The 72,089-nt window shown below is 43.9% G+C and overlaps 1 protein-coding gene across 1 annotated transcript; it reads left to right on the top strand.

Annotated features, from left to right (window-relative positions):
- Positions 1-50,976: 50,976 nt before the first annotated feature.
- Positions 50,977-67,154, top strand: LOC138631374 (neurexophilin-1). The gene is made up of 2 exons (XM_069716260.1): positions 50,977-51,546; positions 66,348-67,154. The coding sequence occupies exons 1-2, from the start codon at positions 51,490-51,492 to the stop codon at positions 67,119-67,121; spliced, it is 831 nt and encodes a 276-aa protein (XP_069572361.1). The 5' UTR covers positions 50,977-51,489; the 3' UTR covers positions 67,122-67,154.
- The last annotated feature ends 4,935 nt before the right edge of the window (positions 67,155-72,089 follow it).

Below are 72,089 nucleotides of genomic sequence, written 5' to 3'. Positions count from 1 at the left end.
CCCTTAAAAAAAAAAAGGGAAAAAAAACAACAACTTTCTTCTGCATGCTGAATAATAAATGAAAAACGCAAGAACAGCCCACTAAAAACCACATTACACTGAAGCTAACACATCATTACACTCGGCGCGACCTTATCCAGCAACACGTCGCTGCAGAATCAAATAGATTAAATACTCATTGACATTTAATTCCTGGATCACATCATAGGAAGGCTGGTGACCTCCAAACTACTCTCTCATTATGCACTGTGTACTGCAGAAGTCAAGTCCTCACATGCAACGCTCTGGATCGGGAATCAAACTCTTTCCACCTCACTGGATATTCAAGTGGCTGTCGAACACAGAGCAGCAAATCAGCCAGAAAATCAAAAAGGTCCACACAAGGAGCACCAGCAGGCAGAAGACCGGCTTAATGGAGCTAATGAGGTGATGTAGGACAGCAGCACTGGGCTGGACAGCTGTTTAGGGACATAAGGTCGTTCAGTACTTCCCATGAAAAAAAAAAACAACCTACAAGGATTCCTGTGTTTTCACCCACAATGTTAAAACAATGAAAATAAAGTGTTCGCAGCAAGTTCTCCACATGTTGTTATTGTTGTAAAGCAGAAACCCACAACTGAAGGTTCGGTTTCATTTGGAGGTGGATTATGGGGTTCGGTCTCAAAGACACTTACATTCATAGTAGAAGCTGTTTCTATTATAAATGGATGAGATGATTCTGCAGGACACGATTTATGTCCAGTGGCTTAAAACCATTCGAGGTCGGGGACAAGGAGACGGCCTTTCAAGTCTCTCTTGGAAGGATTTGAGATTGTGAAAACTGTATTTCACAATTTCAATAATAGTGAAAACAAATCGGAAAATGAGACGCTATAAACATGAGATCCACTTAAAATGACTTACGAGAAAAGAAATCTGGACTAATTTATTGTGTTTGCACTTGTTTTTATGCAAATTGGGACAAAAACACAAAAAAATAAATCACAATGAGCATGAAAGATGAATTTAAAGAACTCAGCTAATCGGCTCCAAGGAAGAGATGAAACATGGAGGTGGAGAAAACAACAACAACAACAACAACATTCTTCCTATTTGAAACAGCAATAAATGTCATATTTCCAAATTGCTTTCCATATTGAGTTACATCATTTAAGTTTGCTCGGCTAACATTAACCCTAAACTCGAACTGAAATCTCGAGCACTTCTATTGCATAATTGTAACAACTTGAAAAATACGAGCGAATCAATTACGGATTCAATCGACTAAAAATGATTGGCAACCGTCCTTTTATTCTCCAATATGAGGATTCACTGCATTCCTGTTTTATATCACATCAAGCGAATCTCTTTGTTTTTGGAGCGGTGTTTGAACTAAATAAAAGATTTTAGGATATCTAAAGGATATCGTAGGGACTCCAGGTTTATAGTTTTTGCTATTTGTTTTGCTATTTTCTGATGTTTTTCAAACCAAATCATCAGTTAATTGAAAACAACCACCTGACCGATAGTAGACATAATTCTTAACCCTAATAATCCACCAAAACAAATATTAGATGATTATGTTCATGTAATCCAGTGTGTGTACATTCAGTATAGTCTATTTTAGTAGCTTAATGACATATTGTACTTGCAGCAGGGGTATTTGACTCCATCTTAAATGTTTTTAACTGATGCTGAGGGTTTTACAGTCGAGTGTCATGTAAAACAAAGTAAACACGCTGCTTCGGTACTTTTACTTCTGGTCTTTCTCTACAATTAATCACATTTGGAGGAGGTGTTGCTTTTTGTGCTCTTCCTTAGATTTGTGTTGTGTAGGCAGGATGAAACACGGGGCGATCAGCTTGCTCTGTAGTTTTAAGTTTTTGTGGTTGTTGGTTTTTACAGTTTCAAACTTTATCACCGTGTGTTGGATGCAGGTGATTTAACGCAGCATGCTGTCCAGGTCTCCACCAGCCCCTCTCCTCCCTGACTCCACCCTCCTCACCCTCTCAGACAGCAGTGCAGCAGAGGTAATGGACCCGGCCGTTGGTTATTGGGTCCTCTGGGGTATTAATCAGGTAATTGGCTGCCATGGAGGTGGGCGGGGCTCCTCACGTTGATGCACAGGCTTTTTAATCAAAACTTCCTGCACAAATTGCAGCGTGTTTGGAAGGCTGAGATTAAATTAGTGCTTTGATCTCTTGAAGCTAATTTAGCTCTTCCTGCCAGACTGCACATGCATGTACATGTGTACATACAAACAAACATACGTGTACAAGAAGATGTATGTGAAAATGCATGATCTAACGTGTTGACATGCACTGACAGATGCACAAAATCCTTAATAACAGTAAAGATCAACTTTCTGACAACGATTATTCTCCCAAGAGTTCTCTACTGAAACCCCTGCTGGGGAATAAGTGCAGCATTTGTATCTGCTCACTGCAACTCTCACTCAGGTGCATAATGCACACATCCATCTCACGGCTCCTCTGCTGCAGATGCTGGCACCGGACCAACATTATTATTGCCGTCTTTATGTTTAAAGGCCTCGCATATGGATTGGCCCCGGGAAGGATTTGCGAGTCTTTCACACTTCAGGAAGCCCAAACACTTAGGACAAATAAGTCAAGGAACATTTTTCAGACACACCGACACGGGCGAATTCAAGCCAGGGAGGGCTCTGTGATCACATGACACCTGAGAAGCTGTGGAGCCGATGGAGGACAGGGCAATCAAAAGATATGTGATAGGAGCAAGACAACCTATCTGACGGCATTCGTATTGCGGTGCTGTTTTGGTTGGTGTGTTTGATGCTGACTCTGCTGCTCTCTGTGGAGGTCAAAGACACATTTCTTTGCAACTGTTCAAAGATATTTGTGCACAGACTCCAGGGGGAACACCGGGTAGTTTAAGGTAAATTGACAATAACAGAAAAGAAAGAAACTAAATTGACCGGTTTTTGCTCTACTTGGTAGAGATGATAATCTGGCACACAACAAAACCACAAGATGTGTTTTTCAAATGCAATGTCACCCAGCTCTTGTGTGTACCGTGGAACTCATCTGTAGTCCATTAACCGGCCTGTTGAGGAGGGGTACTTATGCTTCATGGAGAGCTTTTTCTGCCAGAGTTCGTTTGCTGTAAACCGACTAGTTCCCTTTCAGAATTATACAAATTTTTTAGAAGTACACGGAGTACATTTCAGGTATCAACAACGAAGATGGTGGCTTCACGTCTGACAAACTAATGGCACAGACGAGAAGGTGAAAACCAACTTATAGGTGAATTCAATCTCTCCACTAGAAGCTCTTTGTACGAAGGAATCCAGGAAGGATAACACTTAAACAGAGGCGAGAGAGAGAAGTGAAAGAGTGGGAAAAGAGCGGCAGATAGAGAAGTAACATAAGAGGAGGGATGAACAGCCGGTTTGAGAAGAGGCCATGCAGAGGATGCTTCTTTCTCTTTGGACGACTGTCCGGATGAATTATGGGGTGGACCAAACACCATCCAGTTTAAACTAATGGGGAGGGAATTTATGGTAACACTTAAAGAACGAGATCAATAAGAGCGCGGTGTTCAGTGGGGAAGGAGAAGGAGGAGCACCGCTGGCTGCCGACAGAGTCAATATCAGCTTAACAGGATCAGTTCCATTTCAATGAGAAGGCCAGCAGTTGGACAGGAAGAAAAACCAAGAGGTCTATACAGGTACCTGTTGCCTTGTGACAGGACTGATCAGTCTCATACAGTCAATGTGAAAGCACTCTTTTACCAGCAGTTACTTTACTTTAAGTTGTATCAAACTTTGCAGCATCATTTGTAAAGAAAATTTGAGCTTAAGTAGACTGTGTTAATTAATTGCAGTTATTTCTCTGTACACTCTGTCTACTTTGGATCTCCAATATTGATGCCAGAATTTTGTTCCCAACTTTTTCAAAAGTAGTTTTTATTATTATTGTTCATCACACGTTGAATGGATTGTGGTCAAGGTGGAGCGCTGGTGTGTAAAGCTCAGGAATGTGACAGTGGAGACTGAGTTCAGGGCAAGATAGTTAATCTTTGTTTTAATGGCTTATTTTATGTGAAGCACATTTGAAGTGGAATTTAGAAAAGTGCTATACAAATAAAGTTTATTATTATTAATCACAGTTAATACGTTAATGTTGACTTTTTCGGTATTAAACCAAGACAACGGTTGTTCCATCATCATCTCAGTGCTCTCAGCCTAAATTTGCAACTTTTTGCAACTATCCCTGAACCGAGAAGTGGGCCTATGAATAATAGGGATGCGACACGGTTTCGAATATTGGAATAGTCATTATAATATATATATATATATATATATATATATTTTTTTTTTTTTTAATTTTTTTTTTTTTAAGTCGATTAGTATAGGCGCCTATAGTTCTTCCTTATTTCCTCAGTATTTACCAGCGTCTGGTAGTTACGCGTTACTCCCATCAGAAGGTGGCAGTAATGTGCCTAAAGGCTGTCTGCCCGTAAAAGATCAGATGTGACGGAACGAACAGCAGAAACAAGGAAAGACGACTACGGCTGTCGAAAAGTTCTGCAAAAAATAAATGAAGATGAGGTGCAGTCAAACTCCGCAGGTGAAGCTAGCGTACAAGTCTTCCACAGCTAAGCACCAACATTAGAGTGAAGTCCACTGATCAATAATCAATGGCCAGACGAAGTGAGTTTGATTTTGGATGAAGCGCAAACAACATCCCTCATCTCAAAGATGAAACTAAAAACAGGCTAACTAGTAATTTTGCTTGAAATGCCCAAACTCAATAAGCACATCTTTCACCATCTTACATTACTGTGATTGAAGCTATTCTGCAACTCTGTGTGCCATTGTAATTCATGGGAACAGACATTTGCATATGAAACCAGTTATTAAATTGTGCTGGTTTCGGTCGTTATGCAACTGTGCGATTTATAAGGTGGGACATACTTACAGCCAGCTGAGACTGATGAAGTCGTTTGGATGAGTGACAACATTTTTTTTTTTTTCCTATTAAACTTTAGGTCCAGATGAACTGATTCAACTTTCTGGGAATTTAATTTAACTCCAAGGAAAACGAGGATGATAAAATGACAAGAAAATGAGATATAAAGTGTGACTAAATGCTTTTATTACAGCAACTAATGTTAAGGACAACTATAGATAAACTATAGGTCAATGAAATGTCAACAGTGTGGTTATATTATAAGAAAAAGCTAATAGGTCAAAGGTTTTTAGTTAAAAGAGCTCATAAAGTAACACAATAAACAGTACATCAAGTAAAGTGTTACCAAATGTTGCCTAAAACTGACCACCGCTGCAGCACCAATAATGAAAAATGCATGTATTAGATGAAGTCACGAACCTCCATATTTTTCTAAGAAAATATGTCGGCATTCAGCTGCTTTATGAGAGCCACAGAAATTTCCAGACAGCCGAAACAGAGCAGCAACAAAGTTAAAACCATACTGTTTTCCCTTTTAAATGTTAAGTTTACATAATTGCCTTGTAAAAAGTGGCAGACAAGCCAACATGCAGCCGGTGGTTACAACTGTGTTAAAACCTCAGCAAAAGGCCAAACCTGCCTCACGTCAGTTTTACCTTCACCCTCACAGAGGAGAGACTTTTCTTCCTCTGAATCGGATTTTCTCGTGACCCTGAACGGTGTTTAAACGCTGCTACAAGACGTTATGAGGGGGTGGGTTGAGGAATACATTACGCGGGGCTTTGCTGACATTAAAAACAGTTGCGCAGGATGAAGTCGTTGCCTCGCTTCACGGTGGAAACATTTTCGGGCTTTCGACAATAATTAACCAAAAGGTGTTTATTTTGATATTCACAGTAAAAAGTCCTTTTCATTTGTGCCTGGCTACAGCTAGTGCTCCGTTTACCCAGCGAGTGGGTGGATGTTGTTTTTGAAGACACCAGACTGTGACATTTAAACAGTGGGGTAACGGTTTCAGACACAAATGAGGAGTCCTGGTTTTTATTTTCCTCTCCACTCTTTTCCCACATTAACATTTTTTTCTCTGTTCTCCCTCTTTTTATTTCACTCTCTGAAGCAACATTTTGAACTTATTGATATGATGAAACCCTGATTGAACACATTGGACTCATCAGAAGGCAAGATCTTCATCCAAAGTAAACTGTGCTTCTAGTTTTTTTCTCCACTCTCCTTAGATTTAAAGTTATAACACAAACTTAGATGCTGAGTCCTTCTGACTCGACTCCTGTGTCTTTTTAGTCATTTAAGTCTTTTGAATGTAAATATTTCCTGAAATGAGTGTGGGAAAATCAGAGGCCAAGATAAAATGGAAAACAGTGAAGAACTTCATGAACCGTGTGTTGCGGTGGAGTACGAGTCTGACAGCTGTCAAACAGGACCCCCCAGCAATTCCAAAACCTCCCTTTGGTTTTAACTAAAAATAAATCCTCCTGGAATTTTTGTGGGCAATCTCCAGCTGCGTGCACCGAGAAACACGACCGCCTTCCTTCAGTCAGTATGCGTTTGCAGGTTAGGATGTACTCTTTTGCAGTCAGAAATATAGCTACTTTAAAGCCAATTTAAAGAAGATCAATTTACGGAATAATTTAAGTATAATTTTCCTTTAATTTAATTTAAAAGAGAAATCAATTTCTTTGCAGCTCTTTTTCTACCTTCAAATCTCTTCTGATTGAAATGGCGATATGATGCACATATGTACAATATGGAAAATGTCAGGCCACCACGGTGCAGTTAATGTACACTAATCTCACCGTGGTCTGGAAACAGGTTGGAGAAAGAATCACTGACATGATGCAAAAAGGTGTAAGGCACTTTAGATGGGAACAGCATGGTTTGCTTATTTCCTCGGGTTTCAAGGCTGGCTTCAAATGTTTGCATCCGATGGTTCACATGAAAAGAAAAGACCCGTAGTCATTATTGTGGTACCGCTTGATTGGCTCAATACAGTTATAGTTAGCCTTTTTTTTTTAGAGAAGTGATTTAAAATAAGTTCCATTTCAAGGACTGGTATGGTCTTTAAGAACGTTTGTGATCTAGAATGGACCACTTTAATTTATGAGGTAGTTTGATGAGGTCAATGCTTTCCATGCGTAGACATGGTAAAGAATCCAATAAGGTAAAGCTCCAATATGCTGCACATTGGGAAGCAGCCGCTGAGCTTGGAAACAAGAAGACATATGCTGCACATCAGAGCAGGTATTTACCTGTCTGGCATGTGTTTGGCTTTAGGTTGGGGAAGAACTGGGACCTGCTGTCGGTTGTGATGGAGTGTGTTGAGCTCTGGGGGGGGGGGGGGGTGACAGGGTGATGACAGGGTTTAATCCTGCTCCGTGGCACAGGCCTGCTGTCCACCTCACCACCCCGTACGGTAAAAAAAAAAAGAGAAAAGAATGGCTGAATCCGTTTGAACTCCTAACCTTGAGAAGTGAGCACAAAGACAGACACATTTGGGACACATGGAAACTGAGAAGAGGGGAGTGAAGTGCAGGCATGTGGACGTGAAAACCGAGGAGTGGATATCTGGACGGACACCAAGGGTATGTTCTCATGAGCAGCATCTTGAGACTGATCTCACTATACTCCCCTGAACTGCCTTCAGTGTTACTGTACTCTATTTCTATCACTGAATCTACCGGACCCTTGGTGTGCCGTACTGTACAACACGCTGCCCGGCTGGAGGTATGGCATGTCTGCTTTATTTTAAAATCCAAAACCTCTTATTATCTGAGTTCTCAGCCAGCCAGGGGCCGCTCTGGGAAAGCCATTAAGAGGTGTGTTTGAGCTGAGCCAGCCTCTGTGCGGTTACAGTAGTGAAGGGCCCTGTCTAATGACTGGCACTGTTTCTGCCCTGTAATGAAGCAGGAGCGACTTAATCCCCAGCCAGACTTTATAGGGTGTCCTTTCAACCCCAGTGGATAAGTGTAACCCCTTCAGAGACAAATCCTCACGTAGAATTGCATTTTGAACCGACCACACCGAGCAAGAGCTGACAGCCAGCTCACAAGGAATACTTGACTTGGCTTGTAAGGTCAAGACTGCCTGTGTCTCCATTATGACTTGTTTTACTGCTGCACAAGATGTTACACTACATAGCAACAGCGATTGGGTCTGCAAACCCGCTGATATTTGGAGGGATGGTGCAGCAGAGAGGGCTGGAAAAGGGTGGGGATGGGGTGAGGAGGGGAGTCGCAATTAGAGGAATGAAAGACCACCAAGCACGGCTGCAGCCCAAAGCCTCAGCTGCCATGCATTTAAAGGATTCAGAAAAAAAAAAAAAATTGCAGTACCAACAGCAGTAACAATGAGAGGCAGATCGCAATTTGAGTTGTATAAACAGTTTTGGGTGGCAGAGGTGCTCTGAGGGTAGAAATAATCTTATTGGGAGAGAAGAGGGACACAGGGTGGTGGCTCCATCTTAGTAAACAAACTGTGATTCTGTCATTACGTGGTCTACAGAACAATACACAATTATGAAAAAAAACCCTCTATTTTACTGTTATTTAGGCTTGTGATACCAAACCCCACATAGCTGTTAGGATCTGCCAATATGAACCACAAATGTCAATCTGCTGGAGGCACAAGAGGAAAAAGTCACGAGATTATCAAAGTCAGCGGGATTCATCCTCCAGTTCAACGGCAATCTAGCCAAAAGAAATTCGGATATTTCAGTCAGCAGCAAAGTGGCTGATCAGCCGACCGACTGACAGGTTGCCAGAGACATCCCTAGAGCCAAGCGGCAAACATACTGTAGTTAAATATTTATTTTTTTTGGGCTCAATTTTGCTACTTGCAAGCTGTTCGCAGCAATCTGACCATTTCCAAGCGAGAGAATAAAATAGTTTCACGTAGTGCGTTCGGAGGTTTGATACGATGATTTTGCTGCATTTAAACTTAAATTTCCAGCCAAGTTTGTGAACCAAACTGTTCACAAATGAGAAGATGAGTCATCTTTTTGTTTCTACTTGAAGTCTGAAAGCAACATTCACCAACAACCTAGAAACAGTTGGGTCCACACATGGAGCCGGTAAACTGTCCTGTCGCTGATTGAAGTAGATACCTCGCTACTTAAAGTCTTCAGGGAGCCGTTGCCATCAGAACCTGTGGTTTCCTGCCTCGATGGAGGACGGACCAAGAACAATCTCTGTTCTCTGCAATGCAATGTTGCCTTTAATGAAGCTTTTGCTGCTTATTTAACTAACCATATTTTTTATGATTGTAACACAATCTTTACTCACATTCTTCGATCTTTTCACTCAAAGTTGCTGCTTTTTTCCCTCTTTGGTGCGCCATCAGGAAAGATGGAATCTAAAACAATTAATATGTTTACTCAAAGCGCTGATTGATACCTTGACTGATTGAGTCGGAGGCCAATTACATGAATCAAAAGATCGGCGCTGTCCAAACAGTGTAAACAAGCCATTACCTCTGAGCCTTTCCTTCCTTGTAAAGGATCCAGTACAAATACAGGTAGAGCCGTCTCACATTTGCAAGCCATATCCTGTAACATTACCATTGGTCCAAAGTCTACCTCTGGCCCACAGGCAACCCCCCCATAATGACCTGAGGTGACCTCTCTAATGGGCAAGGGCATGGACGTAGCCAGTGGCTCTCCATCACGGCAGAGAAAATAAAGAGGAAGGAAGTGACAACTTGGAAGAGAGTTGATGCTTCCCATATGTCTGCGTTACTAAGGCTGGTTTCTAATCATTGCACAGCCTGGAGACGTATACGGTAAAACAAACTTTAAAATAAACCAATCACTTGTATTATTCCCATGACGGCCACTAAAATACACAAGAGAAATGAGGATGAAATAATTATTAGTGAAGAGACGCTACATCAACTCCTGAGGGAAGAGACCCAAGACGTCATACCTGCAGACATTAGCACTCAGTTGACAGACGCCGCAGCCCTTAGATCTGTCTATCATAAACAGTGTTTATATGTCATATGGAGGTAGACCTAAATGTTTCACCACCTTGACATGTACTGAACAGGGGGAAACTATAACCTTCGTGATTTAGTGTTCCCGAGTTCCAGCGTAGGATCAAAAACAGCACCCGGCACGTGGCACATGTGCCTTTACGACATCACCGAGGAGTTGAGCCTTGAAATGCTTCCCAACGCCTTCTGCATTGAAGCAGTGAACCAGGTGAGGTATTTTAAAAGAGGGACCAAGCATCACTGTCCAAGACCGAAAAAAGGTGCTTCAGGGTCGGGAGCAACCAGGTACGTTTTCTTTGACCTCCGCTGGGTTTTGCAGCGTGAATTTGTCCCCCAGACTGTCAACACCGAGTTCTACCGTGACGGGAAAACATTTGGCAAAAAAACACCTGAACTGTGGAGCGATGGTACTTTGGTTCTCCAACATCACAACGCACCCGCTCACAACTTTTCTTGCCAACAACAGCACAATTCCCCACCACTCCCTACTCACCAGATTTAGCTCCCTGCAACTTCTTGTAGCTCCCCAAAAAGATTTGACATAAAGTTCACTTATTGAGGAAGGTTGTGGCTTCCCCCTGTTCCTCACAGTGCTCCGCTCTGTTAGCACGCAACAGGAGCAGTCTCAAAACTTTTGGATTTCCCCTCAAAATGACCCATGCAGTATGTTGATGAGTGTAAATTTCCTGTAACTTTTGTGTGCGTGTGTGTGTGTGTATCTCTGTGTGCGTGTGTGTGTGTGTGTGTGATCGTCGGAGTCAAAACACAAAGTGGAGGAAGCCACCACAGTGACATCAAATTACGGAGGGCAACCATCTTGTCAAACGCACATTTCGGCGCGTCCGTCTGAGTGTTGAGGGTTAACCATGCGTGCAGATATTATCAAAGCAAGAATCCAACATCACATTAGCCTTTCGCTGGTTTCCTCCAATTTCTCTCATGTCAGAGGAAGCAGTTGTGGCGAGTGTGTTTTCACAGAATAATTTCCTGACCAGTGAAGTGGAACAAGAAAACTCCCATTTAATGAGGGACTACTTAGAGGACATGAGTGAGCTGACATGGACAATTCATGAGAAACACCTCATCGGACGCGGGGACTTAATAGAACGGGACTAAATTGGTTTTACTTGTAATGCTGCCGCAGCGCTTCACCGACCATATGGTGGTTGTAGGAAAAGTCATTCTTCACTGTCAATGACATTACAGGCTTTTTGCCTGTACTTGTAGCTCACGTAGCCTTCGCAAATCAGTTACAAGTGCTACAAGGCTGAACACATATTGTACGGCTTACACACTGTACTCATCTCTCCAGCTACACAACAGGATGTCAGTCAAAAATTCACAGTTCAGTGCATTTTGCTTTGGGACCCCCCCGACCCACCTGCAGCGTTTATGTTCACTGGGCTGCATTACCGCTCGGGTAGCGGGTTATTACAGCGTTTCCTGGCACCCAGAAGCCATCAAAACCCTCACCTGTCTGCCGGCGGAGTGAGAAAACCCTTTTAGACCGGACCTCAGGCTGTCAGTGTGGATTACGTGGGCAGCGTGTCTGATAGGCGTCGGACAGGCTCCCGCCCACCTCCTCTAAGCCTGGTTAATGGTTCCTCCAACAGGCTCGGTTTTCTACCCTCATCACCTGCCAGCCGGAGTACATCCACACTGATCCACCGGAGCGTCTCACACAAATACTAAAGCACTTTAATGCTTCATAGAAAGAGAAACAAAAATAGGAGATTCTTGAGGTTCCTGTTGCTGAATGTGCGGTAAACCTGAGCCGAGTTCATCGTTGACTGTAGGAGCAGCAAGCAAAAAATATCAACCCATGGTCCATTTACTAAGTTGTTTCCCAGCTGTTGACACTATCACATGGTTTTTTTCAAAAAGTATAGTTTGCTTTGTGTCACGGAGCTGTAGATACTCAGTTTCCGTTATTCTGAGCACGTTCAGAAGTCCTCATCTCTGCTGGCTTGAAAGGTGAGCTTGACAGTTTCTTGGAGTACTTGAGGTGGACCTTGAGAACAACTTGTGTTTTGACAAATGCTGTTCCCGAGATCAAGTTTTGGAGTGGGCGTCGATTCTCAGTGGGATTGACAGCACAAGACAATACATTACAAATATGTATTCAATTAAGTAGAATTTTATAGCTTTGTGTTACTTCACTCCAGCTGACTATAATACTCATTCAGGTGTACATAACCTGACTCACTACAAGCATTCTATTGATATGGTGGCGTGGATCCCTCCAACATCCAACCTATCAACCTATACCTGTCAGTAGCTTTTATTATTGGTGACTTTACTTCTACTGTTCATGTGTATTTTATTTGAGGGGATTAAGCAGTCAGTAAACTCGATCAGAGGTGCGTGACACTTGGTTGCATGGCTCATATTTACATAATAAGACATCTCAACCCTGTCTATCGGACAGCTTTTAACCCCTTCTCAGAGCGTGGGCGTTCCCATCAACTATAAATGCTTTGTATTTCTGACATGGTCATGTTGCATGAAATAGTTCTGAAGAAACCAGGCCATTGCAATCATACAGAGATCCCCAAAAGAGCAGAGAGAACCGTTAGCGCAGCTCTATGACCGTTTGCTATAATTGACCAATTCTGGTATAAAATTGTCTCAGACTGAAGATGATATTCCTTCAATCCCACAGCTGTTGGAAAAGCATAGAATAAGTCAAACAAGTCCTTCAACCCGTACGAGCATATGGATCGGTTGGTCCTACTCTTAAATATACCACTCATGGTTAAAGTTTAGGCACAAAAACGACCTGATTAGGGTTAAACTTGGTTGCAGCTAAACTAAAGCAACCATCATCGTCTTGGTAACAGCAAACACTGCTTAAAGAAAACTGCCCCGACTTGTAGTTGGAAATGGGAAACCAGCAGCGGACTCCTGCACCCAAGTAGGCTGTTGAACCAAACCGTCCGTCCACCCAACCCGACTCCTCCTAGCAAGGAAACTCTTAACGTCTGAACTGTGTCACTTCTCCAGGATACCAGGTTGCCATTATTTAAACAACTAAAAGAGGTCGCTTGATTTTAAAACGTGGCTTTGGGTCGTAATAAGCTGCTTGCACAAAAGACCGATGGGGTAATATTTTGGACGAGGACAGTCACTGGGAAGTAGGTTCATTAACCGGAGCAAGAAAACTACCAGATAAAATAAACACATCATCCGTGGCACATGCACATATAGTGTAACTCTACAGAGATGATCATTTCATAGCAGAGTGTGAGTAATAAATGCGTTCATTGTGACTTCTGGTGGATCTGACTGTTTTTGATTTATGGCCGTTAGCAGCGATCTGTCCTGATGGCTTCATCTCAGGAGTCAGATCCCTCAGTAGAGTCCAGTAAACCTTCCCTCCCACAAGCTGGGAGTTTAATGACAGAAGTGGGAGCGGCCCACCTGGACACCATCCACAATGACGACGACGTTACATGCGAGTGTGCGAGTCCATGTTTTTAACGGCAGTGTGTTGGTGATTATGATGCTTCAGCTTTGTGACATCTGTCCCAGCAAACCCTCGATGAACCACTTGAACCGACCTCCACTCATGTTGATGTCGGCGAAGCGTCGTGTCAACAGACAAACATCTTTGTGCGTGTATTTGTTGTTGAAACCAGAGGTGACGGTTAGTGTGGAGGTGTTTGTTTCTACTGCGCTGTGTCCACGACAGTCGCATTTGAATGGGAACGCACACACCTGCACAAAAAGAGATGTAAATAAAAAAAAGACTTAGAAACACACATTTGTTACACTGCTGTTCCTCATTAGGAATCTGTTGCTGTTGTGTCATCTCTGTTAAATGGAAATAAAGTTGAAAGGAGCTCCATCGCTATGGGACAGTTTAATCAATGTTTCTAAATGTGGACAAATCTCTCCCCGAGCTCAACGCTGTCATGATTTACAGCCTGGAAGAGCTCCACTGACAAGAAACTGGAGATTCAGTTTGTTTTCAACGTTTTCTACCTCAATCCTGCTTAATTAAACAGCAGCGCCAACATGTAAAAAAAAAAAGAAAAAAAAAAAAGAACTCGCATACCAAGAAATCGCCGATATCCATGTTTTTGAGCATCCTGTCATGGAAATCGATATCGTTTAACATGTATGACAACATTTTTTGTGGGATTAACGGTGACATCATTGATCTCTGTACGGAGGTTCGCTCTTCTCCCTCTCTTCATAGGCAGGTCAAAGGTCAGGGTTAGCTACAGAGCAGTGGCTTTGGAGCTCAGTTTTGAGTTAATGGATAGATTTATCAATGTCAACTGTAGATCCACTTAAGAGATTAGTTTGGGCTATAAATGTTGGAACTGTGGTAACAGGAGCACTTCTAGTGTCCCACACACCCACACAAGGTCATGGAAGGAGAGTAATGAAGTAATCATAAAGGGAAAAATATGGCTTTAACCATGAGTGGGATATCACAAAAAAAAAAATCCAATTATCAATGAAGTGGATGATTAACAATTAAAATAGTTTGATCAATATTGGCTAGTATTTCAAAAATGTGTAAATTGCATACGTCCTACAAGGTGTCTTGACAAACAATAAACCAAGCTAATAAGTTACAGATACATTTTTGATTAGGTGAGCCAATACCATGCAAGCAAAAATTGATAAGGCATAGATGTATAACAATGTGGAACATGGAAAAATTAAGGGTTTTATTTTCATTTCAAACTGACAGAAACAGACCTCATTGGATTCGTAAACCCAACGTACCTATTAACATGTCAAAACTGAAAAGTGTGCCATCTAAAAACTAAATTTAGAGCTTTTAAGTATTTAAATTTATAATGAATTTGTTCTTTCTTTGCGTTAATGTCCATTTAATTTGTTCGTCTTTGTGTAAATTTCTCTAATTTTTTTGTGTACTGTGGTACAAATTCTGACTGATGGATTTTAGAAAGCAACAGTACACCTCTAATAGACTACATGAAGGTGCTACATGAAGGTGACAGCTAAAAATATTAGGGGATGAAAGAATGATGTAAGAGTAGAGCTGTGTACTTTCCAAAACATTAGTCTTTACACTTCACAGATATCTTTATACTGGCTATGATTTGATATAAAAACATGCCTCTGAGTCCAACATGAACAGCTGTTATTTCTGCTCACACATCTCGACTCATCTGGTTTTCTCACTAGACTTCGGGACAGTTAAGTTCTTGGGACAGTTCCATGTGCATGTTCAGTCCATTAACACTTCAATACTCCTCCCCCTGCACCATCGCCATCCGCTCTCCTGTCCCACACCTCCCAGGTAGAGACGGCCTCAGTCTGCGGTCGCTATGGAAACATACCTGAGAGTGTCATGTCCCCTAAGACAGGCCTCTCCATCAGGTAACTTGTTCTGAAAACACACTTTATAGCCCCGAACATTTATAGACATGGTTGAGGTCAGGCTTTCAGTGGGGTCATGGTAACGAAGGTCCTCTAAACTGTCATATATTAATCCCAGATGATCACGATGAATTATGGATAATTCATCCCACAGGCATTCCTGAACTGAAGTACAAAATTGTTCTCCTGTTACAATGCTGTAAAAATCTTTTTTTTTTTTTATAAAGAACGATGAGGTTTAATTTCAGACTCACACTCATGTAAAATTGATACAGTTTAACTGTGAAATATTATATAAGTTATTCTTTGTAGTCTCTAACTCTTTAATGTCATCAGTGAGAATGGGCTCATTTGTATTTGTGAATTACAGCCCTATGAATTATGAGACAATATTTCTTAAAGCATTAAGAACTGAAATTACATTCAGAATCTATTTGTTCTGACTTGTGGAATAGTTTAGACATTTAACAATCATAAAAAGTAGATGTCAGACTGCATTCATTCTTCACAAAACATACAAATAAAACTGTAGAGCAAAAAATACACAAATGCAAAAGCATATTGTGGACAAGGGATCTGTTGTTTTGGTATCCTTTTTTTAAAATTTGAAGCCACAGCCTCGTGATCGGCAGTGTGAGGGGAGAATTACAAGAAGCAAATGCCAGGTAGCAGAAAAAAAAACACCATCACATGTGAACAACCAAACAACAAGCCCAGCAAAGTCATGTTTGTACAGACTGTAATTTTCGTTCTGTCAAAAAAGAGTGAATCGGCTCTTCAGGTCTGCCTGAGACTTGAAGTTGACTGTCAGGGGAGGTCACGGTGAAAACAGATGACAGAAGGTGCTGACTGGCTACAATTCATCACAAATGCGTTACACACTCTGTGGGATTTTCATGTAGATATGGTAGTTTGATACAGAAGAGAAGATGGCAGATTGCCGGTCCTGCACAGCGTGACATGCGATACGATTACGCAATCATTGTTGCTGCAGAGTCTGAATGCACCTTTAAGGCAGGTGATGGCAGGAAGGCCTCTGGTCTTAAAGGTTCACTGGAAGGTTACGTCACGGACCATCGTAGATGTGCATCAAACAACGTCAATGAGAAACAATGTCAAAACTGAACCTGCTCGACCTTCGAGTGTAGCAGTGCATCATAAAATCCCAGAGAACACAACACAGTCGAGGTAGTGTTTCATCACAGCTCGGCATTGGCTTTAATGCAATGTGAGTAAAAAGTCTAAGGATGGAGTGTGCTGCCGTACAGACTGTAAGCTGAGCAACTTTTCAGCAAACTTTACTGTTACAGATCTAATTTAAAATCAATTAAGTTATTTTTTCATCTAGAAAAGAAATACACATTAACCTTTAATGCCAAAACCAAAATTTGATTGATGGAGATCAAATCTATTCAAACGCTTTACTCTAGTTGTCCTTGTATCGCCATTATAGACTTCTTTGCAAAGCTGCCATAGATTTTCTTGTCTGCTGAAAGGATGTAAAAATACATTGCCCATAAATATTTCATTGTTAAAAGGCTAATAGACAAGTTACGTTGGATAAATAATGAAAATAACACAATGTACATAAGTGATGGTCTAAAGGCTGAGCCGTGGATTCAAACCGCTGTAAACAGGGTAATAAGGATGAATAATATCATCAGTTCACAGTAAGAGTTTATCCCATTAGGATTTGCAGGCAACTGATTGTTAGTCTGTACGGAGCACTTATATCTGTGGACATCTTATTTTTCAAGGGCCTCCGTCTTTGTTGAAGTAACTGCTGTCATTAAGACCGAGAGGCTCCTGCTCTGTGTATCCTTGAGTATAATAAGAAACAGAGGATGGACTCGGAGAACTACTGTTTGGTGCGTGTTCGTGATTCGTCACACGCAAAAACACACACACACCGTAAACGTCTCCTGGGGTTCGTGCATCTCTGTAGTTTTACCACCCAGACAGCAGCTTTTGAGCTGGTGGGGAAATGAGAGAGAGGAAAGAGGAGGAGGAGGAGGAGGAAGAGGGAGGAATGAAGAAGGGAACGCATTCATCTTCTCCTCAAATGGAGATGTTATAACAAAGAGAGTAGCGCACCCACCCCAGGGATTTTCAGGCATTTGGACAGAGAGAAGTGGATTGTCCACTCCTTCAGTGTGTCCAGCCCAGAGTCCCTGAACGTAGCGTGTGCTGCATACTGTATACGTGAGCTCATCGGACGGTGCAGCTTTTGGATGCCTCTGCTGAAAAACATGCTGCTTTTCGAGATGGCAGAAAACATAATTGGATGCGACTACATATGAGGCAAATTGAGATGGATCGGGATGCGGATCGATATCAGTAAGTGACTGTGCTGCGCCGTGCCACACGATGGACCCGCAGTGTCTCCCCCCTCTTCTTCCACTTCGATGTCCAGCTCTCGTTCCCATCACAACATCAGAAACCCACTACTGGGTGTCTGTACGGGCTCATTAGTGGCTGATAGAGAGGGTGGGGTGGGGGGGAGAGGTGGAGGGGGCAGAAGCCATTACAGGAACCCACCTGCCTTCTACCTATCACATTACTCTGCCCCCTGCTTCTCGCCCAATCATACTCACTCTATACCAGCCCTTGATACCATCCACTTAAAAGCCCTCTCACTCTCTATCAGAAATCCACCACAATGAGATTAAAGTGAGGGAGGCGGACCTGACGCCAGCGCCGAGGAGATAGGAGATGGGGGTGAAGAGGAGAGGATGTGGTGTCCAGGGATGTTGGATTCAGAGGAAGGGGAGAAGGAGGGCGAGGGGGGCGGGGGGGGGGGCAGCACAGTCCGACCATTTTTTGAGTGGCGAGTAATACAATGGCCTTGGGTAGGCATCCCCGTCATCTACAATGAGGGTGTGGGCGGTGACACCAGTGGCAGAGAGGAGGAATGATGGCGAAAACAAGCGAGACAGAAGGGTGATTCAACGGGTGGTAAATGAAATCTTTATGAGGCCGTGATGCGCCGTGGAGGCTCCCTTAAAGACGCGTGATGTCCGTTCATAACTTTATACGAACGAATCTGCCCCGAGGGGCTTCGCAGCTCACTGAGGAATGTGTGAGTGCGATGAGCGGTTTGGTAAACAAGTTCAGGGTTAAAAACTGGACAGTGGTCGAGCATGTGGAGCACACATTTCTCCAGCTGACCGTGAAATGGTCATTAATGGAGAACACAGCCGACATCCCACGGCTCGATATGGACGTCTGACAGCCCCAAGAAAAGGGACTGTATTTCATTTTTACAAACAAACCCAATCCTGTTTGAATTAGCAATGATGTCTTAAACAAGTGGTGATGAAGGCAAATCCATCACGCATTTTTCATATCGGACACGAATTGAGAAAATTGGCCGTGATGGTGTAATCAAAAACATCAGAAAGCAAGATAAGTAAATGAAACATCATACGGTCGACATGTGATTAGGATAAACAAAACAGCTGATGACAGTTGACGGGGTACAAAAGGTAAGATCAAATCAACATGCCATTTGTTTTCTCCTCATCCTGTCAGTAAAGAATCCAACAGTCAAACTCAGGAGAGAAAAAAAATGTAAAAAAGCATCTTGTTTCCAATCGTTCCTCCTGGGAAAGAAAATCAATGCCAAACCAGCATTGTTCTTAATCCTCAACAAGAACATTGTTCAGATGGAAACACAGATATGGTTTCACAAACTAATAAGAACACCCACACACACACACACACACACACACACACACACACACACACACACACACACACACACACACACACACACGGTACCACAAAGCCTTTAGTGTCTCGTCCCTCATCTCTATCTCTGCTGCAGCATCTGACGCTCGGTGGCTTTAACATGTTAGAACACGTTATTTAGAGCAGCTGCTAACTATTTTACAAACCTCTTTAAAGAGGCCTGGCATCCTCCGCGGCTAAGAAATGGAAACTGTTCAGAAGCAGCGAGTAGATGCTGTCGATCCATATGTTCACTTCCGTCTCATTCTGATATAAAAACAGGCATTAAGGTGTGTTTACGATGCATTTTTCAGTGTAATAATGAAATACTGTTAGTTACATCTTGTATTGATCTTATTGGTCATAAAGGACTTTTGTTACACTGAAACTCTACTCGTTGTTTATCTTTATCATATTTGTATTCTGTTTTTGCTCCGTCTTCTTTCTAATTGGTGCATCCAGTGCTGTTGTAACGATCCCACATTAGAAGATTAAATGGCACAAGACGACGTTTCCCTTTGGCAGCCCGAATGGTAGAAAGGAAGCAACTGTGACTTTAACATTTTTTTTAAAGTTGAAAGGTTTGACTCCTCTCCCAGAAATCATTTGATGTCACACGCCGAAAGCAAATGAAAGCTGTTTTTCAGCTTGAAAACGCAGCACTAAAAAGCACATCGGCTTCAGATGAAAAAGCGTCATCGTCACAGTTGAATCCAAAGACATCCAAGTCACCAACAGTGTACGACTGAATCTCCGTCTTCTGCTTTGTTTTGCACAAATGGTATTAAATGACATCTCGTTTGTACGTTCCACTTTTATGCAGAAAAAAAAGACTTTCTGAAAGTGAGTCTCGAGGCAAAGATCTTACAGCTATTTTAAGACAATCTTATGTTGTGTAAATTGTCCACAACACGGCCCATGCTGCACTACAATCACACCTGATATCAAAGTAGATAAAAGAAGTAAATGTAGGTAGTTGTCATGATTGAGTCCTATTATGCTGGAGACCAAGTAAATTACTCTGACAGGTCTAATTTAAGGTGCAACACTGCATCCCGTCTCTCCCATTATCCTGATATTAAAGTCGGGGTCGTGCGCTCGCGTCCTTTCATCCTCGACCACAGGACCGTTGCTGTCGGAGCTGAGAGGAACAATAACAGAAGAGCCCAGAGATAAAGCAGACAAATTTTCACGGCAGCCCAGGTTGGCTGTGATGGACAGTGCCAGGGTGCCGGCGGTGGCAGCGCCACACTGTGATGAATGGGTCCTGCGGTGCGTCGTGACTCACTCCACCTAAGGCGGGCGGCGGGCACCGTGCCCACCCCCCTCCCCCGCCCCAACTCCTCCACTCTCGGGTGCTCTTCCTCCCGTTCCCCCTCTCCTGCAGCAGATGAGTCAGAGAGGCTGTTACAGTATGAGACGGAAGCAAGGAGCAAGGAGAGGGAATTAATAAAATAAAAGACCGAGAAGCCTGCCATTAGGGGCCCTCCCCTGCACGCACTGCTGGCACACTTGATTTAATTTAGGGTTTTTAATCTAAGAAAGGGAGCTATGCTTTTATATCTCTTTTTCTCTTCTTGGCAGGCAGCGTTTCCAGCTTTCCAGGGAGCTCTAATTGTTTTAAGCGCTTCCTGGGCAGATGTCAGCCGTGACGGCCTCGCTTTAGGAGAGAGGAAGGGTAGTGTTGGGCTGGTCTCCTCCAGCGAAGGGAAAGGGAGCCCAAGGTGTGTCAGAAAGTGTTATAAACCATGCGCGATGTGAAGTATTAAGGGGGAACTGTAATGTCTAACACCTGACAGCTATTGAAACCAGACCAGCATTGGCCGAGTTGTCAGTACATTTGCGACACTGGCACATGTCCACTCGGGCATCAAAGAGCGTGACCAGATTGCGGTTTTATTTCACGACCTTCATCTGTGTTGGATTCTTCGTTACTGAACAGGTGTTCGTTTTCGGGCCGCGGAGGTCGCGATTGAGGAATTTCTCATTTCGCTGGTGTTGACTGAATGACAGAGTTGTCCTCTCGCTGACACACGGAGGACCAGTTCAACTCACTCTAATAACATCCATTGTTGTTTCGAGGGATATCCATCAGGGGCAACAGTGGAATCGGCGAGTGATTACGTTCACATCCACCGATCATCACGAGCGCTTTGTGTAAACAGAAATGTATAAATAAAAGGACTAAAGGAAAAGATTTTGAAGAAGTTTAATCACCACCTCAAACACTGCAGCGAGGGCGGGTCATATTAGGTTGCATGCAAATCCCTCTTTCAACTGTCTTCATACACACAAAGACTCTTCAGTTTATTAAGGACATCTGTACAGTCTGATGCAATGCAGCACGATGTTGGAAGATGTTTCTGATGTTCTGCCCGCTCACATTTACATGAGAGAGACAGAATAGGTTTTATTGCAGGGTTGATCTACTGGGTTGTATTTCACTGGAAGGTAATGAACCCGTACATCAATGCATCCAATAACTGTTTGTTGTCACGTCTCTGTTGGTTAGTTTCAAACTGGTTCAACAGGTTTTATGCAGATTATTGTTGTAATTTCCAACGTCCTTCTTCACATAATGAATAACTGCAGTTTTTTTTAGTTAGATATTTTTACCTTTTTATTTTACTTTTAAAATGTATGATCTCGATATACTGATTGCAGAACTTTTTTTCCCTCGCTGACATGCACACTAACTCGTCCCCCTCCTCTCGTGTCATATCTTTTTTTTTTTTTTTTAAATCATCCAATACAACTGTCCTGTTTCATCTCTTACGTCTCATTTCTCATCTTGTTCATTGTGTCTCGTATTATGTGTTACATGTCTAATAGATATACAGTCTTATCTCCTCCACTTTTAACTTCATCTTTTCTCTAATCCAGCACATCTAATAGTGCATCTCATCTCTATTCTCTAATTTATCAGCTCCCATGTCTAAATGAGAAGCTATGACTCGGATGCCTACAGAGTTCTTGGGGAGGACACCGATGACACACGACGGCCGGCTGGCAGCTTCGGCAGCACTAATGAGAGGCTCCTTGTGAAGCCCTTTGAGCAGCTAACGTGAAAAGGCGCAATATAAAAGCAGAGCATTTAGGCTTTATTCAGACTGAAGGTAAATCGGATTTATTTCTTAACTCAGATCTGAAGATAGACTGTCTTGTTCTCTTATTTGCAAGTGAGTAGATGTGATTTAAATCTATCTGCAAGGGCTTCTGGGGTAACGACATACGCGTAGCGACACTAGCGACGCAGCTTCCAGCAGGAAAGCAAAGTGCCAGCAGATCTACTGTTGTTCTTCATAGCACCAAAATCTCGTCTCTCGGCTAGCGCCGTTAGATCCTGCTCACTCTGTGACTCTGAAAAAGACGTCAACGCGTGTCGAGCAAGAAATCCGATCTGAGCCAGAAGAGCGTCCGGACCGTAGAAACATCTGGAGAAATCTGAGTGGAATCACATTTCAAACCAACTCCAAATGTGATTAAAAATATGGATGTGACAAAAAACTTTGGTCTGGCGGTCCGAACGAGGCCTACGTCTCATATCCCCATTTTATTGCTCATGTATTATTCAACCTCATCTCCCAATTCTGATCTCAAACCTTGTGTCTCATCTTATATATAATTTATGTGTCGACTCATACATCACATTTGTCTAATCACATCATCTATAGTCTCAAACTGTACGATTCCAAACGCCCATCGTTCATTACCACCCCAGTCATCATTTTTTAAAGTAAAGTGTTCCAGTCATAAAAGTGCACTTGATTTAACAGCGCTTTAACTCCCTCATTTACAGCCTGTAGCTCAGTTAGTCACCTCACGAGCAGCGGAAGGTCTCACTGAAGTTGACAGGCTGACGTGGATAAAGTTAGCGTTCTCATTTTAAAAAGAATCCAGGCAAGACTTGCTAAAGTTGCAGTAATGAGCAATCCATTACCTTCGGTCAGCTCATTAGAGTCGAGCTAACTCCGACGGGGACCTCGGCTTTCATCTGGATGTTTGTTTAGAGTGGAGTCAGTGTCAGGGGAGAAGGAGTGTTACTGCATGGGCAGCAATGGTGGTAATTGAGAGCGCGTTTGTGTGTGTGTGTGTGTCTGCGTGTGTGAGTGTGTGTCTGTTGATGTGTGTGTGTGTGTGTGTGTGTGTGTGTGTGTGTGTGTGTGTGTGTGTGTGTGTCTGCGTGTTCTTGCTCATGTGCACGACTGATGGAGAGAATTACTCTATGAGCAATAAAGAGAATGACAAAGTGTGAGTCTCTGTGAGTGTGTGTTTATTTTCCAGGATGTTTGATCCATCATGTTCAATTGAAACCTGCAGACCAGCACCCTTCATTCTCCAACACCAAGAAAAAAGAAACCTTGAAAAACTAGAAAAAAATCTTTCCACTTCCTCGGGGCCTTCACTTTCTCCGCTGACCCACGTCGAAGCGGACCAGGCCCTGATTTTGAACCCGCTTCCTCCCCTCACAGCAGCAACAGACCCACGCCCTAAATCACAACCCCCCCTGCCCTTGACAGTGTGCGATGGTGCTGAAAACATCTTTCCCAGCTTGTGATTGTGATGGATTAGTCCGCAGATAAATCAGATGACAAATTAAAGAAAGATGTCTAGAAATAAAAAATGGTGGCAGAACAAAAATGTGTGGAAATAGAAAGGGGGTGTGAGCTTCAAGAGCTGAACCAAAATCCCTGATGAGATGAAGTGGTTTCTTCACCGGGAAAAAAATATAAAAATCACAGACTCGCTATAAATTACCTGCAAAGTCTCAACCCAATCTTTAAAATGACCACCTCCTCCTACACTTCATGCAGCTGCTAATTCCGGATGCTCATAATAATCATAAAAATGACACATAAATCCAGGTCAAAGGTCAACATTACATCATCACAGTCGTGCAGGGATTCATTGGCTGTTTGGCCTTTTGTCCATAAATACAGTCAGAGACCGACAGTGTGTACAGTCCTGTGCAGCGTGGAGATTTGGGGACTGCGAGTCAACATCAGCGCCTCATTTGACAGATTTTCTTTCATTGTTCCCAACTCAAACATAATAAATAACAATAATAGGTTACACATCCTCCTACTTGTGTGACATTATGATTGAGAGCAATCATTCACTTTCTGTTTTCTGTTAGTCCAGCAGTCGATGCGTGACTTTTTCTACATGAGAGATGTGAAAGATGAAGAGATGTGTGTGTGTGTGTGTGTGTGTGTGTGTGTGTGTGTGTGTGTGTGTGTGTGTGTGTGTGTGTGTGTGTGTGTGTGTGTGTGTGTGTGTGTGTTTGCAAGCATTCCAGAAGATATTACTGAAAGCGTTGTAAGACTATCATTAGAGTGAGTGGGAGCAGCAGGGGTGCTGATTGGATAAGGCGATGCAGAGAATTGAAGCGGGCTGTTTCTTCAGGGATCAATTCATTCCCTCCTCGTCCCCGACCGGGCACGAAACACATGGAACTGATAAAAAAACAAAAAAAACAGAGTCATGCGGTATCGCTGAACAAAATACATGGACTGCATGCAGGGGGAGACGCGGAAAAAGAGAGAGATCACGGGCGAAAAGAAAGAAGCCTATTAGAGTGGGCCCAGAATCAATCGTCTTTCACCGATATCTCACAGCAACAACCGAGTCTATTCTCCTTATCTACCGCCGGAGAGAAAACGAAGGAGTTTGTGTGTGTGTGTGTGTGTGTGTGTGGGGGGGGGGGGGGTGTCGGTGACAGCATGAGCCTCCAGTAAAGTCAGCCAGTAATGTATTGCCTTTAACACAAAGTCAGGCAATGAAATATGAAATGGATCCCTCAAGAAAGACGTATTCAGGACAATAAAAAAAAGAAAAGGGGATGATTAAAAAGGTGCCATAATAAAACTAAAAGCACCATGTACTTCAAGCATTATATAGGATTTTTCAAGCAAAAACATGCTACTAATAAAAATTCTGTAGGCTCAGGACTTCACAGAAAAGCTGCCGTGCATTTTCCCCTTTCGCCTCTCGTCCTTACAACCGTGGCAGAACGTGTAAATATAAAAAGCCTTTCCATGCTCCATATGGCAAACAGTTCAAGCCGAGTGTGTTTGCAGAGTCTAATCAGACTGATGTGTAGTTTATCTTTCTCTGTTTAGACAGGTTTTTGTCAAGAAAACAAAAAAGGGTGTCCTAATGCTGTCGGGGAGAGAACAGACATAAACTTTACTTTCACGGGGAGTTGTTGGTACCGCCCGTCTGACAGGACGGAGGCATCCATCAAATACACCTCCCACGCCAATTTGCGACAATGCTCTCAGCTTCTCCGGAATCACATTCATATGTGGAGGAGCAGAAGGTGTAGATGGGAACAGAGCTGTAACACTTTATGGATGACTGATGTGAACCCTCCTCCCCGGTGCAGAGACAGCTACTAGTCCGGGCCGACAGCTGCTAGTTAACACGGGTATCGTTTCTCAGAGGCTGAGCTCAGATCAAACGCAGAGCAGGTGAATAGGGAGCGCCTCCCTGCCATCACATCGTATTGTGCGGCCGACAAAAGGACCACACTTAAAGAAACAAAGGCCTGGAGGTCATGGAAAGCACAAACATCATCTTTACGCTGAGTAGATGCAAAAAAAAAAAGGACTTTCTGGACAAATATTAAAATATATATCTAACTATGTGAGAAAAAACACTTTCTTACTTTTGCTGATAGCCATGCAAAAGTTTGGCGTTATCTGACTAGCAATACAATGGAGGTGAATTTTCGAACACGCTAAATCAACTTAGCATGAACCAGGTTTCTCAGGAGTATCTAAAGACATTGGTTTCATTGGCACTATTTTTCACTGCAATTTCAAAGTATATTCCCAGTTGTGGAACACTTTGAGCACCAAGGAAAAGCGGAAAAATATGTTTTTTCATGTGGGATAACTGATCCTTTAGAATATATTTCAACGCCAGTCTAAACTACTTTTCACAAACTGTTAAATACGATTTTCACATCATGTGGCAGTAGGAGAGTTGCAGCCTTCTGGATGTTGTCGGCTAACCGGTCTGCCTTTCTACTCTCTTGTGCCTGGCATTCAAATGTTCAGCATTAAGTGTGTGTTCAGGAGAAGATGCTGTTTGCATGACAGAGAGGAAGAAAAAAAGATAATGAAGCTCACGAGCGACTCTGTGACTATTAGTGAAGGGCAGCAGCGGAGTGAGGATGATGAGTTGGTACATGCTTCAATCTATCGCCCAGCTGCAAGTTGGCTTCTACTGCTGGAGCAGATCTCAATCGATGGCAGCACCCTGGATTAAATTACAAATTGAGTTTAGCAGGGCTGCTTTTCCCCTCTTTATTTCTGTCCCCCAATGAGGCTCCACTGCAGGCTATTTACAGTGCCCTCTTCCTGGGTAAGTTAATAATGCGAGTCCAGCCTGGACGCAGCTCCGCACACACTGAATCATTTGGGCTGGAATTGCTCCGACACACCCAATCAATCCTGAAGTGGGACGGGGTCATCCCCAGAGCAGCCCCACCCCTGCACCTCATGGTCTCTCACACCAGTCAATACGGGGCATTATTCTGATAATAATTGCATTTGATTTTTCACAGCTCGCAGCACCCCCTCCCTCCCCATCCCCCCATTGCCTTATTGACCATGCTCGTTGACTTTTTATTCATGGATTTCAGTCTGTTGCACTTATGGTCAAAGGCACTGAACTCTCCCCAATCAAAACGTCTAATGATTAGGAAAATGAGGGGTAGTGAACCTGGGGGGGGATTTGAACTCAGCCGGAGTTCAATAATACACACAAGCTAAGCCTGCAGGTGAGCCAGCACAGGCTGCTCCGGGATCTGGAGTCAACAAACCATACATCAGCGTCACGTTTCACACTGCATCTCCATTGTTTTCTTGGCAGTCGTATTTAAATACAATAGGATGCGTCTGCAGCAGCACAGATTTCCAGACTGTGTTGGTGAAAAATACTGTAGATGTCACAGATTTGAGGTGCAGAAGGGGGTCACGTTCCCCGTGGACATGGTGAGCAGAGTGCTTGCTGTCATACTGTCAGCTGCATCAGATGTAATAACAAAACCATGCTTCATTGCGCACTATGAATCTGATATTAAAGAAGTTCTTATTTTAAAACGTGCTGATAGCTGCATGCAGGTTTGGCTAATAGCTATGCGATGTGTATTCAGGCTGAGTGGGTGAGGTCCTGGGTGAGGTCCTGGGTGAGGTCCTGGGTGAGGTCCTGGGTGAGGTCCTGGGTGAGGTCCTGGGCGAGGTGCTGGGCGAGGTCCTGGGCGAGGTGCTGGGCGAGGTGCTGGGCGAGGTCCTGGGCGAGGTCCTGGGCGAGGTCCTGGGTGAGGTGCTGGGTGAGGTCCTGGGTGAGGTCCTGGGTGAGGTCCTGGGTGAGGTCCTGGGTGAGGTCCTGGGTGAAGTCCTGGGTGAGGTCCTGGGTGAGGTGCTGGGTGAGGTGCTGGGTGAGGTGCTGGGTGAGGTCCTGGGTGAGGTGCTGGGTGAGGTGCTGGGTGAGGTGCTGGGTGAGGTGCTGGGTGAGGTGCTGGGTGAAGTCCTGGGTGAGGTCCTGGGTGAGGTCCTGGGTGAGGTCCTGGGTGAAGTCCTGGGTGAGGTCCTGGGTGAGGTGCTGGGTGAGGTCCTGGGTGAGGTGCTGGGTGAAGTCCTGGGTGAGGTCCTGGGTGAGGTCCTGGGTGAAGTCCTGGGTGAGGTCCTGGGTGAAGTCCTGGGTGAGGTCCTGGGTGAGGTGCTGGGTGAGGTGCTGGGTGAGGTCCTGGGTGAGGTCCTGGGTGAGGTCCTGGGTGAGGTCCTCGGTGAGGTCCTGGGTGAGGTCCTCGGTGAGGTCCTGGGTGAGGTCCTGGGTGAGGTCCTGGGTGAGGTCCTGGGTGAGGTCCTGGGTGAGGTCCTGGGTGAGGTCCTGGGTGAGGTCCCGCGGCTCACTGGAGACTCCACACTGCAGCTGTTTATGGGCTCCACCGCAGGAGTCTAATGAGGGAGATGCAGTCAGGGTAATTACGCTAAGGTTGTGTTTCCCCACCATCGCAGCTAAAGGTAGAGAAGCAGTGAGGGAGCGCCGGTGGGAGTGGAGGTCAGGCATGAGTTGGTGGTGTTTTGGCAGACGAGTGTGAAGAAAAAAAAAAAAAAACAGTTAGTCGAGGCAGCCAATTTAACAACCTTTTTCTTCACAATGCCTCAACCGCAGCCGACCCACAGGTTGCATGACTTAACCACGTTGCACCCTTTTTCTTCCGCTCCTCTGCCGACACCCACGCTGCCTCCCAGACAGGCCTGGAAATCACATGACAAGACAGGACCCTGTCACACTCCCCCAGACTCTCAGGGGGCTGAAACCACATCAGCTCGCCGCAGAGTGGTGGTGAGCGTCACTGTGATCACAAACACAAAGTGATGAAAAGACGCCATGACAGCGTGAGAGAGAGAGAAGCAGCATGAAGAGATCAGTCTGTCCGAGAAATCTGGACTGCGGCTTCTCTGTGCGGGAAACAGAAGGGGATTTTTGCCGTGATGAACAAGTGCAGAGAAGCCTCCGAGTGTTGTGGTCGTCCTCTGTAGATTATAGAACTGTCTGTGTGTTACTGTATGGAAGACACAGAAATGTTCGGAGGTCATGAACTTCTTCAGGGCGCTATTTGTTCTCCACTGAAGTCAAAAGGGACATTTTCAGACCAGTTGTCTTGGTACATCAAAAATATAATGTCTAAAACTCTTGTACTTATCAGTCAATGTCTAAAAAGCCTGTTCTCATTTCAAAAGTGTCAAATAAAAGCTTGCCTTTGCCCCCGTTGTTCCCAAAAGTCTGAATACATAAACTTCTATTTTTAGCTCCAGTGCCAACTCAACTGGTATTTAAAAAAAACAAATACAACAAAAAAAACTTTAATTTCTGTTATAATTCGGTTTTGTTTTATTGTCATGTTTCTGTAACTATCCTGCCAGTTTATAGTCATAATTGCGGTTTCATCCAAACTTGTTTTTACAGTTTTGGCCGTAATTTCTGTTGGTAATAAAACCATTGTACTCCACAAGGAATCAACATTGCTAAAACTAAGTGAAAGTTAAACAATCTGACTTGTAATGAAACCCAGAAGTTAATAAAAACTTAACTAGAAGAAGAACTGAAAGTGAACAGAGCAAATGTTGCACAATCTGTCCATTGTAATCATTCATCACAGTTTACAGACCAACTTCCTCATTTCTCACACGTTTTCTTCTGCACTAATATTATTGTTCAGCAGTAACGTTTTAGGTGTGCTCACTTTCAAGCTTCATAAAGTGGTTTAGTTCATCAGTTAAAACTGTTTGGAGGTCTGATTGCTCCTGTTTTTTTTGCTCTGTCAACTTGGTTGTAGCAATGTCACAGAATCTCAGCAATTACTTTGATAAGTGTCACATTATTATAACAGAGAAAATAAGGTCAAATTTACAAAAACAATACCCAAGTTAAAATAAACAGGTTTTAATTGTAAGGAACTTTAGTTTTGAAATGTTAAATATAAATAAAAATCTATATTTAACCATAGAAAATGATTAAAGCATTTGTTACAGCCACAGACCTGCACTTCATTAAGCAGTGTATTCTGAATCGGTCAAATAAAGTGGGAGCTGTGCTGTGAGCTATAAATCTTTCAACGTGAACTGTAAATTTTAAACCATCTCCTACAAACTGCTCCTCATGTGGAGCAAAACTTCACATGTCATCGCCGTCAGCGTGCACTGGGACTGTGAAATCTGGTCTGAGGTAGTGTGAGACTCCAGTGAACTGAGGGGGCGGCAGGGACGACGGGACGATCTGCGAGCGGCGGCGGGGGGATGGTGGTGGGGGGGAGGGAGGGAGGGGGACCCACCGTCTCATCAGCTCGACCGCAATCTGCAGTGTTGTCAGAGAACATAAAGACGAGTCAAAGGTCAAATGTGGACACATTATGAGAGCAGCCCTTAAATCAATAAGCTCCTCTGCTATCACATACTTTGATGTTTATCTTAGAAAGTCACCATGGAAACCAATAAACACACCGCTCTGCGTAATTGCATGAGAACACTCAGGGAAAGTCTGCTGATGACAGATTATTGAGAGGGGGGGGGGGGGGGACAGGGGAGGTGGAGGCAGACAAATTGAGCAGCAATTACAGTAATCATCATTAGAGATTTTTTTTCAGTTTCTTCTGACTGTGATTGACTAAACCTTCCTATTTACTCAGACTAGGACCAGGTGACACGGACATATCCGGCAGCCGCCTCCAGGGGAAAAGAAGAGGGGTTTTTGAAGACATGATCGCAACATCCCATTTTCTATTCTTGTCAGAGAGCATCAGAAGAGCACAATGAAGACATGATCATACCTGATCCACAGCTATAATCATCCCTTTATGGGTTTTGTGAGTGGAGATGGTGGCAGACGCAGGGATGAGTCACTGCCTGCACTCTCTGAGAAGGAAAGAAGAAGTGAAGAGGGAGCTGCAGACAGAAGCTGGGGTTTCCACCTTTGTATTTTCATGCACATTTATAGTGTGCTGAATGAGATCAGCTTAATGGGAGCAGAACATTTGAAATAACATCTTATAAACATTAAAAAGAAATGTAAATGACTCAGACATTTAAAAAAAAATTTTTTTTCATTGTCGAGGAAATTACAAGTAAATAATGTACAATGAAAACTTGAGCACAATCAGTCCAAGAAATTGCTTTGTTGATGGAAATCAGCTCAAAAATTGGCTTCGAACCACAAGCTATTGGCACGCAGTCGATAAGATACCAGATCACAGTGAGAAATGATGTCTGTTGTTGCGCTTAAAATGATCTCGACTATCAGATGGAGAGCTCGTCTCACATCACTGCATCGTCGCTGTGATCGCACACGGGGTCAGGGACAGGAACTGGGGGTAATTTACCGTGCGGAAATCAACAATCAATCATGTTGCCATGGCGACATCTAAATGCTGCATTCAACTTGGTGTATGTGGCTTTAATACTATAATGCAGGCTTGTCATTGAACATAGTTTGAGATTTGTCGGTCATTTCTATATTTAAAGGGTAGGTTTACTATTTTCAGAAAAAGAGAGCGAGTGGTGGCTCTGACTCAATCTAACAACGATACTACGTCCCGCCCACCGATAGGATAGCTGGAACCTGACTGCACCACAGGCCTGTCAATCAAACAGATACACCCCCAAAAACAGGTCTTCTTGAAGCTTATTTTCAAATTACTTACGGGGATATTTTCAGATGGACCGCCAGAAAACAAATAAGAAGGAGTGACTTTAGCTAACAACACCGAGATAACTCGGACTGAATTTCAAGCGAGAAGTTGAATTGGAGCCGACCTCTAGTGGCACTCAGTGGTATTGCAGCTGAAGCCACTTCCACATCAGTCTCATTTTTCAGTCCCAGAAGCTACGAACACTTTTATAAAGTCTGTGCCATAAACTTACCTTATTACTTTTAGCCGGCTCTGTTAGCTAAATAGTAACAAGGGTATTGACCACAGTTACAAAGTTTGAACTTGTCCTTTAAAGAGATTAAGCGCACTGATCGAAGCACACTCGGCTGTTTAAGTGAAGCAGAGCTCCGTGTTCTGAACACTGGCTCGCACATTAGCGCCTGCAATGTTCTAATTCAGCCTCATATGCTATAATAAACACATGGAGGTGAGAGCTGGCACACACCTTCACGATGTCACGCTCCATTACACACACACACACACACACACACACACACACACACACACACACACACACACACACACACACACACACACACACACACACACACACACACACACACACACACACACACACTCACAAACAGGAAAGTGTCTGCGGGGAATCAATACTGTATGATATTACAGTAAAACATTACATTGATATGTTAATATGATATGATGGATTATACAGTTATGTTGACATTTGCTTGACCTGACCGCTATATGATGTAGGAGACTGTGAGAGCAGCGACGACTGAGAGGATTTGAATTTCATTAACAAATCAAGTCTGTCTAAATATCAAGTGTATTTGAGACAGATGTTGTTCTGCTGCAGATGTGATTTTTAGAGAAAGTTAATCACCAACTGGATGACAGCATCAAATAAGACATATATCACCTCTGGAAGTACTCAAATGTACCAAACTAGAAAAGGAAAATAAAGTAAAGAGTTTATAGTCTACATGTAGGCTGCATGTGCACACACAGATCACACTGAGCATTTAAAAGATTTAGTCATCAATTTAGTGTAATCACTAAATGAATTTAGGAGCAGCCCAGTGCCACCCAACACCACAGACTGTACAGGCGTGTTCCCCTAATGGGATTATGAAGCCACCACGACATCCAGTCCTCACTGAGCTGAGCGTCTTCATGCATGAACATGTGTAGGGTAAACTCCACCGGCTCGCTGCAGCCCAGATGGATCTTTGTAATTACCATAGATTAACACGCAGAGTCCAAATACCAGCCAAACCTCAGGAGACCACCACCCAACACTGCCAACTGTGCCGAGCTGGTAGCTACAGGGCTCCAGTCGAGTAAAGCCGCAGGGCTGCGGTGTAATGTTTCGGTCTCGCACAGCAGTGGTCCGAGTTGCGGTCGTACCCCCTGAAACCGCCCGGTGACAAGAGTTTACATACCAACCAGATTGGCTGCAATATCAAACGCACATGTGGACCTGGAAGGCCGGCTGTTGTGACATCCAGCAGATGTATCGTAGAGGAAAATGGTTCTGGGTAAAGAAGCTAAACTTTGAATATAAGTTGAAATAGAAGGCAGAGTTTAACTTGGTGTCTTTACATTCTTTGCTTTCTGAATGTTTTTTAACATGGAGGGAAGGTTAAGCCGTCATAACAACTGTTTTTCAGCAGCAGCCTGATTCACACACATTCAGATCTGGATTCTTCAGTCAGACTTCAGTTCACAGCTCCACTTGTGAGTTCGGAGGTGTTTTCACATTTGAGCTGATTAGCTGGTTGCGATCTTTCAGATCACTTCAGAGGTGTTTCTCACCTTCACAAAAATGCCTCCATACACAAGAAGATGTTTCCAGACCACAGTGTGTTTTTGTGTATCACTTCATGTCAACAAAAGCACCTTTCGTAATTTCAACTTGCAAACACAGAAGAAATCCCAGAAGAAATTTCTAGTTTAGTTTTTTCCACAGCTGATTTTATGAAGAACATCAATGTTGTCAAATTGGGTTTAAATCCCACTAAAAGTAAACACAGTTTAGTGTTTGGCTCTCTTTGAATGCACTTTAAAGGCAAGTCCAACACACGTGTCCTCTGTCGGGACATTTTGGACTTCATTACCTAATGCACATGCAAGCTGCAAAACTCTTCAATAACCTCAAACATTATGGATCGATAGGGCATTTACAAAAAGATTGGTGCAGGCTGCATCGCATTGCAAAGCGAATCCCATATTTCTGCTTGTATGGAACGCTAAACCTTTTCTGGAGTGCATCGGAGTTCATAAACGGTTTTCAGACCAACACACTGACACGGTTTCATGTGAAAAACATCCTAAAATCTTTTCTCAAAAAGCACCAGAAGGACACTGATAAGAAACAAGCCTCATGCATTCATTTCCCCACCTCCATTTGCCTGGAGATTCAGACCCAAAACAATCTTGTTACAAGCCCATAATTAAAATAAATCAAATTCTCTAATGTATAATGCAGCAAAGCACTCACTTGATTAGTATTACACTTCAGTAAGACCGGCTCACTATGCATTAAAACCATCCCTTTTGCATAATTAATGAGGCACTTGGTTCCAAGAACCAATTACGAGGGGTACAATGGCCGAGTCCAATTGAACAGCACAGCCATCTGGTCCAGAGCTCGGCTGCCTAACCAGGACAGAGGCATAAATAAAGCCGGAGCAGCCGGCCCACATGCAGACCCACACCAGCTGTGTCTTTGTCAATACGGAGTCGTGAACAGGATGTTTCCGACTTGGATGCAGAGGCAGGAGGGAGGATGAAGACGTGTCGGGACAAAGAGACGGAGAGAGGACGGAGGACGGAAGAGAGAGAATGAGATACAGTACCGACACAGGAAATGTTGAGGGGGAAAGTTACTGACGGAAAAAGAAAAGTTTTGCCCACTTGGAACAATTAGTATAAAAAAAAAAAAAAATGCCATAACACTGTGGTGTGATGCAATATTTCTGGGTGTGTTTGTGCAAAAATTCCAGATGTTTTCTCATCCAATGTAATCCACGTGAGAACAAACAGAAGAAATGAACAAACAAACAAAAGCACCAACATACAATCAACCAAAGCAAAAGGACAAACACACGGTGAAATGACAACTACTCCGAAGGGCCAACTCAGAGGCAGATAAAACGACCCCGTGATTACAGACGCCCCCGATGAAGAGATGTGCCCGAGAAATAACAGGAGGTTGCAGCCAATGACCTTCCAGCATGGCAGTAGAAGAAAGAAGGGGAGAGAATGAGAAAAATAAAAGCACAGGGGTCTGTTGGGTGGATCAGTGTGGAGCTGAGGGTGCTGCTGGAATGTGTTTGACAGTAAATCACTTCCTATGAGGAGAAGTGAAAGCATAAGGAGATTGGAAGAGAGGGGATACATCTGGGACCGGGGGGAGGGGGGTTGGTGGGTGGGAGGGGAGAGCGGGGGGGCAAATCAGAAACATCTTTTGATTATTTCCCTCGACGAATGTGTGAGGTATGTTGTAAAGCAAGCAGGACGGCAATTTCTATACATAGAAACATGATGCTGGTGCTGTATGAATGCAGGAAATGACACAGGAGTTTAGATAGAGATAATCAGATGTAATCAGTGTTCAGCACGTCCATCAAACAGCCGGCGGCCCGAGTCATAACACTGCTGATCCATCCGCAGGCCCCCGACCGCAGTGTGTTTCAACCAGAGAACTTAAACACAACGCAGAAGTCATAAAATCTCTTATTTTGCAGCACACTTGGACCGACTACAAACTGAGCTCCATGCTGAGGACCACCGCGGCAAAATAGACAATTACAACCATCCCGAGCAGAACTCCACTATCATGCAGCATCAGGTACTTCGCCATCAAGCAAGCCGTCACACGGAGAGAAGGAACTATAACGAGATGATCTTTCACAAAACACAAACAGCTACACCATAGATTTTGCTGCCAGAGGAAAATGTTGGTTTCCTTTTTTTTGGTGTGTTTTTTCATTCTGTTGAGTCTTGGATGGCTGCCTGCTTCAGTTTAAACAGAAACAGAAGCCTGTAATGGAAACTGGCTGCTTTCTCCCAAACAAAGGCATAAAATCAAAATAGTCCAATGTCCTATTTTCACTCTGGTTCTTTATCATGTGCAATCTGACGCTGACAGAAAATGTTTCACACTGGGCTGTGTGCTATCGTGTGAATATGTGTGTATTAGTTTAGCTGAGCATGATGTTCATATGCAATGTGTGTGTGTGTGTGTGTGTGTGTGTGTGGAAGATGGAGAGGATCATTAGGTGCTCTGATGCGCATCCTAAACCTATTGTCTCAGCCTGATCATCGTTCACTCTGATAGCCCTCTACAGCAGAACCTTTGTGAGCCTTTAAAAACAGATTAATAAAAATAATTTTCTCCTGCTGCTGCCAGCAGCCTGGAAGACATTACAGCAGGCGGGCTGCGGACGATCTCCAGGAGCAGGATTAGCAGCATTAACCAGACAAATTAGGGCCTCTGTGCCTCCACAAAGCCAAGAGAGAAACTCTCTCCCTGACGTTCATAAACAAATCTCCACAAGTTGTTAATCTAACTGCTATCCCACTTTTGGGCCACCCGTGCTCAGGATGCCCCCCCCCCCCTCTCCCTGCCTTGCATATCGGCTAGCTCGCTCACTGTGGTGGACTCAAGGTCGTGTTAGCCTATTTGAAGTGATGGAAAAACAAACAGGTGAACAAAAATTGATGTGAAAATAAACAACAACAACAGAACTGTGCTTCAGTCGCAGCGCTCTGATTGGCCTCTCCTGGCCTTGTTTGCTTTATCAGTCAGAGTTTAAAAGCTCTCCAAGACATCACAGATGTGACACTGACACATTTGAAGCTCGGGGCCGTTCTGAGTGAGGAGAGGCCGGGTTCCACCACCTCTCGAAGAACAGAGCGAGCGCCACGTCTCCGCTGCAGCTTTCTGCCAGAGGAGCAGCAGGTTTGTTTCAGAGAGGTTGTGTTGCTGTGGATCACAATCCCTGCTCCTCGACACCGTCCGTCACGGGACCGCTGCTGCAGAGCAGTGCAGGGCCTCGACCCATGTAACACCAGGTCACAAAGGAGAGCAATTCTTGCATTTGATGAATCACCTGAATGAAAATGTTTCCCTCCACCTACAAGATTGTAAATACAACTTAAACCCCTGAGCAAGTCTGCAACATGCCTCCTCTTCTTCAGCTCATTTGTCAAATATTGACTCTTTGTGCTGATAAAGTAACTCAATTTCCGTGCTCGGTTTGTGGAGCAGAAGCAGATCCCTTCAGTTCAGGTTATGTTCACTTTGCATACGTCACAGATTTTTTTAAAGTCGGAAGTGTTCCAGTGTTTAAATCATGTCTGATGTTGATATAAAGAGAAATTTCCCCTCGGGGATTAATAAAGTGAAATAAAAAAAATAAGTGATCGCAGAGGTGTTAAAAAGACGCATGTGTGCAGATCAACGACACAAAAACGAGAAAAGCGTGCTGTCGGAGGGGCGACGTGACAATGAAATGACTGAAACACAAAAGGCAGTCGCTGGATGTGCAAACTTCACTGACCTGTCAGTCTGCGGTAGCATCTCCAACACATGTATTTAAATTCACTTTCATATCACACTTTCTACCTCCTTTTTTACAATGTTTTCATCAATACAATGACGCATTCAATATTTGACTGAGCAAGTGTAACAACTGCTATTGGCTAACAGTTAGCATCGGAGCTAGTCCGTTAGCGTTGAAGAAAGTGAACAAAATAGCTGTTGGTTTGTTTCAATAGCAGCTCGTCTATGTCAACGCTTTTAGTCATTTTATCATAACTGTTGAACTTCATGCAATTCTAGTATCATGCACAGGTGCCAACTCATTGAACCAATCAGACAGTTTGCTTTTTGAGTCGACCCAACTGGCTCTTACTCCGGTAAGTGGAAATATTTGTACAAAAAAAAGAATGAACAACATTTGTATAGCAAGGCCTGTGATATTGTTCTGATAGAACCTGAATCCGTCAAATGAGACCTGGAACTGAAGTTCATTGTAAACGTGACAGACTCGGGTAGATGGTAGTCGGTCTATACTTGAAGGTCGTAAACACACCTGTGTAAAAAAAAAAATTAAAAATAGATTGTTTCTCTCCGCATAAATGCTAGAAATTGAATCTGCGATATAGAACGATATGCACTGTGGACTGAAAGAGAGACTCAAACATGAGCAGCCGGGAGGATCAAGTAATCACGGTGAGAGGGATTCAAGGTCGTGACAGAAGCTGGTATACGGGGGTCTCTGTGACACACATCCTGCCAAAAGCAGGAGAATTATGCAGATAAAGTCGGCCTGCAGCAATAAACCCCCCTTCACGCACCCAACGCAATCAAATGACACTAAAGCCACTTCATATTCTTTAAACATTGCCACGTGGCAGTTCATTTTTTTTGCTGGGAGGATTAATCAATCACACTTGTGAGTCACCATCAGCATCATAAGCACCTAATGAGTCTCGGGGTGACAAAGTGCCTCGATAACAACTTCAACTCCCATCAAACAGCTAGTCACGTCCAACTTTTTCATTAGTCACCACGTAGAAATAGTTTAATCAGACGCACCGCAGGCTTCAGTTTACACAGTGAAAAGGCAAAAGTATCAAAGGGGGCGAGGCTCGACTTCTCAAAGTCAGATTCTCCTCCATCGGCTCATGAGCAGAAGAAGAATCAATAATGCTGGAATAATATGTCGCAAGAGCATTTCATATCCTGTCGTGTTGCTCAGCAGGTGATCCACCTGTAGTCTGGTGTCGAGAGCCGTCAGGAGTTCGTCTCTGCAGGATCTGCAAGCAGTCGTCACGCTCGACTTTATCCTTCAAGCCACTTTCATGCCTGACATAGTGTGGAATGCAGAGCAGCCTGCCTTTCCCACCGTGCCCGTTCTCCTGCCCTCAAAAGATGCTATAAATAGTGCAAATGATGAATATAAAAAGCCTATAATATCGGAGAATAATACCCTGCGATTTGTCGTATTGATTCCGTGTCGTCTGTTGTGGCACGAGTGCTGGATTAGCTATGTTTACCCAGGAATGGTCTGAGTACAGTTCAAGGGCAAAAGTTTGGAGATTAAAATAGCTGCCAGATATACACATGGTCAACATTAGCTCTTGAAGTGCATGTGTGTGCATGTGATAATGATAGGACACAGTAAGAGCTCTGAAGACTCTCTTCCTGTAACTGTTATTTTTGTTCTTGATTTATTCTTTCATTTCTGTAGTTGCATTACATTGTGGTGAGAATTTGAACACAGGTATGCCTATAAAAATAGAAGAGACTGATGATGTGCCAACAGTAAAATCAACAGCACCAAATGTCGGCATATAGTTTCAGCCTTTTAATTACAATTTTGCATGTCGCCATCAAGTGTGTATTTACACACTTTAACAAGATTCAGTTGGAAACATAAAAAAATCAGATGCAGGGATTTTGCAGTACCAGCAGCGACTAAAATCTCATTGCCAGTGTGGCTGAAATAAATCGACAGGTGCTGGTTGCAAATGGAGAACAGCTTTTGTTTACCTCTGAAATGTATGCTTAAGAAAAATGCCGATACAATTTCTGTGTTAAAAATAGGAGACTGAACAAGTGAACAGAAGCAGACAGTCGGTCTGAGGTGGAAAGGGACAGAATGACGTTATGATTTCACCTGGATTTTCTGCCTCAATCTGTGATGCTTTCTAAAAGTTGCACCATTTTTAAAGGTAGACGGTTCTGATGGTGGACTGAACTGATCTCATCTAAACGTTGGTTAGTTGCCAGCATCATGTTGTGGTCCAGGAAGCTGCACAGGCAGATGGAGGACGTGTCCTCTCCACCACCCACAACTCTGCAGGACTCGGTGCGCAGCATGCTGGGACAAAATTTAAGGGCCCGACCCTTTGGAAAACTTGGTAAATTGTCTCTCCCCCCCCAGCCTTGTTCTGTTTGGCTGCCTCGACTGCAGAATAAATAAATACACTTCAGCACTATCGGTTTTCCATACTGCACAGCTCCCCCGGTCGACAGAAACATGTCAAACCGCGCAAATAAATAGCTCCCCTGTAACCCAAACAGTGTAATTGCTCAGATCCTGCGCCCCTGCCTGCTCTTTTCCTGAACATGAGAACGAGGGTAGAAAGTCCCTGCGCCCCAACCTGGGCCTGAGGACGGGACGCCCCGAGCTCTTTAACACCTCCACCCCCCTTTCAACCACCCAATTCCAATTTATGGAGCAAGACAGAGGGGATCCAGTTCTCCCATATGTCCCACCAACTTCGTGCAACATCACTTCAGATGAATATTTGATGATGTCCGAAGGGAATGAGGGTCCTTCCAGCAGCAGGTAACAGGACAGACCCAAAAACAACATATGTAAGAGCAGAGCAATAATTGGTATGAAACAGACATGACCAGGAATAAAAATAAAAGAAATATATTACGGGAAAAAAAAAAAAAAAAAAAAATGTGGAGTGCAAAATATGATGTGGTAATTGGCAGCGAGCAATGCTACATGACGGCAGTAACATTGGGTTTGAGACATGGAAATATATGCAGCATCATACACCTCTAATACAAACTAAAAGCAAACACTGCACCTTATTAAAAGCAATTAGCCCTTATCCACCGTTAGCTGCCAGCAGAATATGACATTTGCATAATGGGTACATTTACAAGCCTGTCAGCTGGAGTTGAATGTAAATAAAATGTAAGTAAAGATAATCAGTGTGGAGGTAGAAGTAATGCAGCACACAGACCTTTAACCTCAACCTTTCTCTAACTCTGACCTGTGCCTGAACCCATAAACTCACACCTTCTCCCCCAAGGTGCTGAGGGTGCAGCGGTAAACAGAGGGATGCCCCCCTCCACCCTCCCAACCCCCCCCCCCCCACACACACACACACACACACATCTCCACCCCACCCCCCGCTGATATTCAATAGGTTCAGTGGAGATAAACTGTGAGGCACAGTAGTTGTACGCAGCAGGCTCAGAGCTGTTTAACTCTCCGACCTCCTCTATTTGACCCCAGAGGCCACAATAACGCAGGTCTGCTCCGCTGGACTTCTGTGGGAGAGCGGGATCGTTTACCTTCATCGTGGAAGAGTGTGAGAGGGTGAGAATCAGGATGCTCTTCAGTTCCAGCTACGGAAATGAAAAGTGTTTTTGAATGTTTTCACAACCTGGGGGGGTTTAAAGGGACCCTGCTAATCACAACCAGAACCCCACACCCTTCATGGACACACACTTACACACTGGACTACAGTATGGCACTGTGCTGTATGGAACCACAGTTCACCAGTGGATCACGTTCACAAATCTGGTTTTAATAAATTAGTCAACATCATCATATAATACAAACTTCAGTAATATGCCCTGACCAGCAGCTACACACAGCCACATTCATTTCTGCCATCCTGACTCAAACCCCTGAATCTCATTCATACTAGCATCTAATCCAGACTCTCCTCTGGCTCTTATGAATATTTATGCTCTCCAGTGTATTCAGATGAGAGTTTTATACCGCTAACATGTCCGAGTTCTGTAATCGTTTCCATCCCACCTTCATTGTGTTTCAGTTACAGAGCTCAATGTTTTCTAGACATGTAAACACAGCAGCTAATGGCTCCAAGGATGGTTCAGCAGTAGTTTCATTACAAGACAAAAGGTATTCAGTAGTATGACAGTATTGACAATTAGAGTAAAGTGGCATAAATTGCAGTAGAATTTAGGCTAAATTATACATTATGTCTCGTGGCCAGTGGACGCCACCATGACCCCCAGGTAACGTCTTTAATGTATGAAGTCAAACATTTGCTGAGGTCATAGTCTGCGCTGCAGAGAGCCTGAAGCACTTTCATGTAAATCCTGACATCAGCATGAATTTGCTGACTCTCCCGAAGCGCTTCATGCTACAACAATCAACAATAACAAAACAGACTGTTCATGCATGAGGACATCTGCTGGTCATTTTTCTGTTACTCTGCTGTACAACGAGTCTCCATTTTCTGCAATTCTACTCCTCCACTCCTCATGTCCTTTTACTCCACTACATCCATATGACAACAATAGTTATGTCAATAATTTTACATGCCTATGGTGAGATTATAAATAAAATGCGTCGTTATAGACTGTCTGTGGTTTACATGAATTCCCCTTCATGCAAATGTTGCTGCCTGCAGAAAGAAGAATTACCGTACGCTTTCTACTGAGGACCAAAAGACTCACAGCCTCAGTTACAGTCTGAACTAGTCGCAGCACATTTAGCTTATAAAAGTCAGAAGCTGGTGGAGACGCAGTCTTAATATTTCATTGAGCATCTTCTGAAGAACAAGCCATTTAACACTCCTCATGTTCCAACAACAGTTTGAAAACAAGAAGCCATTAGTTTTTCTGTCATTGTTGCAGTATGCCCATGCAAAATGATCACGCTGCTCCTCCGACCAGCCAAACACCCCCACCCCTCCACCACCATGCCCCCTTCAGTGGCACACCCTTCTTTAAAAGCTTTTTTAATTATGGCAGCCATTAAAGCAGCGCTGGCTCCGGCCTCTGACTGATGGTAGTGCATGCACCGCTGCTCCGTCGAGTCAGCCCCACGCTTACATGCACTTATATGACCATACACACAATACATGTACGGTACACACAAAATATGCACACATGCTGTTTTCAAATGCTCTCTGGGCACAGGAGGCTTTGACGAGACAACCAAACTGGCTCCAGTGGCATTCAATCTGTCTAATGAGGTTTTTTTAAGTCTGTGAAAGGGATGGTGGCGTGCCCTCATCTACTCAGAGAGAAGGAAAGGACAGCAAGAAAAGAGCACGAGAGAGAGGAAGGCAGAGGAAGACGAAGGGCAGCAGCGAGTACGAGCTATAAAACACTGTTTTCATATGCCCCCCTAAAGTGGAGGTGTGTGTCTGCTACTGCACTGTTCCCATCACAAACTACAAAACAAAGAAATAAATGCAGGGCTAAAGATAGAAAGAGCAGCAGGGCGAACTGGATCATCTCCTAAAAACAGATAAGTACACGTTCAGATATCGATCTCCTGTCATCACACAAAAATGAAGACGCTGACTTCACGTCCTTGATGAGTTGCGCTGCAGTTGCTTGAACATAACGGGGGAACCTGAGGGAGGCTCGAGTGCCTCGGAGCCAAGCAGCTAAAGGGAAGATGTATCTGCATATAGAAGTGCAAGTTGAAGTGCTCCCAGGCCGGGTCTACCTGTGTGAATGTGTCTGTGTTTATGGGCTCCCAAGGCCGTCTGGCCTGCATAAGACACTAATCCAATTGTCACTGTTCTAAGAGACATATTCGGGCTTCGAGGGGTCACGCTCGCTTCCTGTTTGGACCAATGGGAAGACTCCATCAGTGGTCTGACAGGCTGCTACAGCCGCTCTCGGGTTACACCGCCACGGTCTGGGAGCCGCAGTGTTGCTGGGGGTAGCTTTTTGGAGGTGTCCATATGTGATGTGTGGAAGTAGGGTGGGGTTCTGGGAGGGTCACACGGCCACAGTGCTGCAACCTTACCCACTTCAAAGGTTCCTTGTTGTTCATATCCCTCGGGGCACCCTGCTGTTCTCCCTCTGTGGCACCCCTACAGACCGGGCCACCTCGCAGCGGCGTATGATGCAGGTCCTGCTCAAAAGGGCCTTGAAGTCGGACACCTTCCCAGCAGCCCCTCCTGACGGCCGTCTCTGATTCGCAGAGCATCTCGGCTGATGGTGGCTCGTCTTTGATGTGCCCTAAAGGACAGTGTAACTCGAGGACACCACATCAGGACCACAAAACTCTCTCCGATATAACCGTATAGGCCATATGGAACAACCGACACCATCTTTAAAAGGAAGCTCTTATGTTATATATAGGTGGAGACATATTGCGGGCTTCTCCGTTATCAGGATGGAGGACAAAAAAGAAGAAGATACACTGACAACAACAAAGGCTCACTTGTTCTCTGGGTTATAATTATGCATGGCAGAGGGTCTGGTGACTGATGATCCTTTAAAGGGTGAGATGAAAGATTTCCATTATGTGATGACTTTTAAGGATAACCTGTGTTTTCAGAGCACAAGTTCATTTTCTGAGACTGATACATGAAGACAGAGACAGATCCAGAATTCAGTACTTTCCTGATTCAAATAAAGGCAATACAATCTCCTTTAAGATGTAAAAGAACAACTTTCACAGAAAAAGATATCAAATCAACATAAATTATTTTTCATGTTATTGCTTCAAAGTTTGTTCTACTGATATTTTACTGCATCCGAGTGACAGCAGTGCAGGATGTAATGTAGACCAGACTTACAGGTCAAATGGGCCATAACTCTAAATACACTCATGTTGTCCTTTATTCTAACACTCTCCAGGTGATGGATACGTTACGCTCGCCAAACCAGCGAGAGGCACCTTGATTAGGGGAACACCGGAGCATGACCCTGTGACACAGCTTCTATGTTTCTCTGTTCTTTAACTGATTGTGAGGGCCATCACTCATGCTGATTAAGTAAACCAAAGTCGTAATAGATCTCTGATGGAAGGACTTCTGACAAACACACAAATGTATTCAGGTTATATAAAAAGTCCGATTGGTTTAAACCGTGTCAGTCGATAGACACCAAAGAGAGTTTGAATGAGCGTCATGCCTCTCAGTGGGAGATCCAAAGCTGGCCCCACTGGGCTCCCCGAGATCTTTATTTTTAGGATTAGAGGAAGTTTAAACATTACAGGAAGGGAGAGAAAGTGCCAGAGCTAAATTGGTGTTACTGTGTGTAACTCTACTGTCCTATCTCCTTTAATTTAAACTACCTCCGTGCCAGTTGGATTTTCAATTATTTTAAAACTGTATACTTGGAAATTGTCAGTGCAGCGTTGTTTGGTCCAAAGTTTGTATAACCGCTTGGTTTGAGTCTTGATGACGAAGCATTTTTGACATTTTCCATTGGCTTTTTAGAGAGTTTTATAAGCCCAAAAGGAATTTTCTCAGCCCACAGAGAAACACAGCTCTTAACATTTTCTCGTCTGTCACTTTCCTGTAAAAGAAAGAGCCAGCTATAATTTATCTTCACGATCGGCAAACATTGCAGATAAGATAAGAGTAATGAAAAGGGAGTTGGAGTCACACATTCATCAACTAAATACAAAGGAAACAGCTGTAACAATGACTGTGGACCAATTCAACTTTAACACTCATTACAATAACAGAACACAAAATAATCATTCTGTCAAAATGATAAAAAGCTCTGCCTGATGGTACAAACCATTTTGTTATCGAAATCTGTATTGTGGCCATTTTAAAATATGGAGATGTGAAATCAGAAAAAAGGTTTTCTTTTCAGCTTTGGATAAATTTGTGATGTCACTGTTTTTCTAACCAATGATATTCCTGCAAATCGCTGCTCATTAAATATGAATAGTTTTGGTCAGTCTGTCTTTCAGACCTGTAAGACCCCATTGTGATCTTCAAGAAGTTTTAACTGAGGATGTCCAGCTGCTGGCTTCAGTTCACCAGCAGCAGCAGCAGGATCTGGACTCTGGAGGATTCTATTGTATCTCCTTTCTTCACGAGACAATGCTTCGCAAACATGCCTTCCATATATAGGGTCCACTTGCCTAAAAGTATTTTAACTTCTCTGTGTGTGTGTGTGTGTGTGTGTGTGTGTCGCTCTCGCTCTCTCTATGTGACCATAATGGTAATACATCTTTTGAAATCAATAGACAAATACAAGAAAATTCTATCAAATATGAGCATAAACTTGAGACAGCTGACCTTTCCTTATTGAATTCTCAATCTTAAACTGGCCTTGTCACCTCCAACTCCTGTAAACTTATCTTGACTTTGAGCCAAATTTAGCATCCCTCCTACAGGCTAGTTTAATAATGCTAGTTTACATGCTGTTATAATGCTATTTTATTATCCAAAATGCTTTGCAATGAAAAAAAGAAGAAAAAGCAAGACAAAAAGTGTATGAGAGTGAAAACCAAAACTTAATTAAAAGTATGAATATTTTTTTTAATCGTGTGTTGTGCCAAAGTTCACAACCAAACTGATGGAGCGACAACACCGGACAATAATCCTTCCCTGCAGCTACACCACCAGTGTGGCTAAAAACATTTTAAGGAACATTTGGAAGGAACAAGCCTCTGTGTCTGAGTCTGTTTGTCAGGGTCTGGAAGTAATCCACTCCTCTTCAATAAGGAAAAAAAAAAAAGGAGGAAAAACTATAAAGCTGACAAGTCCCAAATGTGTATCACTTCCCTTCTGCAACTCAATTAACCCTCTGTGGCACATTTAACATCTACATTAAATCTCATGACAGCTGGAAAAGAAAATGTTCAACTTGGGAAAATGTTTTAGTGGAAGTGAGAGAAAGAAAATATACACGGGCATTAAAATACAAAAGCATATTTAAAACCGAATGATTACAAAGATAATAAGAAAAGACTGGCAATAAATGAAAAAATCATGGACTTTTCTTCACTGAAAAAAAGAGGAAATGAAACACAAAGAAAAGCTGGATCTGTGTGGGATTAATGGATCCTGAGTGTGGACCTCCCCAGAGCTACAGATTTGATTCTCCTCCATCCATTCAGCCCTCTTATCATCCCTCAAATCCACATTTAAACCTCTCTTCATCCCTCGATCCTGTTTTTTTCTCCTGCCAGCGTCTGTCATCACTCCCACTTCCCTCTGTACCGTTCTCTTATTGTGGCCTATCCTCCTCTCAAGAAAGACATTGATCAGCAGAGGACACAGTGGGTGACTGCAGTGTCACACAGCAGCTGATGGGGTTCAATCAGTATTGTTCGCTTGAAGTGGCTCATATATTTATATCTGAAGATTAAAGATTAAGAGTAGAGAGATGAGTGGTGGGGAAAAGCTGAGAATAAGGAGACAAGAGAAGATAACTGTTGATCTGCCATTTCTTTACAGTAAATTTCCCCCGTCCTACTGTTACTGCAGTATCCTCCTCGGTCAACATAGAGATCGGACACACAATTGACCGACTTGAAGCTCGATACTATCTGAATGTCCTAAAACCAGGAACACCAGCCAGGAATAGACTTTTTATCTCATGCAAAGTGTTTCTCACGATATAGCAAACTGTCGCAGTGAACAAACATCGACACGACACCTTGTTCATGGCTTCAGACACCAGTCTCCCATGTTTGATGGATGGTTATTGATATCTGCAGGTGGAGTCTGGACAGGGAGCTGCTCGGTGCCTTTAAGGGGGTTACCTTTGGTTACAGCGCCCCACGGTGGCAGCTGCTGCTGCTGCCAATTCTGAGATCACATCTGGATTCAATTTACAGTTGAACAAGAACATCTGCTTGGACTGACACTGTGAGATCAATTTGCAGTTGTAAATATAATCTGTGACAAAAAGTAAATAAAAACAACAATCAAATTTAAAGTTAACTTGGGGTGTTTAAAGGTTCAATTCCTCCGAATTAAAAAAAGAAAAACAATATATTTTACTCACTCACCACTGTGGGATCCACTTATATTTGTTCTATCTTCCCAGGATCTGATATTAATCTGACATTTCTGCTGCCATTACAGCATAAATAAAATGAAATAAAATGTAATGCTGTATTTGTCCTACTTAAAAAGTTTTTAAATTCAATCACCAAAATGCATCCATCCATTATCTTCACCCTGAACAGGGGAGTGTGTGAGCCAGGACACGGAGGTGTGGTTATACCCTGGACAAGTCTCCAGTTCATCACTGGACCAACACAGACAGACAGACAGACAGACAGACAGACAGACAGACAGACAGACAACAATGCTATGCCCAAATGACATAATTGTTGTTATTCTTGTGCACATAAGGGCTCATATTTCAGATAAATCCGTGCATGCGCGACAGTTTAGGGACCTCAACACACCTGATACTGTACATTTACACGAATCAATGTAAACCATGAACATTAAAAACATTGAATGAGTAAAAGTTATCAAACAGCAGTTATTGAGCAGCGAGGCCTTTAAAGGGAAACAAAGCCGCTCGCTGGTCCCAGCATCCCTGTGTGTTGGGGCCTGAAGGCAGGAGGTGTGGGGCCTGAAGGCAGGAGGTGTGGGGCCTGAAGGCAGGAGGTGTGGGGCCTGAAGGCAGGAGGTGTGGGGCCTGAAGGCAGGAGGTGTGGGGCCTCCAAACTGCCTGACGAATGGGACACCACTTTGTGAAATCATGCCACCTCCTCAAAAACATTTCTGCAGACAGTAAAGTGCGGCGCTGATATTTCAGCCTAATGTGTTGAAAGATGTCCGGCACAAAGTTCTCTGGTAAAGAAACAAAAACATTATGCTCATATTTAATGTTTCTTACCAGAACCCACTGTGTGCATTCTTGAGATCTGATTAACAAATTAAATGGATTTCCTTACTGATGACACAACTGTACATTTCAGTATTTTCTTACTATGCCACAAAAACAGACCACACGTGTAGAAAAAACCTGCTCCAGAACTAGAACTATACAACTACACACCGTTTCAGTCAAAAACACCTAAACCGAGACCAAGTCATGTCCAAGACCAGACCAGCATGACAAACCACAAGCACTCTTCAAATGACCCACAAAAACGACCATAAAAAGGACCCCCACTGCAGAAGACCAACAAACATCCCTCTACATGTACCTCTTTTATTTCACTATATGGACTTTGGACAACTAAACTAGCACCCTGAAACACAGCTGGCTAATATGAAGTCATCATCTTGAGCACTTCGCTTACCTTTCTTTATACTTCCTCTCCAGGTGCTGATCAAAGTTTGCCGTCTCAGTTACGCTGTTTTGCTGACAACCTATTTGTGGTTTCAGTAGCCAAATCTTCTCTTCTTCTTTTCCTCCCTGATAACATCTGCTTCTTCACCTGCTCGCCCATTTACGTTCCTTAATTGCTCATGAAAGTGGGCGGGGACAGCCGTTACGTTGTAAATTAAAAAAAACTAGTCTTATTGGTTGCTTTTGAAGCCGGAAGTGTTTCATCCAATCAAAGTTGGTGATGATGTTAACCAATGAACAGGACAGTACACAAGTGGGCTATGGTGCCTTCATGGGCAACTTGGAAGTGGGGAAATATACCAACTTTCGAATAAAAAAAAAAAATCACCTGAATATCATTGAAAGGTAAAAAATGTACTCACTACATGCAGAAATAAGGTGATAATATGGTGAAATATCCATCATAGCCTAACTAGTCTGCACGCTAAAAAAAAAGTAGGTACATCACAATGTGTGAAAATGTAGTGTACAAATAATATTCACCTCTAAGCTCCATTTTGTCCCTGTGTTTTGTTGATTTTGGATGATGATGAGGTTGTTTGTCACTTTTCTGTCCTCTGACAGCAGGAATAGATTATGACCATGTCACCTGTTTGTTAAGTAAAAAGGATGTTTCCAAGGAGCATTTTCAATCCCATGGTACCCACACATATGATCAATAATCCCAGTTTTAATATTGACTGTTTGGAAATAAAATACCAAGTCTTCTTTGCCTATGAGTCGGAAAAAAACCCTGTAAAAAGCTCAAAGAACTTCAAAACAAAAGGTCCTGAGACCATGAATAAGTTATGGCAGCACAAATAGAGGTCAACAACTCCACAGCTGACCAACTTTACGGGAAATGGTCTAGTAGGAGCAAATTATCATTTCCGTTACATCATCATGACATCACAAGACCAACAATTCATTCTCAAGAATAACATTTCTTTGAATTCACTGCTTTTTATGTGGTGGCACATTAAATCTCAGAGAACAATATTGTAAAACTTGGACAGAATAAAGGCCAAAATATCTGCATACCATCAAACACGAGAGACAAAACTTTGCCTCCATCCTGAAGGCTGCAGAAACGACAAAAGACACTAGAGGGCAGCCAACATTCATCTAAAAAGCCTGCAGCCCAGGTCTGTGACATCTCACCAGCCTGTCTGTTGCCTGCAGCTCCACATTCAAACTGAATTATACTGTGAAATAGGATTACGTGTTAAGCAATGCAATGATTGAGCACAATTGTTGGGAGTTTGGCAGGAGAGCAGAATAAAAAGGAAATATACAAACATGGATTCATATTTGTCACGCTGATGCGAGTCGTCTGTGCAACAACATTAAGATAAGTCGATCCTGGGTGTCAAATGATGGGTATCTACGCATCCACATTGTTGTTGTTTTTAGGTTTTTTTCTCCAAGTGAGTAAAAAATAGCATCCGCTTGTCTGGCTGCTCCCCGGAGATTATACAGAGAGAGTTATGGCCCTATAATTATGTGCAGGAGTGAAGGTGTGTGTGTATAAATGAACGTGCTCAGTTTTAAAAGGAGTTTTTATTATGGTTGCCATTTCTTCAGATTGTGGGCCGGGGAGCTGATCTCCCTTTATAGGTTGCTGTTTCCTCTCCCAAAGAGCTCCCCGATACCCCAGGTGACTGAAGAGGGCTGGCTCGATTTATACAGAGGCACGTTTAGCGTTTGAAATAATCTAATAAAATAAAAGGAGAGACAGAGAGAGATCAAGCAACCTCCTAAGTCGATGAGCCCATTCCCACCTTTCATCAGCATCTCCTGCATCATAATGAGCAGCGAATCTGTATGTATGCACACTATCAGATGGGTGAAAGGGAGCAATCATCTTGAAGAATTCCTTGTGACCAAAACGCTTTGATGTCCTATGGTCACACTGGATTGACATGGCCCCCCCTCTGCTGCCCCGAACCCTCCGCTCCGACCTCGCTCCCTCGGAGGGTCGGGTCCCTCGGAGGGTCGGGTCCCTCGGTGTAAGGCCTGTCGAGCCAATTAACCCCTGAACCGAGATCAATTAACCCTTTTACTGAAGATAACAATGAGCGTTATTCATAGGTGCAGGAAAAAACACGAGCAAAAAGGGGTTTTAACGAGATGATCCAGGACAAAACAACACAGATAGAAGAGGTTTTGACCCTGTAGACCGGAACACAATGACCAGGTCCTTCCTCTGGCGCTGCCTGTCAAACAAAAGAGAGCTGAGTGTAAAGACAGAGTAAAGCTCATCTATGAGTCTAATTAAGAAGAAATGGAGCTGTTGGGAGCCGGGGACCTGCAGAGATATCCTGCAACCCAGTCCATTAACCTGCTCCTAATGAACTGTGTGTTATTGGGGGAAAGTCTGTATTAATCACATCTCTCGACGGTCATCGGTGTTCACCGTGCACGTCGATACTCTGCAGAATCAGACTTACTAATAGCTGCAAACATCCTCAGTTACCATATCACATCAGATTTTATTTTTGTTGTGACAAGCGCACGTGAAAACATACCCAGTCTTTTTCCAATCAATGATTTCCATCCACCCACCCGCAGTGTGTTTAATGACAGGGAGAGATGTCAGTGGATAAGTGAGGCGGGTTGATGTCAGAAATATTGGGAAGGGAATGGAAGAGAGAGGGTGGAAACAAGTGGAACAGATGTTTACTGTTGTGTAGCTGCTGGTTGTTTTATTTTCTATTGTTTTCTTATTTGATTGAATGCCGGACGAATTGGGATAGCTGGAAGAGGGAGATGCTGGATAGGTGGAGAGATATTGAGATAAGGGAGGGGAGTGAGAGAGAGAGAGAGAGGGAAAAGGGGGAGAGGGAAAAGAGATTCGAGAAAGAGGAGTACAGGCACACACACACTTACAGAGAGAGGGGGGGAGAGAGGGAGGGAGGGGAGAGAGAGAGAGAGAGAGAGAGAGACAGAGAGAGAGACAGAGGCAGAGAAGAAACTGTTAAAGCGTCTGCTCTCTCTTGCCAGTCTCAGCATCGCTCAGGTTCCTGCAGGAGGCTGCAGCTTCATCCCTCCAGGATCTCCACACTGGCACCAATGACCAGATATGATCTACCCACCTCCCAGTCAGCCTGGGATCTCTTCTTCTTTTTTTTTTTGCATGGATGATGACAGCCTAACGCAGATATTCATGGATTTCTCACACCACAACTAATTGGACTCAGACACGGGATTGGTGAAAATAAAGAAGGAGAAAGACAGAAAAGAGGCACTCCAAGTGGTTTCTAGCGGGTTTTTTAAGGCTTGTGGAAGCAGTTTGTTTTAGGACATGGGACCTTGCGTCAACCGAGAGGGATCCGGTGCTGTAGGAAGAACATCTTCCTGAAGGAGGGAAAAAAGCCCGTCTTTCGGGAGTTCAAAAAAAAAATTGTCATTATACATTTTTATTTTTTTTTATATCTTTTTCCACCGGGGAGGGCGAGCTGTGGGTTTTACGCGCCGGAATGATGCGTCCCAACCGCGGCTTCATCCTGCTCCTTCTCAACGGAACCGCTTGTTTGGTAAGAACAGCGTGTGGAAAAAGTCACACTGGGCTATTTTATACCGTCTTACTCTGAATTACCTCATATTACCCATGTAGCACCTCGTGCCAGCGTCAGGAGGCACCGTGAGGCGTCTCTGCTCCAAAACTTCCAAACCCGCAGATATAAGTAGATTTACATTTGTGTGCATAGACGTGTGTGGATGGTAACAGACAGCTGAGATGGTGCTGATCAAAACAATCAATTACCAGATGTGCAGTTCATCTGTACTTCTTTGCAGAGATATGTCTTTTTCTTCTGTGCTGTAAACGCCTTTTTGCTGATGTCTGTGCTATTTTTGGCCTCACTTGAAATTAGTGAGAAAATAACATTGACTTTGACCCCGCTACAGCGGGTGTCCTATCACTTATTCCCCGGGGGAGTGCTCCTGCTGGCGGCGTGCGGAGAGCGCACCGTGCCGCGGTGTTCATCGACAGTCTGTTCAACTCTGCGCAGACACTCTTTCAACCTGTCATTCACTCCACAGTGTCGGATTACTTAAATATGTAACAGCACGAGAAAGGGATGCTTATCTCCCAAATAATTACACTGACATTAATAAGATTTTGCCAGTTTGTGTTCCAAAACACAAACAGGAAGTTCAGGCTTAAAAGAAACAACTTAGACACACAATATATTATATCATTTGTTTTGATCATATCTTTCATTTGCAGGAGCACCAGTACCCTGCAGGCCCACTGCTAACTTAAGTCCATAAAACTGTTAAACAGAAACTGGAGGACCTTCACACATCAAAGGTCCACAACACAATGAGACAAATAGATCTTTGTTGTAAAATCTATACTGTGAGGAGTCTGACCTTACTGTCAGACACAGTTCTCAACAGAATTTATAATGTGGTGAGGAGACAACTCTGAAACAAGCAAAATCTCTCCTCAGAAAACATTTGCTGTTCATCTAAACAAAGAACTAGAAAAAAACTTGAGTGCTATATCTGCACTGACCTATAACACCCAACACTGAAGTGTCTCTGTAGTCTTAATAAATGCTCCCAGCGTTACATAACCTTACAATCAAACTGGGATCACCCACTCCTCTTTCATGGATGCGAGCAGATTTATTAAAAAGCAGCCTTTAATGAGAAGGCAGCTCTCGATTCACATGAGGAAACTTGAAAACATCCTTCTGTTCAGAAACCCCTGGGCTGAGTGCAGCTCCATCATCGCAGGGCCTATGAGCAAGATCCCCAAAAAACACAAGCGAGCGAAATATTCAAGTGAGGTTGAGTGGCTCTTTCGATGTACCCGTTGACGGCATCCCTTCAATGACGACCTTGTGGTTTTGATATTAAGGCATTATTCTGATGCTCAGAGTAAAGTAAAAGCCCTTTTGGCAGTTGGAGGTGAAGCAGACAGCAGTTGTAAACGACTAAATGCACACAGATGTGCTCGGCTGAGCTCTTTTCAACACATCCTTCAGTTCTCTGCGAGAGAGGAGAGACCACACGCTGTCTTAAAATATGGGGGTTGAGCGCCTTTTCAGCCGTTGTATAACTAGATACAAGAGTGGGGATAATAGGCTTAGAGCACTCACTTGTTGTCTTGGTTCTGGGAGCATTTTGGGAGCTGCAGGGCCGCAGCCTATTGTAACCCACAAGGTCTGTGGCTAATGATAATGAAATTAATTGGGGCTTTTTTCCTCCTCTCTCTCTCTCTCTCTCTCTCTCCCTCACCACACCATGTATCTATGAAAAACGTACATGACATCCCTCAGCAGGAGATCTTGGGTAATTCATTAGCTCTGTGACATTGATAAATTATGGAGCAATTAATAAATTAAGTAACTTTTTTCATTATGCAACAGAGCAGTGATTAATAATCGTATAAGCCTACGACACATTAAAAATTCGATTTGGATGATTTTCTGTTGTAATAGCTCTGCAATTCTCCGAGAGGATTGAGTCTCAGGGGACCTTTTTTTTTGCAAATGGCTACTCATATAGAGGACTATTAACACGAGGTGCCACTCCGAGTTGTTATTTATGTGATGAATGATGTGTTTCAAATGTTAATTATTCTCTGTATTTGAATGGAGGCTTATGAATAATATAAACCATCTCAGTTGTATAATTGACTGCTTGAGAAATTGTGTTTATTTTTGGCAGCAGTTGGAGTTATTTTTCATCTGGGGAAGCTCAGCAAGCTCACTGGATTTGTTTCACTGAGCTAAGTGTTCATATATCAAGAGAATAATCTGCGGGATATTTAGGATGATAGTTGGATATTTAGCTGCCTTTTTTTTTGCTGTCCTTGGGATTAGCAGTTAGCAAGTAGAGCCAAAACAGGGTTGGAGCTAACCACTGTTTTCTATACTGATCATTACAGATCGATTGTTTGGTACATAAGACATCATAAAATAGGCCAGAGTCCAGAGATACTTAAAGTGTCACATTAAGAAACTATAATCATCTGATATTTTTGCATTTTCGACTACAAAATAAATGTTCAGAACTCTTGCTGATTATTTTCTGTCAGTTGATGTATAGATCAACTGACTGCTTGCTTCAGCCATGATGTGAAAGTTGCTGTTGTTAAGAGGGGTGTACTTCATCAGTAAAACGATTCAGGAAATGACACCGGTTCAGAAAGGTGTAAGAGACAAAGGAAAAGAGAGGAAGTGAAAGGAAGTGTCGATAAAGTGCTAAAAACAGGAATAAATTAAGCATCTGCCTCCGAGCTTTATTTCGCCTCATTGACAGTCATCACAGATTCTCCCTTTTTTTTTTTTCAGAAAAACATGCGAGACAACGCGCTAATCCACCTATAATTACAGCTGCAGCGGTGCGCCTGAACTGTGCACAGCACAGGCCTGACAATCTGAAATCTGAATCCCCAGAATATTTTGGGAAGGGACCGTGTCAACGAGATGTGCTCTTCTCTTTCAACATTCTGAGTAACTACCAATAGAAGGATGAAGTGCCCTTGAACAGAGCATTGAACGCAACTGCTCCAGTGAACTGCAGACTTTCTCCCTCTGCAATTACTTCAAGAACACTTCACTTTCCTTCAAAATACTCTTATTCAACATGCCAGGTTACACTGTTATGTTTGCGTTTTTTTAATATTTTGAAATAAGTATAATTTGACTACCGAGGAGGCACACCCAGCTCTATTTTAATATAAGTGCAGTCCCCACAAAAGAGCTTATTTTGCAAAGTAATTCTGTCGCGTAACCTTCGCGTGGTCAAGACCGCTGCGGACGCAGTAGCTCGGCTCTCCATACGTGCTCCCAACAGATGCTCTTTCTGGCTGGATTTTTCTGGAAGGGATAGCCTCAGGTAGCCTTTCGTGGCCGTGAGAGACAGAGCTGCTTTATGCTCAGTCTGATTGCTTTCTGTACAGACACAGACACTGGCCATCATGCTTGATAACTGAATTTCACCTCTGTAGCCAAGCACGGAATGTCACTTTTTCTGCAGATTGAATTTGGCTAAAGTTTCATTTCATACATATTCCAAGGTGCCACACTCGTGTCTGGTAGAAAATCCCACTGAGAAATTAAGGGTCTAGTGCTGCTGCGTTCTCCTCTTTTCTAAACTTTTCACATCAACCTCCATTTGACTTTGCCAACAGCAAAGGAAGCACTTATTTAGCGCGGTACATCAATTAAAAACAAATTATGCTCTTACATTTAAAGCCTCACAGATCCAAAATCCCCTTTCATAACAAAGAAGGGATTGTGCACCGCGGAGTGCACACTTGAATCATACCACAACAGCGAAATAACAGAGACAACAAAAGGCATTAAATCCCAGCTGCCTGTGGTTTGCCCGGAACACCACAAGACAGCGCGGTGCAACGAAGCACAAACACGCACCGCGCTGACCTGAAGATGTGTGTGGAAGGTTAAAAAGCACAGGCTGTCTGACGCTAATTCTAACCGCATCGGACTCCTCTCTCCGTTTTGACCTGCCACAAACTCTTAGATTCATGTTTCTCAGATACCTGTCCTCCTCGCTGGGTCGCAGACCTTGTCCACCCAGATACATCCGCGGCAGAGCAGAAATACCACCTTAATCCTGAGAAAACAAACAGAGAAAGACAAAAAAAAGAAGCAGTTTGATACTGCAAAAACTGCACGCAGTCACAAATGTGAGACAGCAGCAGCAGACTGAATACTAATTATTAGTATTTTTTTTTATAGGCTTTCTCACGCTCATCCTCTTTGCCATCATTGTTGCAATCTGCATGTCGGCGTTCATAAACGTTCCTTCTTCACCACGCAGACACCAGAAACACACAACTCAGTCACAACAGGCATGTTTTAAGCATGAAGGAGGGTCTCAACAATTTATGGTGCTGATGACATCTGTCCTGTACTTGTCACATGTAAAAGATCATCAGGGGGTGATTTGAGAGGGACAACACCTTCATTTCTCATCATCAGTAGCACAACATGCACTTCCTGTATCAGCCATCAGTTTAGGGAGAGAGAAATTAAACGTGTGGTCTCCCACCAGCCAAAACATCAAACATGACACTTGAATAAATGACTGAAATCAGAGGAGTTGAATGAGAGGACTTATTTATGTAACCATGAGTCTAATTGATTTGATTGATAATGAGCTTTTGGAGTGAACCACTTCAAACATAACTCTTTGGAGTATTAATGAGTAGATAAGAAATTGAACTGGAAACCACATATTGACAGGATTTTACCTTCAAAACAACAACAAAAGATGCATGCTGAATGACCTTAATATTCAGTAGATCTTTGGGTGAGCACACATCTTACAGAATTGTAAAAACTTGGTCAGTTACAGAAGATATTTCCTCTAATTTGAAATCAATTTGCAGAACTAAAAGGGAAATTAACCCAAGTTCTCAGGTTAGTTGGCGCCGCACTAGTGGCAGCCTGTTGCAGCAGCTCCCCCCTGAGATACTGCTGTAGCGAAAACATTTCCCCTCAGGGATTAATACAGTACATATAAAATAAAAAAATAAAAATAAAAAGTACAAACAAAACAAGACAAAACCAAAGGCCAGGGGAGCGAGAGGGACTGGCACCTTACTTTATGTAACAGAGGACTTAAGCTCAAATGTTCTGGATCTGCAATTCAATCACCACTAATTATGTCATTTCTTTCCAGAGCATTTTGAATAAAACGTGTAAAGCAGTTCATCGTTTCGTGCTGCTGGTGCGCTTTTGTTGAGAAGGCAGTTATAAAAGTATTTGGATTGCACAGATCATCGTATGATTTTTGTCTAAAAGGAAGCCACATAATTGGCCTCTTTTTGACTCTTCCAGCTCATGTAGTGTAACTATATGAATCTTTCCTCTGTGCTGGCACCGGTTTGGCTCTGATATTATTTTCTGTTATTGTTCCATTTAAACAAATAAGCCAACATCTGAGAAATCAGTGGCAGAAACAACATATAAACATGAGGAGGGCAGTGGATGAACAGGGCTGTGGGGTAAAACACTTAGTGTTGTGCACAACCACAGCATGAAATAACCCCAGAGGTGCCCCTCCCCCCCTCCCTCCCCAGCAGCCCCACTGCAGAGACAGATAGAAAGCTGACAGGCCGAGCTGTCCTGAGACAGACTACGTCTTCCTGCTCAAAAACCAGCACGATGTATTGTGGCATCGCTCTCTGGGAGACTGCAGGGGGAAGACGGGAGCACAACCCTGGAAGAATACCTGCAGGTTTGTCGGCTGGATTGGATCGTGAAGGGTGGATTACACTGCACAGCTTAAAGAAAAATGACTCGTAGCCTCGGGTAGAACGAGTGGGTGTAACTCCCCGGGGAGCCAGATAAAGACTTGACTTTCACACAGAGGAATAACTAAGGATGGGAAAATCCATAACAGACATTTTAATTTTACAGCGCTTCTGCTCCAACCGACAATAGTAGAAGTTGTTTTAAATGTATTGTGAAAACTGTTATGGAAGACGTCAATAGAATGAAGTTTTCAGCGTTTCAAGATCTGTGTGCATTTCGGCAATATCAGAAAAAAGAGGCAATGTGGGAGCAGGGGATGTGGGTTTATTTGAAGAGGGAACACTCGGCTGTCAGTGTGGTTTAACACTGAAGTAAAACGGAGTCAGCGGGCTCTGAAGGTTCGAGCTGACCTCATTGTGGTGTGACCGGAGCTGCTGGATACCACACCAGGGCCAGACCATTTTATATTCTCATTCCTCTCACAAGCTGTAAACAGTGTGTTCTGCATGAGTGGGAACATCTCGTGCGCGGTTCACCAGCGCCGGGCCGGTGACGGTACAGTGATTTTCAGGGTCAGACTGGTGCACATGTCCAGAGGAGGGCCTGCTGAGGGTCTTTACCGGGGGTTTCCAATTAAAGACCGCGGGGATGAGGGAATTTGTCCGAAAAATACAATAAATAAATAAATAATAGGAAAAAATTTGCAGAGCACATTGATTTCTGAATTGAACTGAGAAATGTATTTTTGTAGAATATAGGTCAGCAATTATTTTAACCTTTGCTGCTCCACAAAGCACCAATTTGAGCAGCCATCCAGGGCTTCACTTCACAATGACCCTGTTAAGACCTGTGGAGTTTTCAATTTGGCAAAGGTTCGCTAACCTAAAGCACAAAATATATTTTTTTATGTCAGTGTCATTAGTGACAAATGACTCATTTGACACCTTGCATAATAACTGCTGCAGCTCATGTCTGTTTAGGCAACTGTAGCTACTCCATTAGGTTAAAGATTTATGGTTAAAAAAAACCAACATGAAATTAAACCATAGACTGTATATAAAAGTAGAAGTAGCTTGAAAAAATGAGGCAGATGGGTAAATACATGAAGCTGCAATACCAGCGAGTGCCACTAGAGGTCGGCTCCAAAAAGCCTCCGGCTCCATAGACTCCCATTCAACTTCTCTCATCAAATCCAAAGTGAATCAAATGTGTCCATCAGTTATCTCGGTGTTGTTAGCTAAAGTCACTCCTTCTTATTAGTTTTCTGGAGGTCCATCTGAAAAAAAATTTTTATACACTTTATTAAATGCATTTATTAAAAATAATCCCTCATTCATTAGAAAAGAAGATTCAAGAAGACCTGTTTTTGGGGGCGTGTCTGTTTGATTGACAGGCCTGTGGTGCAGTCAGGTTACAGCTATCGGTGGGCCGGACGTAGTATCGTCGGGTTTCCGATCAGATCGGTCAGATCCACCGCTGGCTCCTCCCCCAGCTCGTCCAAATATGGTCACTTCCTGCTCCAAACCGCTCCGAACTAGCAAAGATGGTGACGGACAGAATCTGAACTGGAGGATTCATAACGTTCACAAACCAACGGGCGATGTCACTGCTGGTTGCCGCTTGAAATAAACCAGTGTTGCTGTTTAGCTTTTTTGTAGAAAAAAGGTTGAACAGTCATTATAAGTCTGACAAATGTTTTAAAAGTTCAAACGATGCTTCAGTTCCTATGGTGACGCTTCCAGACAGATGGCAGTTCACACCTGCTGTCAGAATGAGTGTCAAATGTCTCACAAGCAAGCACTTGTGATCAGATTTCACTTCCCCTGCTTACATTCGGTTTTATTGGTTAACACAAAAAAAAAGTCCCACTTCAGCGAGAAGAATGCTGAGGCAGTTGGCACTTGACCGAGGCTGTTTGTCCTATAAGTAAATAAAGGTTTGCAGTTTTCAATGCATGCAACCTTCAAGGCGAGACGGGTCTTAAAAAGCAATCGGCAGTGCAACAAAGGCCACCTCTAAATATCACTTCCCTTTACCTTTAAGTGTGAACGGAGCTCATTCACACAGCTCCACACATTCACAGCTGATCTGGCCACTCACTCACCACCTCTCCACTGAAGCAATTTAACTGCCTTGCTCAAGAGCATATTAAAGGTCTTTAGGTATCAATGAAAAAAAAGCCTTTTTCAATGGCCCTTTTTGTGTTGTTGTAGGGGATTCAACTGGCAGCTATTCAGCCGCTTGTGTTGGTGTAACAAAAAGACTGGTGCTTTTATACCTGAAGCTCTGAGACGATTGTAGAGTCCTTCCAGCTTTTACCACACAGGTGTGAATACTGTAGCAGCGCGCTTTAATCAGCCGCGTCCCATCAGCCGTTGCTTTGCTCCTCGCTCCCTGGGGGTGGGGGGGGGGGGGGGGGGGCGTTCCCTGACGCCACTCTCCATCCTCCTCGCACTGCCAACTTGTCGATATCTTATAATGTAAAAACTTGATAGCCAATTCAGAGCTCGGCTTCACTGCGAGCATACAAAATGAGCTGGAGTCCCACCGGGACCTCACAACAGAACCTGCACAAACTCAGCTGTGGGAAGAAGAAAAAAAAGGGGGTGGAGGATGCAGAAAGACAGAAAGAGTTTGAAATAAAAAAGATTGAGTGTAGTTGTGTTTGTTCACCTCTACTGCAGCTCTCAGCACCAGTGACCTCCCGAGAAGGCGGAGTAAATTATTCATTAAGAGTCAAATGGCTTGTTTCTTGTGAAATTACCTTTCTCTCCCTCATCTCTTCTTGGATCTACACAAGCCAGAGGAATAATTAGTTATAAGGGCACAGCCGTTTTCAGACTTTAATCATGTAACAGAGAAATCTCCCACAGTGAGAATATTACATCTGGAGATGGAGACCGTGGAGGGAAAAAAAAGGAACGAAGCATTGACAGACACTTAAGAAATCTGAGCTGCCTGGGTCTTTAATTAAAAATTGATGTCATATTAGAGATGAAGATTTCAACTCAACAGCCAGAGTGCTTATTGAACTTGTCAGCTCCCCAGGACAAGCGCATGCTTTGAGCCCTGTCGGGCGGCGCAATAGGCCGATTCACTGTATCAATCAATCAATCAATCAATCAATCAATCAATCAATCAATCAATCAATCAATCAATCAATCAATCAATCAATCAATCAATCAAAGCATTTTGCTCCAGATCATGCATCCACACGGGGGAAATAGACAAAACAATTAGTTACATGTAATCTACATTTCAAAAGATTTAGCTCAAGTGTTGCCCAGAAGGCTGCAATGAAAGCTTCTTTTTTGACTCTGTTATACTTGCGTAACTGAATTTTAGCATTTGGGGGCAAGAAAAAAAGAAGCTGTGAACACAACACGGCCATGTTATCCTCTTTTATGTTAACATGGTGAACAATTGGCTATTTAAAAGGCAACAGATGGGGAGAACATTAGCATTCAGTTGGAGCTGTGTTAGGCTACGTTCAGACTGCCACTCTAATCAGGTTTTTTTTTTTTTTTAACTCTGAACAGCAAAAAAAACAAAAACTTTTTGCTGCTTGTACTTCGTACCACAGTAACCCATGCCGGTAGGTTGGTGGTGTCTGGATCAGCCTGGAAGCACCAAATCCAACCTGTCTATAACACTGCTGACTGTCTGTCATAAAGATCTGATTTGCGAAAGGAAATCCGATTTGGCCGCAGCCTGAACAACCGATGCAGTCAAACATTCACCTCTGGTTTCGATCATCTCTCCAGGATCTCCTGTGGCTCTGAGACTCTTGAGCTATTAAGTTCTCCACCGCTCACCAGCTAGTCGCTAAATTTGTTTGTCATTTAGTAGTCGGTCGTGTCATGGTTCGGCTCCTAGGCTGCGATAAAAATGGGAGATCAAACGAAAGTAACGTTTTCTGCTCCTAACGTTCTTGTTCTGGTTCACTGTCACTGCTCTCATAATGTTGCTTTTTGGAAGAGAAGCCTTTAAAAACGAACACTGTCTCCTGTAATGACCCTCCGCTCCACTGGGTGTCCCTTTATCTTTGTGTTGCAGGACTTGGTTGTATACTTCATGAGCCACACCTGTGAGCTCTTTTTTCTCCCATTGTGGTATAACTGTTGTTCTTTTCAGGTTCCTGCAGACATTTCTACAAAACTACACATGCATGCATCACTGATTGCTCATTTCTACAATAAAATAAGGCTCTCGCTATCGCCTCAAGCCTGAGGAGACATTTTCATATTGCCTTTTTTTGTCTGAGCAATAGTCCAAACCCCAAAGATATTAAATTTGTTATGAGAACAAAACACCAAATTCTCATATTGGAAAGGCTGAGATTCAGAAGAGGGAAAAAAATACTGAAACAATTAATCATCAAAGTAGCTGTTCATCAACTTATTGTTTTATCTCCAACTGTTGGTTGGACATCTGCAACACTTCCAACAAGTCACGTCTCAATGTGTCGACTTCATTTACATAAGTGTAGTTTTGGAACAATATCCGACGTCTTCACCTGGTCTGTCTCCTGGTCTGTCTCCTGGTCTGTCTCCTGGTCTTCTGCTTCCACCAGAGTTACGGCACAGATTTGAGTGAAGTCACTCCTGATCTCTGTGGTATATTACGGCAACCGTGTGCTTCTGTCACCAGGGGAGAAGGGTTAAAGTGGTGTACCTGTCACTGTAACAGGCTGATTATTGCCTGCGGTGCAGGCAGGCTTGTGAGGATCACCCCCCTCCACCCCCCCTCATGCTTCCTGCTGGGAGAGAGAGGCCTGGGGCCTGTGCTCACTGAGGCTGAATGACTCACAATTACCACAGCGACAGAGCCGGCAGCCACCTCCCATCCTCTCCAGCCATTTCACTGACTCACTTAGCACACATGACAAATGACAAAATCACCCCGAACCGCCGCCCCCTCACTAAGACCTGATTGCCCATCGCCCACACTTTGCCTACAGTACTTAAAGCCGGGATACATCTTGCCAAGCTTCATGAAACAAAGCAAACTTACTCGGAGAAAAAGTTGCTCTGGCCTTACAAAGGAACATGACACCATGTGGCTGGTTTAAGGTGCATATCGTCATTGATTAAAGTGTTGTTTTTACATGGTCTCAATACCTCTGTTGTACCTTGGTCTTTATTTACATGTGTGTAAGTTTCACGCTTACAAAACGTGTAACTTTCACGCCTAGGTAGCCCTAAGCGTGGCCATTTCACGCTTTGCTGTAGTGGCCAAGGTTGTCTATTTCATGCTTTGCCGTGATACTGGGTTGGAAAGAAATCTGCTGCTGCACATTTTTTTAATTTATAAAAACACGACATGTCACTTAAAAAAAACATACTATTTGTAGCACATCACCAAAGGATGACTCCTTGAATTGTATTTCAGATATGAAAAGCATGTGAGGGATATGAACACTCAAAGCAGACGACATTAGCGCTTGACTGGTAACAAAACAATTTACATAAAGTGAGGCAATGCATTCATCTTTTGCCATTGTGCAAAGAACACTGAACTCTGGAACTTTACATTTCAATTTGCTTACAATGCACAAGTCAAAGTTGGAAATGTGCCAGCAGCTGGATCGTGCACTTCATAAACTTTAAATGCAGAGCAGTGAGAGAGTTGTAGGAGTATGCAGGTTTATTTCCCAGAATAGAGCAGACAGGCGGAGCTTGTTATAATATCTAATGAGGAAGAATGTGTTGTGCTGCTGTATAATAAGTGAGAGATACATCATTCACCAGAACATACAAATAAGAGGCAAATTCCCCCCAAAATTTACCTGCAAAAACCAGAGCGCCAATGACGGCATGATGGTTTGGATAACTGCGCAGGATGTGCTCTGTTACCGCTCTGTCTCTTTTTGCTTCTTTTTTTTTCTCAGAGCCATATTAAGCTCATTCTAACATTTGTCTCCAACAATGATTCTGTACACTGAATCTGACACCTCCAGTGGTGCCAGACACTTAAATCTTCTGTTCAACAATAGCACAACACTTCACTTCATCTCTTCTCCTGCAGCCCAGCCTGTCAGGCTTTCTAATGAAGAGAGGGAGGGCCGCCTTGCTTAATGTGGAAGCCACAACAAAGCACAATGAAATATGTTTCTGCTCAGATATGAGCGCTGGCACCATCCGATTCTCACGGGCAAAATGATCGGGATCTTAAAAACCAAAGGGGGCAGCTTCATAGAAATCAAAACTGACATATTTTTTCAAGAAGCCAGAAGGGACTTTTTGTAGGACACCATGGGGGCTCTTAAGTGCTATCTGGGGAGGCAGGCCGAGTGCTACCCTCGGTGCCCAGCAGCAACCGGCTCATTGAAGAGCACGAATCAAACACAAACTAGTCCTTCAATAGGAACCATGGGGGATGGTGTGTTTGTCATCCTGTCTGGTCCCAACTCCTCCCTCTGAAAACACAAAGATACGTTTGAAAAGATTCAAATCAATACGTCTTCGGCGCTTTTCACATTTCGGTCCATTATTAATGAGTTTGGGATTCTCAGAGACGCGATGAGAAGTACCTGATTGGAGAGGAAGGAGTCCTTGTCGGAGGCTGTTATCGGCCCCAGCGGGGAGGCCGCAGGATCTGAGCGGCAGCGTAGCGTAGCAGCAGACAGGTAACTGGAGCAGAGGGCGTCTGGCCTCTGACACCGCCGTGGGAATAAAGCCAGATTAAGAAAAAGGAGGAGAGTCCTCTCATCTGAGTCCGAACGATCAGACCACAACTGCATCAATGGGAATCCTTTCGGGGCAGTTAAAATGCAATACACGTTGTTATGAAAGGAAATACTGTGTTATTTTAGAGAGAAACAGAATCAATATCGCTGACTGACTGCAGTGCAAAGTGAACAAATCTGAACGAGCTTGAAAAAGCTGCATAAAATGGAATAAAAATGAGTCAGACTTAATAATCCTGACTAAGCCTGTATAAGGAAGCCCTGGCAGTCAAGACAGTAGATGGATCAGAGCACAGACAGGGAAGCATGCATTATGCATCATCCTAAAATCTCTCCTGGTGGAGAGCACGCACGCACACACACACACACACACACACACACACACACACACACACACACACACACACACACACACACACACACACACACACACACACACACACACACACACACACACACACACACACACACACACACACACACACACACAGACAAACACACACACGCACAAACTTGCCTGAGCATTTGTATTTACATCACTCATTGTTTACCACAACTCGAAATTCACAAACGACATGTGTTTGTCTGTGTGTGTGTGTGTGTGTGTGTGTGTGTGTGTGTGTGTGTGTGTGTGTGTGTGTGTGTGTGTGTGTGTGTGTGTGTGTGTGTGTGTGTGTGTGTGTGTTTGTGTGTGTGTGTGTGTGTGTGTGTGTGTGTGTGTGTGTGTGTGTGTGTGTGTGTGTGTGTGTGTGTGTGTGTGTGTGTGTGTGTGTGTGTGTGTGTGTGTGTGTGTGTGTGTGTGTGTGTGTGTGTGTGTGTGTTTGTCTGTGTGTGTGTGTGTGTGTGTGTGTGTGTGTGTGTGTGTGTGTGTGTGTGTGTGTGTGTGTGTGTGTGTGTGTGTGTGTGTGTGTGTGTGTGTGTGTGTGTGTGTGTGTGTGTGTGTGTGTGTGTGTGTGTGTGTGTGTGTGTGTGTGTGTGTGTGTGTGTGTGTGTGTGTGTGTGTGTGTGTGTGTGTGTGTGTGTGTGTGTGTGTGTGTGTGTGTGTGTGTGTGTGTGTGTGTGTGTGTATTCTCCGCAGCCACTTCCAGAGGACACAACAGCTCTGGATACTTCCACGGCACATTAGACAGCAGCTACCTGTTAATAGATCATTAACATTGAATAATTAGCCGTTACTTTGCTCTCACATTCGCACACTCTTCACAAAGCTACTGCTGAGCACAGCAGTAGCATCTTATCTCCCCCTCCCCTCCACCCACCTTCCCCCCTCCGTTGATGTTAACATCTGACAGCTTTGTGTGTGTGTGTGTGTGTGTGTGTGTGTGTGTGTGTGTGTGTGTGTGTGTGTGTGTGTGTGTGTGTGTGTGTGTGTGTGTGTGTGTGTGTGTGCGCCGATACAGATTCTTTCTTTAATTAAAACACTGGAAGTCTTAATTGGACATTACACTTTATTCTCGGGCCCTCCCGCCTGCCTGCCTCCCCCTTCCTCAAACACTTTGATCCTCCGACCGAAATGTTTCGCGGCAATAATAGTTTCCCCCTGCACTCAGACTCACGCACCGCAGTGCTTAAGAAGCAAAAAAAAGCTCACTTTAAAACAAGAAACAGCTTCCGTCTACTTTCCACTTTGACTTTGTTCCTTTAAGATTTTTTTTAATTTTTTTTTTTATACATAAGAACAATTTCTTTCCAGTTGGATGATCTTCTAATTTGGTTCCAGTGAAAATGAGATTGTTTGAGAGTGAGATGGCTGAAAGTTGGCAGCGTAAAAATGTTTCATAACTGCTTAACTGCATAAATGCTTCTGCTTTTGATGCTTGCAGACACTTTATCAGTGCATAAATCAACCTCCAACCTCTGTTGTCAGAGAAACAAACTTCAGAAAGCGCTTCTTAATGACAGCGCTTTATTGTTTTGCAGCCTTTGTAGAAAATTGTCCAGCCCTCACAAATATTGATTTGGCTGCTCCGGACCACATGAGGAACGCACTTCGTGTTGAATTCAGTTTTTGGTGTGGATTTTCCGTTTGAATCTGTGCTTTGATCCCTCTGGCCTCAGCAGTGGCTCACGGGGAGGCGTATGAGCACATTACTCGTGAGCTTAGGGAATTACATCAGCTCTGCGAAAACTAGACATAAAGGAGTATTTTCTCCTGCCGCCGAGGTAAACAAAGAAATGTAATAATAGCAATACCTGTAAGATTTCAAGCATTTATTTATATATATAACATTGATAGAATGTCACAGTTAACACCACTGGAGGTATGAACCGTAAATTAAGTATCGATTAAATTTTTAATTCGGTTTCTGTCCACGTTTCTTTCTACGTCGCTAATAACCGCCTACTTTCTTTCTCTATTTTCTCCTTCGATCTCCCTCCTCCCTCTCCTCGGTCTGTCTCTCTTCAGGTGGCGCTGGGTCAAGAAGACGACTCCTCCGGCCCAAAGAGCTCCTCGGACGACTCGTCCAAGACGGTGGGCCTCCTGAGCGGGCAGGCTCCCCTCTCGCCTCTCAGCCGCTGGATGCTGCACAGTAAAAGCCGAGCTGCTAACGCCACCTCCCTGGAGCTGCCGTACCGCTCGCCGGTCCCTTTCTCCAAGCAGGAGTTTTCCAAACAAGAGTTCTGGGAGATGTTGGGCAGCGACCTGCTCAAACCCGACACCTCCAGCTCCAGGGTCAAACGCCGGCCGATCGTTAAGACCGGCAAGTTCAAGAAGATGTTTGGCTGGGGAGACTTCTATTCCAACATCAAAACGGTGAGGCTTAACCTGCTGATCACCGGCAAGATCGTGGATCACGGTAACGGCACGTTCAGCGTCTACTTCCGGCACAACTCCACGGGCCAGGGCAACATCTCGGTCAGCCTGGTGCCACCCGTCAAGGCTGTGGAGTTCGACCTGGAGCGCCAGAGCGTGGTCTACCCCAAGGACTCCAAGATCTTCAACTGCCGCGTGGACTATGAGAAAGTGGACCGCAGCAAGCGCACCTCGTTGTGCAACTACGACCCGTCCAAGACCTGCTTCCAGGAGCAGATTCAGAGCCACGTGTCCTGGATCTGCTCCAAGCCTTTCAAGGTCATCTGCATCTACATTTCCTTCTACAGCACGGACTACCGCCTGGTGCAGAAGGTTTGCCCGGACTACAACTACCACAACGAGATGCCCTACCTGCCCTCGGGCTAGAGGAAGACTTGTAACGGGGAGGGGAAGCGGGTGCCGAGGTGTGGGTAGAGGGAGTGGGGAGGGGGGGGGTGAAAGGAACACAAGAGGAGGAAACCAGGGCTGTTAATCGTCCTTGAGAGGCCGCAGTGGCAGCGAGACACCTGAAAAACAAAACAAAAAACCTTCTCTGTAGCCTGACTATTGTAAGATCAAAAAAAACATATATGCAAAACACAAACTACAGTATGCAGATAATGAGGCATTGGGAATGCTTAACTGCAGCATTGATTAACTGGACTGGTCGTGGAAAATCAAATACCGCCAACACACACGTTCTTACCTCAATCCAGTTTTCTTAAATATCAACTTCTCGCCACCTACTTCTCTCTTCCATTAAGTCATTTGTGAATGTTGTCTGAATGTCCTTTTTAATCACCGTTTACGATGTTGCTCTTTTGCGAGGCGGTATTTCAGATGGAAATGTGCATTTTAAAATGCTGTGACATGTTTCAGCGGAGAGTTGCTTTCTCATATTTAACCATCTTGCAAGCAAAAACAATCTTGAGTTAAAAAACGCACCCCAGGGAGCATAACAGTTTTGTTTTTCCTCTGACGAAGAGCAGATGAATGTAAAGTGTGACCGACCATAGGATCGTTCAGGTTACACTCACAGGTCTTTTTCAAAGGGCAGGTTTTTTTACGTGAACTTAAAAAAGAAGTTCCTTCCTCATGCTCAAGCTCATCTTTCCATCCTGCATGTCCTTGTCGATGTGCGGTGTTTACTTGCCAAATCCGATCACAACGAATCTTTCGGTTCTGTTGCCTCACATTTCAATAAAAGAGGGCAGAGAAAATTACAACATTTGCAAAGAAAAATAAATTGCTCAATAACGATTGAGGGCCGGGGCTTAAGACGAGTTCAGTGTGAGGGAAATAAGGAGATTCTGCATAGAGATAGAGTTGGTCCTCCACATTTAAGAGAGAGAGAGGAAGGTAGGGGGGGGGGGGGGGCGAGAGACGGAGAGACTCAGTGAGCTCTTTTAATTAAAGTGGAGAAGCACACGTAGAGTATGCAGTGCCTTCTATTGTCCCCTCTGTATGAAAAAAAGATTACATTTTGTTGCCGTCAGGATTCCTGATTTCACGCCTTGATAACTTTGACTGTGAGAGAGAGATCGCTCTCTCCCGACAAATACCGCGTTCGCTAAAGTCGGCCCGCTATCTTGAATAAATGAAAATATTATCATAATAATTACATATAATTTAATCTCCTTTAGAACTAATTAAGGTTTCAACGAGAGGGCAGAATGTGTTCCTCGAAAATCAAGTCGGCGGGTGGAAAGGATAAGAGAACGTTTGCGGGGATTGTTGTTGCTTTTTTTTAGTATTTTAGTGTGGAGCCGGCAGCACGAAGCTCGATCCAGAGTTAACCGCTCTCATTAAGATAAATAACCGCTGGCTGGTCCGTCTCATGTTGCTCTCACAAACAATAATCGGCGCACGATGAAGCCATGAATTAGGCGGCCTGACATTTGGTGCGCCGAGAGGTTACCACTTGTCCTGTTTATGAGGACACAATGACTTCTTGGTTCATTAACAATGAACACTTACCAGACAGGTGCGAAGAGTCATTAAACAGAGATATGAGATAACCGGTTTGATGCTAATGTGCTGTGACACAGTGATAAAAGCCCGGATCTGAGGCTGCACGGAGACGTCCCCCAGGTGGACTTGTCCTCCTGTGAGGGGAGGGGTGGGGCGGGGGGTGGGGAGCATAATGCCAGACATAAATGCATCGCTTTGGCTGCTCGGAGAGCAGGAGTAGGAGGGGAAAACACAGTCACAGGGCTAAAGATAGGAACAGAGACCTGTAAATCTGCACATCAAAGCTCGTCGGTTTTAATTTCCTCTTAAGGAGAAGGGAGGGAAGGAGGGAAGGAGGGAGGGAGGGAAGGAGGGAAGGAGGGAGGGAGGGAGGGAGGGAGGGAGGGAGGGAAGGAGGGAGAGAGGGAAGCTCCTCTCCAACAAACAAAACATCTACTTGTGGCCCCAGAGCAAACGGCAGCAGCAACACACACACACACACACACACACACACACACACACACACACACACACACACACACACACACACACACACACACACACACACACACACACACACACACACACACACACACACACACACACACACACGTCTGCAGGGGGACAGAAAGCGACACCGCCTGCATGCATTATAAATGCCACTCATATGTCTGAGTCAAATCTCCGTCTCCTCTTGCATGTGATTGTTTTATCTCGGCACATATTGGATGTCCTGCTTGTCGACAGCACATCAGTCTGTCTCGTCTTTTTACGTTCACAATCAAGAACCCTCACTTTCCTAAAGAGGTGATGGAGCAGTGCTGAGGAATGTACAGGCAGATTGTGACTTCATCACAGTCACAGTTTGTGTGGTATTTATTAGAAAGCAAACACACGGTCCCCCGGTGGAGCTCACAGAAAACGGTTTGGCAGCGACTCACTTGTTCAAAAGTCCTCTTCCTGTACGGCTGGACTGAATGCAAAGCTTCACGTGTTTCTAAAATGCATCAACCAGCATGAATGAACCACTGCCTTCTGCTCTGTTCATCCATTTCCTCATCCTGCAGCTCTCTCTGCCTACTTCCTGTATGCTCCAGACATCTGCATGTTCCCGCTGTGTTCATGCCCCCCCCCCGGCCTCAGCCTCCTTACCCTCTCTGCCTCCCTTACCCTGGAGTTGAACCCTGCCGCGGGGCGGTTCCTCGCCGCTGCCCCGCCCTCCTGCACACAGCGGTGAGCTGAGCTGGCTAATCTCTGAGAGCCAACTGAACACCGGCAGTGAGAACTCCTCTCTCGTCCTCTTCTTCTCCATCTGTCCTGCTCTCTATCTGTATCCCATCAAACAAATGTGTTAAGATGTGCTGGTTTAGGTATTTTTCCTTCTCTCCTATTCAAAGCATTTAACATAAGCTCCCCCCCTTTTTGGATTGTGAGGGTGTGAAATCTCCCCGAGAGCATGCCAACAGAGTTGCCCAACACGGATACGCCCCGGTAACCTCGATACCCCTTCCTCCTCCTCCTCCTCCTCCTCCTCCTCCCCACCCCTTCCATCCTGCAGGGCAATCTGCAGAGAAGTTGGATACTCACACATGATGGAAATGAAAGCTGTCCCACCACGAGCCGACGGCGCTGCATCGATGGAGAAAAACCCACAAGGACTGCGTCGGGCTGCCGCTCTGCTTCTTCCTGATCCTCTCCTGATTTACAGCAATACTCTCACCGAGACTCCGCCCTCTCCGCCTCTCTCTGGGGGGCGAGTTAAAAGAAAGGCTGCTGGACTTTAAGTTGAAGAGACAGTCAACGTCGCTGTGGGATGGACAGTGTTGCTATGGCAGCAGCCTTATCGCCGGCCCGCCTGCGGGCCCGACAGACGTGGATATTTTGGCCTTAGAGACTGCGAGACAACACTGGTCCACTTGCAAAGAATATTCACAAAAAAACCCCACAAAAAAAACAGACTGTCAGAAACATAAATATACATACAGTATATAAATATATATATATCTATATATATATATAAAAAGCTAAGAGTCCTCAGAGCTGAATAAAGTTGTATTTAAATGTGGGTCATGCAGTGAAGGTCGTCTGTTTTACCATTTGTTTCCTCATGGCTTTGTTTTTTCTATGTCACGTGGATGATATAATGTACGGATGACATGATGGCATTTACTGTGGTTTTCAACATCCTAAAAATAAATAAAGTACACAGACGTACTTGAACCACTTCAGTCGTAGAGAAACGGGCTCTTCGGTCTTATAATCTGGTTGTACTTTGTGTGTAGGAAGAGTGTCAACAATGCTCAAGTCCCTGTTTTCTCGTATTTGCATACTCATATTGTGCCAACTGCAAAGAAAAAAGATGTGCCGAAAGTTTTTGGGTTTTTTCTCTGAGAGGTGTTGCAGATATGGAGAGAGAGAGAGAGAAAGAGAGAGAGAGAGAGAGAGAGAGAGAGAGAGAGAGAGAGAGAGAGAGACAGAGAGAGAGAGAGAGAGAAGAGAGAGAGAGAGAGAGAGAGAGAGAGAGAGAGAGAGAGAGAGAGAGAAGAGAGAGAGAGAGAGAGAGACAGAGAGAGAGAGAGAGAGAGAGAGAGAGAGAGAGAGAGAGAGAGAGAGAGAGAGAGAGAGAGAGAGAGAGAGAGAGAGACAGAGAGAGAGAGAGAGAGAGAGAGAGAGAGAGAGAGAGAGAGAGAGAGAGAGAGAGAGAGAGAGAGAGAGAGAGAGAGAGAAGAGAGAGAGAGAGAGAGAGAGAGAGAGAAGAGAGAGAGAGAGACAGAGAGAGAGAGAGACAGAGAGAAAGAGAGAGAGAGAGAGACAGAGACAGAGAGAGAGAGAGAGAGAGAGAGACACACAGAGAGAGACAGAGAGAGAGAGAGAGAAGAGAGAGAGAGAGAGAGAGAGAGAGAGAGAGAGAGAGACAGAGAGAGAAGAGAGAGAGACACACAGAGAGAGAGAGAGAGAGAGAGAGAAAGAGAGAGATAGAGAGAGAGACAGAGACAGAGAGAGAGAGAGACAGAGAGAAAGAGAGAGAGACAGAGAGAGAGAGAGAGAGAGAGAGAGAGAGAGAGAGACAGAGAGAGAGAGAGAGAGAGAGAGAGAGAGAGAGACAGAGAGAGAGAGAGAAGAGAGAGAGAGAGAGACAGAGAGAGAGAGAGAGAGAGAGAGAGAGAGAGAGAGAGAGAGAGACAGAGAGAGAGAGAGAGAGAGAGAGAGAGAGAGAGAGAGAGAGAGAGAGAGAGAGAGAGAGAGAGAGAGAGAGAGAGAGAGAGAGAGAGAGAGAGAGAGAGAGAGAGAGAGAGAGAGAGAGAGAGAGAGAGAGAGAGAGAGAGAGAGAGAGAGAGAGAGAGAGAGAGAGAGAGAGAGAGAGAGAGAGAGAAAAGAGAAAACAGAAGGAAAAAGAGATGGGAA

This window comes from Brachyistius frenatus, unplaced genomic scaffold (assembly GCF_029030835.1).
Source record: "Brachyistius frenatus isolate BFR_SWC_R1_liver_20210118 unplaced genomic scaffold, ASM2903083v1 Contig_154, whole genome shotgun sequence".
Classification (NCBI taxonomy): Eukaryota; Metazoa; Chordata; class Actinopteri; family Embiotocidae; genus Brachyistius; species Brachyistius frenatus.
This window is presented reverse-complemented; position numbering and strand designations above follow the sequence as displayed.

Bases quoted from the DNA above. Each gene is read 5' to 3' on its own strand.
- LOC138631374 (XM_069716260.1), top strand. From the start codon at position 51,490: ATGATGCGTCCCAACCGCGGCTTCATCCTGCTCCTTCTCAACGGAACC. The intron at 51,547-66,347 runs GTAAGAACAGCG...GTCTCTCTTCAG, and splicing joins TCAACGGAACCGCTTGTTTG to GTGGCGCTGGGTCAAGAAGA.